General features: G+C 35.9%; 1 protein-coding gene and 1 pseudogene across 1 annotated transcript; both read right to left on the bottom strand.

Moving 5' to 3' along the window:
- Positions 1-21775: 21775 nt before the first annotated feature.
- Positions 21776-22342, bottom strand: LOC120270320. Its single transcript, XM_039277331.1, has 2 exons — positions 22326-22342; positions 21776-22220 (listed from the first exon to the last, which is right to left on the bottom strand). The coding sequence occupies exons 1-2, from the start codon at positions 22340-22342 to the stop codon at positions 21776-21778; spliced, it is 462 nt and encodes a 153-aa protein (XP_039133265.1).
- A 5873-nt stretch (positions 22343-28215) lies between these two features.
- On the bottom strand, positions 28216-39124 carry LOC120270319 (annotated as a pseudogene).
- Positions 39125-66918: the final 27794 nt, after the last annotated feature.

Here is a 66918-nt window from a genome sequence, read left to right as displayed (position 1 = left end):
AAATAAAATAGTGGAAATTGCCACCCTTTAAGTTTGTAAAATTGCCAAAAACACCCGTTAGTTTTTGCAATCCCCCAAAAACCCCCTCCTTTTTAAGTCTATGTTTTTCAAACCCCCAAACACATGCGGATGTGAGCGGAGTGAGTTTCAAATTTTTGGACGAAAATGCCCTTGCATGGGGGTACGTGGGCTGCGACCATCTCGTCGATTTGAGGAGGAAGTGGGCGGTTTTCCGTAGGGTAACCCGAGGCGAATTTATTGGAGCCGTTTAATTGCTTTTCTCAGACTCACGTCTTTCGACTTTTCCATTTCAGTTGTCTCGAGTTGTCTCTGCGTGAGACCTCTGTAGTCGGCATTTTCATCGAGCTTTTCCCTTTCCAGCGGTACTACGGAAGGAGAGTCCTCCAGCTGACTAGTTGGCATTTCATCGAGTTCTGAAATCTAAGGTATTGAGTATGGTTTTATGTTAGCTACGTTGCATTACAAAGAAAAGATTTTTCGGTTTTTGTTTTGTGCTCCTGTTTTTGTTGGAAGATATTGAAGTCTGCGGGGGATTTCTCGGTGGGTTTCGTGAGTCTGAGGAGATTTCTCGGCTGGGGTTTTTGTTTTGTTTTGCATTTCGTATGTATACACTATCGAAATAGTTTTTCGATTGTTATGATTTAATAGTAATATTTATAATGTACATTTTCCCGTTTCGTTTGATATAGTTCTGCAGTTTTACAAATGAGGTTGGCGTTTAAGAAATGAGATATACTGGTTTAACATTTGTTGTCCTATTTAAATATTCTCAGTCTACATTTAACTAAAAATGGGTCTCTGTTTAACATTTTATATCTCTATTTAATAGCGAGTTTAGTATTAAAACCTTATATTTCAGCTTAAACTTTTGTCAATCTTGCATGTTGAATGTGTTGTTATTGTTGCGAGCTTGTGATTATGGCGGTCGACCCTAGTTAATGGGCGTTGCTATTTGACACCGGTTGTGGAGACCTTAAATTTGTGAATTGAAAGTTAACATGACCCCTCGACACGGGAGATTATTGAAGGACACAGTTTGCGAGCGTTCATTTGGCTGGAAGCCATATACCAGAGAGGGCCCTTCTTGATTCTCTTTTGCAAAGATGCGATGGTCGCACCAATAAATTCGGGATCGGGGAAGCTGCTGAGTTTGAGACCTCGAGATGTGGCCCTCGTTCTTGAGTGCCGCGTTGCGATGGCGGCCGTGATGGTCTTCGAGAGAAAGAAACGGTGTCGGCGTTAGAGGCGGTATCTATCAAAGACCTCACGAAGACCACGGAGACTCCATCAAGAGCACTCACGGTGCAACTTGTTCGACGAGAGGAGAAGAAGATAATTTTGTCAAACTCCACGATGGTGTGCTCTGCACATGGGGACGATCCTCTTCCCGAAATACATCATACTCGGTTCGAGCCGGATCGTGATTACGTCGATGATCTACCGACCATGGGCGATAGCGCGTAGGCGCGGCCGACGCACAAGTGGCTTATGGAGGATATTCCTGGCGGCCGCCCGAGTGCAAGATAGATGCTTGGCAGGAAGAAGACCAACAGAGAAGTACATGAGGGTTGCTCGATCGCTAGCGTCTGGTTTCTACGGTGACGGAGCGAGGAAGAAAGTCCGTTCGGCAGATCCCAGGATCTTTGTGCTACGGTGAAAGTACTCAGGAAGCAGCGACGGTAGAAAAGCGAGCTTGTCATCATCTCGATGGAAAAGAGGTAATAAATCATGGACAATGTTTAACATAAGTCTTTTAATGTTTAAACATTTTTATTTAGCGTTTAACTTTAGTATTTACCGTTTAACTATTATTCATACCGGTTTAAATATTTTTGTTCTCCGTTTAATTATATTCTATAACGTTTAAATATATAAACACTACTGTTTAAATATAGTTTTTATAGTTTAAAAATGAATGATCTCATTTGAAATTGTTTGGTTTACATATGTTAGTTTCTGATTTGATTCCGTCGAATCTTTGAGAAGAAATATTTGTTGGGGCCAACGGCGGATGGATGCCATTGCTCGGAACCACTTGCTCGAAGGCGGGATGAGAGGCGGCCTCGATCGTGCCTTGTTGGAGCGCCGATTCTCCTACTTCCACCCTGCACGCCGCACGCATTCCTCGGCGCGGAGAAGCCCTCCCCTACCGGCCGATTGCACAACCTACCACGACAACGGCGGTCCCCGACCATGGCAGCTCCCAGCCGGTGACATTGGGCGAAGATGTCACCGCAACTCTTATCACGAGCATGCAAGATGATTGATGACCGAGGTTTCTCGGCTTGTCGCTCGTGTGGAGGCGGCGGAAGGGCGATTTCGCAAACGGTTGCGCCATCCCTCAGAAAGAACGAGCACCGGGGACGAGCAGGCGTCGAGAATTTGACGACGGCTGACATCATCGGGAAGGTCATTCCAAAGGCGGCCACATTCGAAGAGACTTCGCGAAAAAGAGGAGAACAATCATCGCCTCTGTCTCCACCTGCGGTGACGATGAAACAATAGCAACACCATCGGCGGTCGATCTTTATTCTTGAGTGCATCGCCGTTGATGAATGATGGACATGACGGTGGGAGGACATCAGTAGATGATGTGGCGTTCTTGACGTGGTTGAGAAAGGTCGTTGACTCTCTTCTCGATGAAATCGTCGACCGGTGGAACCGGTGCAGAGATAGCGGCATCGAAGATGGACACAATCACGAAGATCAAGAACAAGTTAAGGGTGTGTCTCCCAGTGATCTTGTTGTCATGGCCCACGGTTGAGAAGATCGTCGAATCCGTTCGTGGCCGTGGCCGATGGCCAACGAGTACCATGACCAAGCGGACACAATCCACAACAAGAACAACCATGTAAGGATGTTCTGCGGTTGATCTTTGTCGCCATCGTCCCGCATGAAGGAAGATCTTTGATGAAGACCCCGACCGAACAGCGAGAGAGATGATCAAGGCCAATCAAAGAAATTGGACCCGGGACGGCTCGGAAAGCTTTTTATTCCGAAGAAGAAGAAATGGGTTGGCGGTCGTCTTAACAAATCTGAGCGAGGAGTTGATGAGGATCTTCCTCAAGCTGCTCTATGGACGGAGTAAGTGTAACGTTTTTATGTTATTGTTTAAAGGGTTTCTTATAGTGTTTAACTATTTCCTAATAGTGTTTAATACCTTTATGTTATCATTTAAGTTTTCTACTTATCGTTTAATTATATATAATATCATGTGACAGTTGATAATATCATTTAAATATTTACAATATGGATCTTATTATATACCCATTATCGTTTAACCTACGATTTGATCGTGTGGAAGACATAGCCTTGTCTCGGCACCCTGCCTGATGACAGTTATACCGCTGTGCAGGGGAAGGAGATGGTCAGCGATGATGTGATAGGCAGCTTTCGTATGCATCATACAAAAGTCGTTGAGCAAAAGAGCCATATCCTTACAAGTAGCGCCTCCATCACCAGAACCGCTTCGCTGTTTATGTCAAAGCGAGACGCACATGACACAATTATGAGCTATGATCGGGGATCTTGTCATGCAGACTGCATGAAGTTCAAATTGTCGTCCTCCGATAATCGCTGAATGGCCCACTTCCATGTCGTCATCACGGACAATGATAAACAAGAATCGAGGCATTATTCTTCATGTCAGGGAGTGACGATAAGGACGCGTTGGACATGGTAAGTTCTTTAATTATGTCCGATTAATATACATTTGGTATTTAAATCGGTATTCTAATCTCGACTTGCATATCTCGACGGTGGAATCTATTTGACCTTTATGTCGATATGGAGTTAAGCGGTCGGCGGCAACAAAAGTACCCGCTGCGTGCGACGCACGAGCCCACGCGAAAACAAGGAAGCGTCGATTGCGCCCAGTCTGATCATCGCGGTTTGATCGAGCAATTACTTTCGTGGGGTGAGAAGTTCGACTACCGCAGACGAGCGTTCCTTACCTCAGTTATGGTATGTTACCGCGTACTTAAGGAGGGCGGCAGGCGTCCATGACAAAGGGGGTCATCACTAGCGGGTTAAATTTTGTTTTGAATAACATGTCTGTATATCGATTGTGAGTTTTGTTTTTCAAATGTAAATCGCGGACAAATTCAATTCATTGTTTTCGTGTTGAAGAACATGACTTGTATATCTTAATGTAAATTTTTGTTTTGTTGTGAATTGTAAAAAGCGAGGTTAAATTCCATTCGGTTTTATTTCATTGTTTAATTCTACGTTGTAATTGTGTACATTTCACTTTCATTGTTTAAATATACTATATATCATTTTAAACATCGATTTTAAATATTTCAAAATCACGATGTACCCGTTTAAAATAACAACATCTCTCTGTTTAAAAACAAAATGCACTCATTGTTTAAACATCGGTTGAAATATTTCAAATTACGGTGTATCCGTTTAAAAACTAACAATGTCTACGTGTAAACTACATTCGATTCGTTGTAAAGAGTAAGAGTTTAAATGTGGAAAGGTTCCCATCAATACACAATGTTTCCCAGTCAAAGTCGTCGGTTTATTAACAATGCCTGTCGGCCTGGCAGTTTCATTGCAAGATAAATCGATTGTGGCCGGATCCTGGCGTGTACTGCGATGTAACTTCGCGGACATCAAAGCGCTTGCGACTCGATCCTCTTTCATCTAGGCCGCGAGCGTACTTCTAATCCGACAGTGTCGCAAGCGAAGCTCACGATTTCCGTCGAGAGGCTGTCAGTCGTCGGGTATGGGGAATATAGCTTCCTTATGCGCGGTTTGTAATTGTCGACGGTGAAGTACCCGCTAATAAATCGATGTAACGTTGGTGTGCATGCGTCATTATTCTTTGTAACAACATGTTTTGCAGGGATACCAGTCAAAACTTGCCACCTTCGACATGAACAAGTTACGATGGCGAGATCCTGAGTGCTGCATTGGTCGATCACTGTAACGATCATCGACAGCAGACCACCAACAATGCATTTCGGTACAGTCCTCGACAATGATCTCAACCCGAATGCTATGCACGGCGCATAAGTAGCTCTCCCATTTGATCGCTTGCTCACATGGGTTACATAACATGCGCATCAACTTGAACCTGGCAAATAAGGTTAAATAAAGAGCGGTGATGGTTAAATAATTCGTCAACATGTTTAAACATTATTGTAATTATTTAAACGAAATGATTAATATTTAAAGTCGAGACAAGTGTAATTAAACAAAGATTGAGAATGTTTAAAGGGTAATACTAAATGTTAAGTGTAAACCAACATTCATGAGACCTTATGGAGTCGACCATTTCGTCACCGGTAAATAGACGAACTTCTTTGATCCAAGCATTGAGCGACTCCGCGACGTTCGAATACATCTCACCCCAGCGATCACCTCCGAGCAGATAATTCGACCAATGTGCCATATCCGATTTATTAATCAACCCGGTGATGAGCTTCGGGGTGATATGGCCCTGCAGTTCATTCACGGTATCATCGAAATCTTTAGCCGTGGATGCCCACGCAATGCGGAAGCATATAGACCAGCACTCCTCCTCAATGCCTTCCCAAGTCGACATTGGCTTTTCATAAAATTGGCCTCCAAATGTCGAAGACGATGACGCGTAGTGGCGAAGAAGGGAAGACTCTCGAATTGCGCTCACAAGGCCCTTGGACTGTCCGACACGAGGTAATTATCTCATGATAATCTCCACCTCGTGATAAGGCATCGCCCTAACTTAGATATGAACCAAGTCCAATTGGCATCGGTCTCGTTGTCGACTATACCGAAGCGGCGATGGAAAAAACCATTGTTACCATCTTTCTGTGGCACCCGAGTAGTGTACCGATATTTTTCCAAGGAGGTGGGTACCATCGAAACAGCAGTGCACCGCAAGCCCTCTTGAGATCCCACAATACACGCGTTGAAAGAAAAGAATGCACGTTTAAAGCGATCACCGCTCTCTCCACGATCGCAGCGCTTTCCGGGATTTGTCTCAGCACCTTATCCACATACCAAAAGCAAAAAGCGGTCATAGCGGAGATGTCACTCGCCGTCGAGCACCACCCGGGCATGCTCTTTTTCCCAACCAAGCTCGCTTGTATGGTATGTGGACACCATGTTCCCGTAACATGTCCTTCTGAATGTCGATGTACAAGGGGCACGGTCCTTGAGCTTCCGAATCACTCGATGCGCTAACCCATTTTTGGGCGCTTTTCGGATGTGGCCTTGAACCTATGCCACCACCAGTAAGTGTGTGACGAGTTGATTGTCTTGATTACGAAAGTATTTTTGTTATACTCTTTTTGATGCATGAAGGCCTAGCGACAACCATCGGCGCAAGATTCCACGATCACCCGATGTTTTTCGTTCTTTATGAATTTGAAGTCAAAATTCCTTTTTGATTGCATGATTTTGAAGTACATCCACTGAAATGTTCGAACACTCAGTCAAAAACATTGTCCAATATCCAACGACAACACTTCGAATGATCGGGACGAGGAAGGAAGACATCCCACACTCGCCGGGGTCACCATGGGGATGAATGGAGCACTTTCGCAGAATCTGAATTCTCGCCAACACTTGATCGAAATGAAAAGATCAATATGTTAGCGGAGAGTATAATGTTTAAGCGATAATGACAATAGTTAAAGCGTTAAATTAAATACTTAAGCAATTAACTAATAACGTAAAAGGACTAGTATAATATGTTAACAAAGTTGACGGACATATTTAAATAATAATGACCCCTGCACAATCGGAATAATTAAAAGAAAAGGAACTTCTAACTGAGTAAACCTCGTTTTTCATTAGGATTTGGCAATGGCACATTTTTCGTCTCGACGACAAGATCAACTACTGACACATTTGAAGATGGAATGGACGTGACACATCCGCTTTGAAGTCAACATCGTTTTCGATTGGGCAAACCGCTTTTATATCCATCCGGTGTGATGAACTTAACTCGACAAGAGAAACTTGAGACCCCATCGGGCTCACATATCTCATAACACCAACTCCCAAGAAGTCCGAGCCGTGAACATTAGCACTCTTCCCTCCCCGTTGAATCTAGCAATACCACAAAAACTCTCCATAATATATCGATTCGAAAACCAAATCGTATAAACCAAATGAAATGAAGAACAAAAAGAAGACGAAGCAGAAGAAGTAGAAGATGTAAAGAACAAAAGCAGATCGGAAAGGCAAACAAAAAGTGCTGCGAGTTGTTTGCATAGAGGTTGAGACTAGGCGTGATGTGATTGGGCGGTATTTTTCCCTCCATCGCAAAGGGCAAAAGGGAAATATATGTCACTCGTCGCGAGGAAGACATATTGTCATCGTTCGAATGAAAGTTCTCAACTCAACATGAGTCTACTGTTTAAACGTCAAGCTTTTTTATGTTTAAACGAGATACATATAGTGTTTAAAAAGCAGTTAATTGTTTAACTAAAGTCTATATCATTTAAATAATATGTTATTGTTTAAATTGAATACTTTCAACGACATCGCGTTGAAGATGGGTACCTCTGGTCACTCGTTTAAACATCTTTACGTATTTTCTTAAACACCGTTGTCATTGTTTAAAGAGTAACTTGAGTAGTGTTTAACTTTTTCTATTGTTTACACCGTTGTCATTGTTTAAAGAGTAACTTTTTCTTAAACACCGTTATCCATGTTTAAACATATTTACGTATTTTCTATTGTTTACAATGACGTTCTTTTGTTTCCCACATTGTTTGTTTTTACTAGGTCTATGTTTAAATTTCGAAGTTCACAGCCAAATAAGCTTGTTTCGCTTTTATTTATAAAGATTTTACTAACATTTACAACGTCCGCTCGGACTTTGGACACTCACTCGACCACTCGTATAACGAAACAAGTGTGCTGTACATTCGAATGCTCACGCGGGTTTGCATAACATGCGCATCAACTTGAACTCGCACGACGTACAACATTAAAAAAAGGTTAAACAACACATTCATGAAAAGCGACTATTAATCAATGTGTCATGGTCGGGACTTAAACGAAGATCCCGATAGTTAAACACGTAGCGTAATAGTTGTACACCGACGTAATGTTCTTAAATGGTACGAAAGTCTCAAGTGATAAATATCAACCCGTCTTAAAGGATGTTTCACGATCTCCCTCCTCTAGAAATCCTCCTGCATCACGAAATCACGTGAAAAATTTCTTTTCTTACCCAAGTCGAAATGCTCAAGCTAATTGCTTGCCCGTCGTCCACATTGCAAGAATCCTGCGCATTCGGGGCAATTATGAGAGCATTTCGACTTGGGCAGGAAAAGATAGTTTAACTGTCGGTGATTGCGGCTAAATGATTCTCAAGATAAGGAAGAAGGTTCACGAAACATCCTTTCTCGAGATAGAGTGGTTGTCCATGGGAAGAGGGAGGACGAGGAGGAGGAGGAGGAGGATGATGAGGACGACGGTGGTTGTCCATGGGGAGGGTTCTCTACGGTTATTTATGGTGTGAATTCCACAAGCGGTGACTCTTCATATCCGAGAAAAAGTTAAGCGCACGGATGGCCGACATTGATCGATGAGAACGAGCGGGTGTTCGAGAAAATTATGTTACCGTGCATAAAATTTTTAATGACCCGTCATTAATTCTTATGCACGGGATACCATAACCCTGCCACCGCCACGTGCCACGCGCCGATTCGGATCAACGTAAAAAGATCACCGCTTTTGCGCGAGACTTTGAGAATTTACATGTTAATATGAATAGTTATACATGTAAAGACAACGTTAAACGGAGATGGGAAGTATTACACGGATATGATAATTATTAAACATATTAGTAAAAATATTTAAACGTTAAACCAAGTAGAAAGCCCTTCAAAAAGGTTGAACATGATGTGATTTGGCGCTTTCCTTTCCCACCATTTTCAGGGCCAAAAATGGGATTTCACAACATGGACCCATTTGAAGTGAACGGTAGGGGGTAAAAGGGAAGTTAAACACTAACGGAAGGGCTGTCCGGGGTGTGCAAAAGTAGGAGGGGGTTTTTGGGAAGTTTTGAAAATTACGACGGGTGAACAGTAATTTTCCCATAAAATATTGAGTTAAGCCCACCTTGGTGTTGCCCTCTAAGTTCATCCGTATGGTGAAACACGGTGTTTCAGAACCAGTGGATTTTCACCCACTCCCAACTCAAATTCTCTCCGCACCTCCTGAGTCGGTATTACCAATCAGACAATCAACCACGCCACCTCTCGCTATGTTGGACCGTGGAGACCACTATTGCAGCAGTCGAGTCATAGACTCACGATCACCAATATTTCAAAATCAACATTTCAATTTACACCATAAACATATGATACAACATCATAATTTGTCCACAACACCACAAAGAAAAAAAACTCAATTTATAAGCAAAAAATCATTGTGAACAGACGATAAAAACATTAAAAAAATATATCTTTATGAAAACATCCACTCATAGTGCTTAGACTAGTAGGTCTAAGAGCTCAGGTGTAATCACTCCTCCACAAGCTCTTTGCCCTTGGCCAAACTTTCACCGCCTATAAGGTTTTTAAATGAAAAACAATAAAAAAATTTAGCATAATAGTATCTTATTCTTAGGACCACGTCTCTTAGCACACAAAATTAAGTAAACATTATTAACATAATCATGAGTAGATTATAATGGCGCATCCTAGAAGTACAATAAAAAAAAACACAAAAAATAAATGTTTACAACCCAAGCATATATAAATATATATACATATGTTTAGATATAACCATAGAATGTAAATTAACCAACAATATGATATACATATGTTTAGATATCACCCAACCATGGCTTTAAGAGGGACACATGGAATACTGGGTAGATCTTAGTACCTTCTAACAGGTGCAACTTATACGCCACATCACCAATTCACTGTAATACTTGGAAGGGGTCGAAAATACTTCATGTTTTGTTTTTGGTTCTTGCGAAGCAACATTGAAGTTTGACGATACAGCTGAAGTTTAACAAAGACCCAAGCACCTTCTTAAAACGTAACCACAGTGCGTTTGGCATCTACATAACGTTTCATGGCACTTGAGCCGGCAAGAGATTACCTTTTAATTGAGACAAAATTTTATCTAGATTGAGAAACCATGGGAGGATCATCCATATTCTAATGATACGGTAGTAATGCCATAGTAATGACGGAATTTGCTGGCCATTGAGAGATGTCATAGTACTTGTTGGTCAGTTCGGATGACAAACTGATGACCCAACAAGTAACGACAGAATTTGCTAACTGACTCCGTGACTACAAATAATTCTCTGATATAGACTGATTGTCTTTGCATTCTAAGAGACATTTTTTTGGAAAAATATGCAATAGGGTGGTTGCTTTGACTCAGCACAACCCCAATTGCAATCCCGGAAGCATTAGTCTACAGAACAAATGGCAGTAAAAAATTTGGTAAGGCTAACACTTGGGTCGTAGTCATGGCTTGTTTTAATGTATCAAAGGCCTGTTGTGCGGCTTCCACCCATTTGAAAGGATCCTTCTTCAATAGATTTATTAATGGTCCCGTTATTGTAGCATAATTTTTGATAAATTTCCGATAGTAGCCAGTTAATTCTAGGAAACCCCGAACATGCTTCACAAATTGCAGAGATGACCATTCTAGGATTGCTGATACTTTAGAAGGGTCCATTTCAACACCTTTAGTGGATACAATGTGGCAAAAATAATCAATCTATCGTGTCCAAAACTGCGCTTGGACCATTTTGCATATAATTGATTTGTTTCCAAGGTGGAGAGAACAATCTCCAAATGTTTTAAGTAAAGAAGCCAGGATATGTTGTAAATAAGTATGTCGTCGAAAAAGACCAAAACAATTTTTCTGAGGGAAAAATTGAAAACCTTGTGCATCAGGGGTTGGAATGTTGCCAGTGCATTTGAGAGGCCAAATAGCATAACCAACTATTGGTAGTGTCCTTGATGTGTGTGAAATGCCGTTTTGAATTTATCATCTGGATGTAAAAGGATATGGTGATAACCCGAACCCAAATCCAATTTGGAAAAATAATTAGCTCCATAAAGCTCATCCAAAAGTTCATCCTCCGTAGGAATAGGATAGGCATCTTTTATTGTAATGGCATTGAGTGCTCGATAGTCGGTGCAAAATCGCCAGGTTACATATTTTTTTTACCACAATAATTGGAGATGAGAATGGGCTTGTACAATGATCAATGAGGCCTTCACCTAACATGTCTTCCACCATTTGTTCAATTTCAGCCTTTTGGCTGTGTGGATCTGAATATGGTCTTACTCTCACTGGTACAGAATCTGGAATGAGTGGAATTTTATGGTTGTAGGATCTAGATGGAGGTAATCCCATAGGTTCGGAGAAAATTTTCTGATATTTGAGTAGCACTGCAGATAATTCAGGTGGAGTAGATGCAGCTAGTGCTTTTGTAATTTCTGTAAAGGAAACACTCACTTGTTGTACCACTAGGTTGGATTGAGATTCATCATGAAGCACTTGAAGTGAATAACACTCCCTCCCCCACAGCTTGAGTAGAATACAGTTAAGCAAGCTGTTGCACAATAGTATACACAGGATTTTTCCAATTGATCGCCTTTCAGCGCCATAAACTAATTATTTTGATTGAATTTGATTATTTTTTCCTCATAATCAGTGACATGGGGGCCTAGTTTGGCTAACCAAGAAGCTCCTAAAATGAGATCAACTCCCGCAATGTCGACCACAAAAGCATGCACCAAGAGTGTGTAATCATGTACCTGCATAGATAAATCAGGAATCTTGCCCTCTACTTGCAATGTCTGGCAATTTCCCACCAAAACTCGCAAGGATGTAGCAGGAAGGATATCTAGTTGCAAGAATTTCACTATCTTTGGTTGGATGAAAGTATCATCGCTGCCTCCATCAAAGGGAATTTTAATTTGCTGTCCACTGAGATATCCTGTGAACATCAAAGACAGTTTAATATTAGTCTCCTAACTCCCCACATGTGCTTCATCAGGTAGATGTGGATCAATGAAAAATTCACTGTCATATGTTTTGGTATCATTATCTTCCCATTGTAAGAGTAGAAGTCTTTTGTTAGGGCATTTGTGTCTGGGTGAATATTTTTTCTCCCAATTGAAACACGAACCCTTAGCCTTTCAAATTTGCATCTCTTAGATACTCATTCTTCTGAATGTTGTGGGTGGGGTATTAGAGGGACCCCCTTGTGGGTTACTAGCAGACAACAATCCTTGTCCCATAGCAACAAATGCAATACCTGGAAAGGCCTTTATCTTAGTATCAAGAATGTAAATATTCTTTGAATGGAAAGTCCTCTTCCCCAATTGCAGCTTTTCCTCAAATAATTTGGCCAATGTGACAGCCTTATCAAGATCATTAGGGTACCATGGAATTAGCTCGACCTGTATATCTTTTTTTTAACCACTGATAAGATAGTCCAAGAGAACATCCTCAGGTATTTCCTGGACCCTATTGCCAGTGCAGTAAAATGAGCATAAAACTCAGCAAATGTGTTCTCCTAAGTTAAATGAAAGAGAGAAAACCATGGGCAATCAAAAATGGATGGGCCATAAGTATATTCCAAAAATTTTGTTAGTTGCTACCATGACGTAAGTCTGCCTAATTTCTATATTCTTTAAAACTAAGGTACAACCTCCCCATCAAAATGCACTGAAGCAATTTGTAATCGATGGTTATTTGGCACACCATAATACTCAAAAATTGCTCCGACTGAAAGATCCATTGCAATGCCTCCTTGTTGGCAAAGCTGGGGAAATCAATCTTAATGTTTTTGATAGAATAGTTGTCCATGAGATTATGAACAATAGCTTGGGACGAGTTGTCGATCAATAAAGGTGATGTGGAAGATTATCCCGCTCGTTTAATACATTGATTGGACTCAAGGAATTGTGAAATCCCAGCTAAGGATTGTTGAATTAATGGCAGACTGGTAAAAGATTGCTCAATAGTTTTGAATCTATGTTCATTATTGTCCATCAAGTTAAAAGAATCTCCACTTTAGCCTACAGTTCCTTCATGCGAGTATTATCAGCCATAGAGGAAGTACAACGAAAGCACCAAATGTTATGTATCAACAGCTCAAGATTACAATGTCAACAAAAAATTCAAAAGACGGGACACTACTTCACTATTTGGATCAAAGAAATTGCTTCCTGTTCATTAACACCCAGTGAAATTGAACTTGGTATTCAATTAAACAATCTCTAGAAGACAGACTTTCCTTACAGAGGTCATTCAATTCACAAGTACCTTAGACCCATAGATCTAGATAACACTCATTCATAGGAAGGAAAACAAAACAGCAAAACATAAGAATAGTCAGAGTTTTGAGATTAAAACACTCTCACTAGAGTAACCCTCAGTTACAAAAATTAAGAGAACTATAATGCTAGAAAACCAGATGAACAGAAAGATATAACAATCCCTGCTCTCAATTCCTTTGAAAGAAACCAGGGCCTTTGATAAGTGCTTGTGTATAAGTAATACGAAGTATTCTTTTCTTACATTGAGCATCACTTTTATCAGATTTTATCGCTTATTCATGTGCATTTGTGTTCTTTTGTGCATGTAGGGTTGTGGAGACAAAGTTAGATAAAAGAAAGCAAAAGAAAATCATGGACGTGATTGTGATGAAGTTCTTGAATCGAACAAAGGTGATGACACAAGTTGTGCTCAAAGACATATGGGTGTGTGCCAACCTCCATTGCGCTTAAGAGAATACACAAAGTGAAGGGGCACAAAGGCGATCACACTCATTTGTTTCGACTCATGCAACATTAGCAAAGAGCTCCGTCAATGTGGTTTCATTAAAGACACGACGCGATCTACCGCATGGATGTGTGCCCATTCATGTGGCATCAATGAAAAGAGTGGATTCGGGAGCATTTTGCGAAGTATTGTAGCAAAGATCTGTAACAAATCATTGTAGTAGTTACTATTCATAGCTCGCAGAAAACTGATTCCTGGAAATCCACATGGCAGTGTGGATGCTCGATTCCAGCCACTATAAATACCGCATTTTGAGGAGTCTTGGAGGATATTTTTCCCATCTTTTGCCCATCTTTGGAGGCGCTCGCAGCTAAGGTTTGGGGAGGCTTTACCCTAAGTTTTTGGAGCGGTTCTACGGCCTTCAACATCGCATTCCTTTGAAAGAAAGCTAGTGGGGAGCTTTCGAGCATCAATCGCGAGGTGTGCCCTAGGCTTGATAAGGGAACCTTTGGAGAAGACGAGGCGGCTCCACATGACCATCGATACGGACTACAAGGGGGTTTTATCTATGGATAGCATACTTTTTGCTTTCGATTATATTGTTGATTATGTATTGCTCCATGGAGAGCTAAACCCCTAGTGGGTGCTTTGACTTGTAAACCTTAGGATGATTTTTGTTTCATTGACTCTTAGTTTGCCTCTTAATTGATGTTTTTAATTGAGAATCAACCTTGAATGCTTTTTGTATTGATTTTTCCCTTAGAGTGACACTAAGGTTGAGAATCTATCTTGGTAATCCTTTGGATGAGTGGCACACCATTAGGATTATACAAAGGTTGGAGAGGGTCGAGAGGATAAGTCGAGAGGTAACTGAATGTCCCATTTTTCTTCCGATGTGATTTATCCTACCTCCACATTCTAAGAGTTCTTTGCGGTCATGATAGAGTGAAGTGCTAGGAGACAAACTCTACTAGGGCTTAGTTGTGCAAGCAATAAAGTGAAGTGTTGAAGTAATCTTTAGTTCTGGGGCTTAATTGTGATTAGAGGTCTTTCGCCTAGACCAAAGGGTTAGATCTATCTTAGGGAATAGGGTTTATCACTTAGAGTCCCTAAAGCTTCATGCAATCCCGCATAGTGTGAGGCGTCGAGAGCATGCCTTCTCACTGGGCATAGTATAAGGGTTAGTCACTGCTGACCTTAGATTTGGGAACGTGTGTCTTTAGATTTCCACGACTCATTAAACTTTAATTAGGAAGCATAATTAGTAGTCTTGCACTTGAAAACAATGGTCCTAGGGTGAGCAATGTCCGATACTCCCATTTTCTTATCGATTGCTCTCCCGATCCCTATTGCGCTTTCCTTTCTTCTTTACTTTTATTTGCATTGATATTGTTCACTCACTCACAAATTGATTCACTCTTTAGCTAAATAGCATCACTATTTGCTTCATAACAACTATTCCCTGTGGATAAGACTACCCACTCACCTGGATACTTTATTACTCGACAACCCGTGCACTTCATGCGGGTACACACACGCAAGGGGTGTCAACCTTCTAATTCCCCAGATCAGCTGCCCTCTCTTTCCCTATTTCTTCCTTTTTAGGATCTTGTCCGTTGGTATGATGAACCCTCGAGCTCCCGGATCTTATCATCCTCTCCCTCATCGCTTCGCCAACACATGTCGCTAACTTTTTCCCTCTCTCCTCAGTAATCATGTGCTCTTTTCTCCTTGTTGACCATATTGACTAGTAATGTAACAAAGCACACTTCTCACTTGCCTCGTGTAACTCATTGTGCCTTTGGAGTCTTGATTTTCAGCATTATTGGTTGTTAGAAAAAAATTCACAAAACTATGATCATTGTGTGCACCATAATATAAGCGATGAACATGCAACAGATTTTCCTAAGTCTATATCAATTTGGGCATGGTATTCCATTTTAACAAGTAACGCAACATACAAAAGAACGACCGGATCGAGGTAGAAATTGCACAACTTCCAAATTAGGATTATAATTAAAACAATAATCTTCCATTAGTTATCAAGTTTAGAAAACTGGCCTGGAGTATCAAGCTAGGAAAAGGACAAGATCAGAGATTAATGCACATTAGAAGCAAAAGTATAATTATTACCTAATTAATTTTTTAAAACCAAAAGACCAGAATATTTCCAACAAATAGAGCATACATTTGACTTCTTTAAAGCATTGCAACACCTAAGAACAAATTGTCCTACAACTAAAACCCAAAACTCAATCTCAACTAACACTATCTAAAAATCAAAGCATATGGTACCAAAGTTAATATGAAATTGAGCAACATTGAGAGTTTCTAGCGCCATATCAAAGTCAATATCATATCAAAAATCACTAATAAGAATTAAGATCAAAACCAAAAACAATTAGCATGCATACCTTGTGTGCTTCTACGGGGATATAGCTTATCCATAAAGGAACAACTAAAATTAGGGTTTTGAAGATGCTTCATAAGAGTTTATGAGACTAATACATAAATTCAAGGAAGAATAGAGAGACCAATGACAAGAAGCTGGGATCCGCCTGACCAACGATCGCAATAGTGATAGAGGGAATCTTTTGGCTATTATAATTAAAACCTATATTTCATGATTCTACAATGTTTTTGAATTACAAGGAAGTTACTCAAATAAAAAAATTTAAATAAAATACTAATTTAATTTAAAAATAGTTAATGCGCGTATATGAACCAAATCATGGCTATAAGTTGGTGCCGAATTTTTGATCACATGCGATTGCTCTACTTTTGAAATAATGCTTCCCATTTAAAATTATTTTAATTTAAAAATAATAATTTTATAGCCAATAAAATGCTTCCCATTTTACAATTTTTAAATACATGCAAGTTACTCAAATATAAAATTATAAATAAAATAAAAATTATTGAAAAATAATAATAAACTAATTTATTTATAATTTATAAATAATAATATTTAATTTAATGTAAAAATAATTTATGTGCACATGAGACCAAATCATAGTTATAAGTTGGTACTCAAAATTTTGATAGCACATGTGATAGCTCTCGTTTTGAAATAATGCTTCCCATTTTAATAATATTAATTATATATTTTTAAAAAAATAAATGGTTTTTAAAAGTTAATAAATTTTAGAAATTCAATAGTTAGTTATAAAAACCATAAATAAATCAATTTAATTTAATAACCATATAAAAAGATAAAGGGGTCAAAATGCAAGACCTTTTTTTATTTTAAAATGTCTAATTAGTCACACAATCATCACATATCTTGATTAGGGCTATAATCTGCTGAATTTAAAATCATGCGACTAATAAAAACAAAATTTGAGGTTAGCTAGAAAAAAATAGTCTTATTATATATATACCCTCGATGGTATAACTTGACAATATTTTTAGCTCAAATCATGGAAGAAAGGTTTAAAAAAATAGGCTTTTTAATAATGCGTTTTTTTTATTTAATTATGAAAATATGTATATTTTAAATTATTTAAGAATATAGATAAAATGGTAAGATTAGTATCGGTGATAATATTGGGGATAGAAAAACAGTATGAAACATCACCGTTTTTAGTGTATGGAGTGTAGAAAAGCAGTATGGTCCGTTTTTCACTGTTTTTTTTAAAAAAAAATAAATAGAAAACGGGATGATTCATCCCGTTTTCATGCTAATGCACGGAAAACGAGATGGTTGATCCCGTTTTCAGTGCTTTTCACTGAAAAGCACTGAAAACGGGATCAAGCATCCCATTTTCACTAGTATATTTTTAAAATTCATCAATTTTAACTCTATTTGTTTGTAAATACATTTTTGTTTTAAATTTCTTAATTTTTTGAACTTTAACCCCACATTTCTTTTATAATTAATCCAATAATTTATAAAATAGTTTTTTTTTTCAGAAAAATTATTTAAAATTATTTTATTAATATTTTGATTATTATTAGAGTGATAATCATTGAATTAGGAATTATTGAAAATTATTTTTATTATTATTTTTATTATTGTTGTTATTATTACTATTATAATTGGGAGAATTATTTTCAAGTACTTTGTTGAAGAAGGAATTATTTCAAATTATTTTGTTGATGATTTAATTATTATTGTTAGTGTGGGAATTATTGAGGTAGGAATTATTTAAAATTATTATTAAAGTGGTAATTATTTTAAATTATTTTATTAATATTTTGATTATTATTAGAGTGACAATTATTGAAGTAGGAATTATTGAGAATTATTTTTATTATTATTAGAAAATTATTTTTGTTGTTGTTATTATTATTATTATTACTATTATTATTAGGAGAATTATTCTCAATTATTTTTGTTGAAGAAGGAATTATTTCAAAATTATTTTTATTAATAATTTGATTATTATTATTAGTGTAGGGAATTATTTAGGTAGGAATTATTTAAAACTATTATTAAAGTCGTAATTATTTTAAATTATTTTTATTAATATTTTGATTATTATTAGAGTGATAATTATTGAAGTAGGAATTATTGATAATTATTTTTATTATTAGTTGATAAATTATTTCTATTATAGGAGAATTATACAATTATTTTGTTGATGATTTCATTATAATTAAGGAAAAATTATTTCAAAATTATTTTTGTTAATATTTTTAATATTATTTGGGAATTATTATGGCAGGAACTATTTTTAAATAATTATTAGAGTAGAAATTATTTAAATTATTTTTATTATTATTATTATTATTATTTCTCCAACTATAAATATGACTCCTAATCCAATACCCTCATCAAGCCATTTTTCTTTTCATTGTCACCAAATCTCTCTCTCTTATTTTCTCTTTTCTTCTTCGATTTGAGTTTATTTTTCTAAATGGCATTATTACGAAATCAAAATGAACATATATCATCAATTTTATTGGAGAAAGTAAGTTTAATGCTCGATTTTATGTGGTCGTATTTTTTTGTTGTTTATTATTTATTATTTATTTTTAAATTAATTATTTTAAAAGTACTTTTGATCGAGTTCTAAAGGTGTAGACATATCATTGCTTTGAACCACTGAGGCTCAAATCATGGATATTTTTAAGAGTAGCCGGGTTTTTCACATGCAGCTCAAGTTCAACATTTTCAAATTGATTCTGGTCTTATCGTGCATTAGTGGAGAGATCTGGTAGAAACACACATTCCACTTGACGTGGTGAAGCAACATTACATTAGAGGATGTGGCATTGTTACTTGGGTTACCTATTAATGGCAATGAAGTTATTGGACCAACATCCGCATTGGGATTGATCTATGTGAGGAGTTGCTCGGTGTTATCCGCCTCCTGAACAAAGAAAAGGCAAACAATAACCTAACTTGGCTTGAAGGAAACATTTGGTATGTTCTCAAGCATGATGCAAGTGCACAAACAGTTGAGTATTGTGCACGTGCGCTATATACTAAGGCTCATTGGATGTGTCTTGATGCGGATATGTCCCAAAAATAGGGTTCATTTGAGTAGGTTACCACTTTTTACGGGATTTCACTGCGTTGGAAGATATAGTTGGGATCGGCATGCCTAGCTACCTTATATAGGTCCCTTGTGCGTGCATGTATACAAAGACATGAAGAACATTAGTGGATCAATGATATTACTCCAATCCGCTGGTATAGAATTTCAAACATATCTCCACAAACTCAATCGAATGTGTTATTTCCCTATCCCTGGTAAGAATGATTTTTAATAATTATTCAATTTCAATGAACTACCTAGACTATCATCTAACTCATTATTCTTTTTCATGTGGAGTGAGCATTCAAGTGGATGATGAGCAGACAGAGTAACCACCATAATGTTAAGGTGTATAAGACGCTATCGATCGAATGGAACCACAGCGGGTAAATTACACACACAGATATAAAAGTTACAAATAATCATATATCACGGATATTTACATTGAGAATAATTGCTTTACTTGTTTGAATATTCTTTTTCCTTTAAGCAGCTTCATATGGAGCCATATGAGTATAGACGATATAATTGGAAAAAGTTCCATTTGAAATTTATGCGAGCAGTTATTATGGACTGTAGTATACATCATTGATATGTTTTGAAGTTGTTGAGTGGCACCGACCGATCAAGTAACAAGACAATTTGGATATGCTCAAGGTATTCCACAGCACCGATGAACATTAGACTGACTCATGAATATGATCTCCGTGGTAGGGTAGAACAGCAGTTGGGAAATAACACATGCTAGGTGGATTGGATCTCGGAGGGATAGAGCATCACATTGTCTTTCACCTTAATGTTCCAGCTGGAGACACGTAATGTCAAGACCATATTATGATTGGTATATGGCCAATACTATTATCTTTTTATCATCAGATCAAGATCTTTTAGACCCTTGTAGACCATATTATGCTAGGATCATTATATTTTGTAACATGCCAAATCTGCTTCTTCTTGTTAAATGATACACGAACCCTCCAATGACATCCGTCACCATATAGGTTGCATCTTCCTACATAACGAGTTGGATTAGACTCCAATCACAATGTAATCCACCGACTGCAGCGGTAATTTCTTAATCGCAATGACATCATCATCTTTTGGTGTTGAATTGCATGCTACATACAATTCTCCGTCTGCATTCATCGCCTCCACATCATGGGTGTTAAAGAAAGGATGGCCCTCAGGGAATTTCGGGGGTGACATTGTTTCAAATCTAATGCCCTCATATGAGCTGGAGGCTCAAATGGTGGCATCGTAAAATTTATGCTTTGTCTGGGGATATCTTCCAAATTGCAATCTTCTAAATGAAGATTTTCAGGACTTGCCTCGCTATTCTCATGTAGTTGTCACTATCAAACGCATCCCCACTAGAGCTCCCATAGTCACCAACTTCATTTTCATGGGTATCATGAAAAGAAGTAGTTCCAATATCTTGATGTATGCCAATTGATTCCATTTGTGGTTGCATTGCTGATGGGGGTATGTTGGTGCATTCGATGGTTGTAAGGAAGTGAACCCAACATTGCATGTTGGATCATCCCATGCCATCTAACTGCAGGATGTCCTTTCAACAATATTGATGTGTCGTCGGAGAACCACTGATGAAAGTAGTAGATGCCTAAGCTCTACATACAACTCAAGAACTTGAATTTCGGTGAATCTTTGGTGACAATCGAACATCATTTGAACATCACGATCGTTGCGCAATTTAAATGATCGATAGCAAATCTTCCCATTGCCACAAGAAATAGGGAACCTGTATTTGATATGCGTAATCATTTCACTGTTCGAGGCTTTTATGTTTTTCTTGAATGATTCTATTTAAAAATCCCTAAAGAGATATCATTTTTCAACGTAAAAAACAAGATTGATTGTCGAACAAATATATGACACTATCTTCAATTGTTGTAATGGAACCATTGTAGTAGACAAGAATGAGTGATCTTTCGCACATTTTTGAATAAGAATAATATAATATAGATTGAAGAAAAATGAGTTGGATAGACTCTCAAGTTGATGTGGGTATTGGATTAGATGAACATATCTATAGTTGGAGAAATAATAATAATAATTTAAATAATAAATAAAAATAATTTCAATAATTTCCACTTTAACAATTATTTTGAATAATTCATGCCTTAGGGCCTGTTTGGATAGGGCCAAAAATCCTACATAATCAAAATGACATTATGGCGTAAAAAATATTTTCATGGATTTATGGCATAATAGTCGTTTGGGTGCTTAATTTACACCCCAAAAATATGGCATAATGTGGGGATTCTGCCAGAAAAAAATATTCCAAAGGGAACTCGAATATTTTTCTTATGAAAAGTCGTGACCCCTCTCATCCGCCTCTCCTCCGCACGAGCTCCTTTCTTCTCAAAAACGAAGATCAAAAAGCCTCAATTTGTCAGGCTTGCCGACTGCCACGCCAGAAGATTGAAGCCGTTGCCGGAGTAGAACACCTAAAGCACCATCCCACCTCCGACAGGCGTGTCACCGGCTGATGAGCGGCAACGCCGACGCACGGCCGTAAAACAAGGTTTGATCTAGGGCACCGACCCGGCGACGTCCCTCTCCTCCATCCTCATCCCAAACCCTAACCCTCCATCAAAGATCTCATCATCAAACACCCAGATCTGGTCTCCATAACCACCACCCTCCACCTCCAAACCACCAGTAACCACATCCACATCCTCTCCATCCTCCTCCGACGAAACCGGCGCCGGCGGCAACCCTAACTCATCATCCGACGCCCCAAGAAGAAAACCCAAGATCCGGGTACGCTTTCTCCACTGCCAGGCGCTAGCGCCCGCAACCCGATTTCCTCCTCTAAACTCTTCATCACGGAGGCCAAATCCTGCACTCGGATCCCTATCGCCGGTGTCGACATCATCATCAAGCATATCAAGAAAGAGGTCATCACACAGCCGTTTCACTTCCGGCGACTCCTCGGAGTCCTCAGCGCCTCTTGGAACTTGGTATGTCCTCCATCTATCTCAAAGCGTAGAAGAGTGATAAGAGTTTGGGTAGATTGGGAGCGAGTAATATATATATAGTTTTTAAAGGTCGGTTAAGTACTTTATCTTCGAACCATACATTCGAAATAGGCGCATTGTTCATATTTCATACTTCTGTCTGCTTTTTTCCCCCGCTTTATTCCTTATAGTATGTTTGTGGATCTTTTTCAAGAGTCAATTACCTAGTCAGTCTCAAACACATTTAATTAGTTCAACAGAACATTGAATTAAAAGTGGGAAGCTAGACCACTGTGTGGTTTGTAGGATAGTTTTAACTAGTCATTGGGTTCATTTAAATTCAAAACAAAAATTTCTATGATTTTTTTTGTTGCAATGAAGCTATGAATATAAGAGATGATTAGTTAGGATAATCAGGGTAGTCTCTGGACATGATTCTTAGTTATTTATTTTTGTGAAGGAGAACTTGCTTTCTACTTTTAAATTTAGAAAAATCTTATGGCTGTAAAGTTGGTAGTAATGTGGACCAGGGATTTAATTGTGTAAATGCATTTTGTTATTTTTGTATGGCCTAAATATTTTGCTTACATCTAGAACTTCTCAAATCATTTGTGTGTCAGGGCAATTTTACTCTATGCAGCTACCTAGTCTTCACATTTTGTATTCTGCTTTGCTATCTCTTCACCTTCCATTTTTTAAAATCATTTATTGTGTAAAATGAGAGTATGATCAATGCTACTAAGATGATAATAAACTTGAGGATTTTGCTTTCCATAACATTCATTATGTATTAGTGTGAGTGTGATCAATGTTATTAAGGTTAAAAAAAACTTTAGAATAATACAGATTGTGAGAGATATACTTAAAGGTATACATAAGAGTGATGATCTCAACAGATGGGATGAGGTAGAGGATTTGTAGAGAATTTAAAGCGATAGAAGTTATGATACAATCGTATCATTGGTGTACTAACGCTTTTCTCCGCTTGCTTTGGTTCTTGAGCTTACCTTCATTAGAACTATTTTTAATTAAGTTGCACGTGTGATATCTGATGATATATTGCCTTCATTAGAATGATTCAAAGTTATCTGATGATATATTGCCTATCTAGTCAGATAATATGTGTGATATCTGGTAATTAAAAGCCAATATACACACACACATATATCCTGTTACATATATGTTGCTTCCCTTAAATTTTTCTTTTTCTTTTTCGTTTTTAAATAGCGGTTTTGTAATTTTTCAAAAAAATATATTTCATTTCGCTAACATACATGGACCACCCAAATTCTTCCCAAAATGTAATACAAATTCAATTATATGTGTGACGGTTTCTACCAAAAAAATCTGAGTATGAACCATTATATTTTTACGATGCTTATGGCAAGTGAAGGTATGGCAAGTGAAGGTGTGGCAAGTGAAGGAAGACATGAAGCTAGGGCAAAGTGGAATGAAATGCACAAGGCTTACCTAGTAAAGTTATTGGGTGAGTATAATACTCCTGCGTACCGTTCACAAAAATGGATGGACAAAAGAGGCATGAAACAAGATGGTACGTGACATGATAACCAAGTTTTTCCAATCCAAGCATCACCACAAGCCAAGTCAAAGCATTAGAGCAAGACTTGAAAAACATACAAGCTTCTAAAAAGGGTTTTCTGAATTAAGTGGGTTCGGATGGGATTATGAAAGACATATTGTGTCCGCTCCTGATGATGTCTGGGCACCACTACTAGAGGTATGTACATACATAATGACTTGTTTCATTAATTACAACCATCTGATTTGAAAAAAATCAAAAGCAGGAGGAATAGAGATGCAAGGAAGTGGCATACTAGACCCGTTTCCATATTTTTATGGCATTGCGAGGGAGGTTTATGAGGGTAAGCATATATTTTTAATATTTTTACATTTATAAACTTGTACTTCACTAACAACTTATATGTGTAAAATGTAGGGAGGTATCTTTGAAGGCAAAGCGATCTCGTGGTATAGAAGATTATGAAGATATCTCCCAATCACCGATTGCACACCCCAACTCCAAGTGTCTTTACTCCAAACGATTCAAGGCAACAATCACCTACACACGAGACTGAGGATGATGATATCATGCAAGTGGAACCGCCTAGTTCTCAACCACGGAATCCTCACACTCAAAAGTTCAAGCAATGAAATTCCACGGGGACTAAGAGATCAAGATGGACACGAGAAGAAAAAGGGAGCGAAAAGGGAAAAAAAGCCGCAAGAAACATCATTCAATATGGATAAATACATTGCATTTCGAGAGCCGAGAGCAAAGAATATCTTGAAGTTCTCAAGGGCACTCAAGTAGTGGAAAAAAACACAATAGAAGATTGCATGAAGGTGTTTAATGAAATGAGTGGCATTTTCACCTGAAGAAGAAATGTTCAAAAGCTACCCAAATTTTTCATTAAAGATAAGAGTTATCGTGAACTCTTCTTATGTCTTCAAGAAGATCATAAAAGTGCCATGGCTCAAAAATGATGTTCTCTAAAAATTGAGTAGAAGATGATTATGAACTTGTTATCCCGAACTTGAATGTTTTTCATAAGCACAATCCCATGAACTTGTTTTGATTATGAACTTGTAATCTTGAACTTGTGAAAGTTGTTATGGAGATCTTTTTCATTATGTGTAATATTGATTGTAGGTTTTTTTGTTTGGCGTGAATTTGTTAATAAGTATCCTTTTTGTCTTGTAATATACTCTATAATGCTATTTCATTATAGGCAATGGTTTCGAACAAGACACAAGATTCATTCATCTAAAAAGTGCTGCGATACAATAGATAATAAACAATTTTTATGAAAACCACACCTATGATCAAGCTCGTGGTAGCTACAATAATCATTCCACATTTGCATTGCTATTTCATCTCTTTTACGAGCACCTGCGGTTCGCTCAAAAGTTCATGGTTTCAACATCCTCTCCGTATGACTCATCTCCATTAGGAACAATTGTTTCTTCGGCTTCATTATCGAAATCCTCAACAACATCTGTACCATTATGTATACGGATGAAGTTATGCAACATACAAGCAGCAACCACTATATCAGTTTGAGAGTCTATTGGGTGGAAAGTTGCTACTTTAAGGATTGGGAACCTCATCTTCAAAATGCCGATAATGCGTTCAACATGATTCCGTAATGAGCGCATGTCGCAAATTAAATAGTTCTTTATAATTGCTCGGTCTAGTTTAGCGCTCGACCTTGCTCCCCGCAAATGGTAACGGACACCTCTATATGGAGCAATAAAAATTCGGGGTATTAGCATATCCCTGCGTCTACTAGATAATATTTACCCCGTGGGACTTCAAAAACCTTGTTCAATCGAGCGTTGGAGAATCCTAGCGTCGGAGCGGAACCTTCCCAACCAGCTCGTACATATACAAAACGAAGATCAAAATCACATGCAACCATAACATTCTGTGATAACGTTTGCTTCCTGTTTCTGTAAGGATCTTGCTTATCCAAAGAAATCGTGATTGGAATATGTGTTCCATCAATAGCACCAACACAATCCTAAAAAATAAACAAACATATAAACATTTATAAAGACGGAAAAAAGTTCACAATAAACTTCATAATATATAGATTTGCCTACCTTGAAATATGGGAAAAATTTTTGGGTATTCTGAATAACCGGTGATGTCAGTGTTGATGGAGGTTCTATATATTCACGAGCAAGTCGAAAATGTGACTTTTAAGTACTTTACTAAAAATATCGACTAACCGTTTCTGCAGAATGTTGAAATCGCTCTTGCACATCACGGTTACTAGCATTATGAGCTAGAGTGTACATGAACATTGCTAGTTGCTCCTCGACTGTTGTCCGTTTTGAGTTGCAGAGGAGGGATTTTTTTCTCTTAGGCGATCAACCGAGTGCTTGAAATATATAAGGCTCCATACGAAATTCTCTTTTTACAGCGTTCCTCATGACCTTGAAGAATTTCTTGTACATATGCATCACACTGTAAGAATGGATGTGTGATGTTCTACATTTCACGGAAGGTCTTTGGACATTCTCTTGACCAATTGTTGAGCATGAGTAGATCATCTTCTTCATTTCTTTTTCCTCCAAAGATGTAAAGGGAATCCATGGTGAAACAATGGTTACAACACTGAATCGAGTTATGTGCATAATGCAAAGGAATCATGTTGTGTATAAATAGGGAAAAAAATGATAGCGGCTATAATTATAACGGCTATAATTATAACGACTATATTTACAGCTATATTTACAACGGCTATTTTTTTCAAAGTTTAATTACCAACGAGTTTATAATCCAATGGTTATATTTATTATGTAATAATTATTTATTATGCAAAAACAAACACTCATTATATAAGAAAAATATGTAATAATTTTTTTGTAATATTTGTTTATTTTGTTACCCAAACACCCATTCTGTAGGAATAAAAATATGTCATAATTTTACATAATAATCACTTACACTTCTAGCATAATAAAAATTATGCCAGTATTTTTATTTTGCATCCAAACAGGGCCCTTAATAATTCCCAAATAATAATCAAATTTTTAATAAAATAATTACGAATAATTCTCCTATAATAATAATAATAATTTATCAATAATAATAAAAAAATAATTTTTCAATAATTCAAATTATTAATAAAATAATTAAGAATAATTCCTTCTTTAGTAATAATGAAATCATCAACAAAATAATTTGAAATAATTCCTTCTTAAACAAAATAATTGAAAATAATTCTCCCAATTATAATAGTAATAATAACAACAATAATAAAAATAATAATAAAAAATAATTTTCTAATAATAATAAAAATAATTCTCAATAATTCCTACTTCAATAATTGTCACTCTAATAATAATCAAAATATTAATAAAATAATTTTAAATAATTCCTACCTCAATAATTCCCACACTAACAATAATAATGAAATTATCAACAAAATAATTTGAAATAATTCCTTCTTCAACAAAATACTTGAAAATAATTCTCCCAATTATAATAGTAATAATAACAACAATAATAAAAATAATAATAATAATATTTTTTAATAATTCCTACTTCAATGATTATCACTCTAATAATAATCGAAATATTAATAAAATAATTTTAAATAATTTTTTCTGAAAAAATTGGTTTAAAAACATTTTTATAAATTATTGAATTAATTATAGAAGAAATGTGGGGTTAAAGTGCAAAAAATTAAGAAATTTAAAACAAAAATGTATTTACAAACAAATAGAGTTAAAATTAATAAATTTAAAAACAGTGAAAAACGGGATGCTTGATCCCGTTTTCAGTGCTTTTCAGTGCTAATGCACTGAAAACGGGATGAATCATCCCGTTTTTTATTTATTTTTTTTAAAAAAAACAGTGAAAACAGTAAGATTCATACCATTTTCTACACCCATACATTAAAAACGGTATGTTTCATACCATTTTCTACCCCCAATATTAACACCGGTACCAATCTTACCGTTTTACCTATATTCGTAATTAAATAAAAAAAACGCATTATTTTAAAAAAAAAACCCATCTTACTTATGTTTTAAAAATAGTAGTATACACCTGCAAAAACCCCTATATTATATTATGTATTTTTTTTAATATTAAAGCACACTTGTTTATTTTGTAAAATAAATATTTTTGGAAAAACACAAACAGTTATTTTAGACACTGATGCAAAAGATGAGATATGGGAAACAGGTATTGCTATCTTTTTCTCTTCTCTTTGGTTTTGTAAAAATTTAGATGTCTTCATTAATTTCTATTTGAATTCACAAAAATGATGTGCAATGTAGCCTCATCACATCCAAACTTATATCCTGTGAATAAAACTGGACATTAAAAAATTGGCTTGCAAAAATTTTACTTAAAAACTCATAAGAATTTTATGGAATTTAATATAAATTCCTTTAAAACATAGTACATCCAAGGAGATGATATATAATGTAGCAATCATCCACCTCAGACATGCAAATAAAAAGCCAGAAAAATACATGTCTAAGATCCGAACTCAACAAGAGACTCATCGAATGCGAACTCGAAGCTGTCAATGAGAACAAGAACATCCACGCTCCACCGATGCTAGCTTGAAGCTCTGTTCCCACTGATCGGTAGGCTCTGCGGCGCCATGTGGTGTATGACGAGGATGTTTCTCTCTCTTGTCGCCTTTTACCTGCCGAAGTGCATGTTTAAGTCGCGGAATCAAAGCTTCCATGCACTCTGCAACAGCATTCGGATTACCCGGCATATTGATGATCTGCGACACAAGATCAAATTTTTCAATAGAGGTTAAACAATGTAAAATTTAAGACTTACAAATCATTACCAAAGTTGATCCTCTGATCCCCGCTGCAGCTCGAGAAAGCATTGCAAATGGGGTAACCTGGTTTCTCAAAAATAATCAGTGACATTCATCATTACATGAGATTACATCAACTCAAAGAATCGCTACACAGTTTAGTTCGTGAAGGTTATAAAATGTGCAACCAAATTACCAGAGACAACATACCTTGAGACTCTCCTGAAGCATAACGTAAACAAGGCCAGGTGTTTCTTTCTCTAATATAGCTTTTGTAGCTTCAGGTGTAACATCCCTTGGTGTAAATCCAGTACCACCTTTGAATTTATAAACCAATGGGTCATGATTACATTTTAAGATAGTTCTCCGGAGGAATACAATTCGGAAAACAAAAGAAGCATTTGCTTTTCTATATCGAAAACACTAGTTTTACCTAAAGTTAGTACTAGGTCAATTTTATCATGATCACACCATGTTTGAAGGACCTCCTTGATCATATTTATGTCATCAGGGACTACCCTTGTTGCAACAATGCATGCTCCTCCCATCTTATCCGAAAAAGAATTCACGACAGACACTGCTCTAGGACCACTGTGTGCATATAGAAGAGTAAGGCTGGGTGAAGTTTGCTAACATGAACAAAACAGAATCAATCAGCAGTCTATCCACATTAAAGCAAAATGAGAATAAGGATTCAAACTATGTCCATCGCATCTTAAAAAATATTGAAGAACAAGACTGTTTGGGTTAAAACTTGTTTAATCCACACTGAAACAAAAAACTAGTTGGAGACTCACATCCAGATGGTAGTGTCTTTAAGAATATAGTGATCGAAAAATTCAATCATATAAATGTGCAGAGTTACAGGTAGCTCTATTGCCGCTTTTGCAAAGAGCAACAGCAACTCAACAATATTCAATTTAGCATCGGTTATGTGACCCCTAAGGAAAAACAATCCAAAGAGGTGTATCAGGATGCAGTTTTTTGTATTTCTTGTTCTTTACTTTTCAGTGGAATGTATCAATGCATATTTGAGACACAGAAACTTTTTCCCATTGTACATGGATGCAACGAAGTGATGCACTGAAAAGGACATTTTTTCTATACGGGCCCAACAGGTAAGTGTATGTGGGTTAAGATGATAACGCACAATTGCTTCCTCTTTAGGAAATTGACTACCTACAATAATTCTTGGTCCAAAAATTTGAAAAACAAAAAAAGTAGTGATCTGAGAATGTAAAATCTACGTTATGAAAAGGAGGGGAAAAAGTATTCCAAAATGATGATGAGAAGACTTAAAAAATAAAGCATAAAATACATGATGCATTCCATCTCACAGATATTTTCAGTGAATGCAGATGACAGACACAGCTACATAAACACTATAATAATTTAGTGAGATCATCAATAAATAGGAAGCAAGCTTCATGCCATGGCAACAATTGATTGTAGGGAAAGTTTTTACCATGCTGTGCATGGTGCATATGCTATACTTCTAATATATTTCTTGGTAAGGAAATTACATCTCAGAGATATTGAAGTGGTGCTTCTAACCTTTTCATTCTTGCTAAATTTTTCTAACATAAGTAATGGCTGTGTATCTCAATAAAACATCTCAAGGCTTTTTGAAAACCACAAGAGAAGTGCAGCAAAAACAACATTGAATAACACGCACATGGTTGGCAACAACTTTTGGCATGATGCGATAGCATTGCACTATATATGGACACTTGCATATCTTTCCTGCCGAATCAAATTGTCAAGGGCAATGAAATTCATGATGTCCCTCAGGTTGATCAACATATCAGCATACGATAATCATAAATGAAGATATTGCAAAGAGGAAATAGTTATAATTGAGTATAATGCAAGTAAAAACAGCACAAAATTACCTCCTATCAGGACCTGCTCCTGATGACACAGTATCACTCACTGTAAGGATTGCCACTTTAACCTTTGTTTCTGGTGATGCACTGCTTGTTTGCTTGGATTCAGCATTGCTTTGGATACAAAGATCAGTGAACCCTTTACTAAGATGAAAGTTGCTTATATCAGAAATAAGTATGGCCTGCAAAAAGTTCCAGCAGGAAGTATCTCCCCGGTTGCGGGGAACCTCTAACAAAAGCATTTGCAGACTTGATACTTAAGAGACGACTGCTCATTTGCACCCCAGTGCTCTCAGCAATGAATCTAAAAGAAAAGTTGATTTATGTACAATTATGGGAAAGGAAAGTATAGCATTGATTTTAATGAACATAACAGAAACAATCTGTATTGCTTACCCTGGCGTATTTCAGAACCATTATCCAACTCCCCACCTTATTATGGCACGATGATATTCTGGACTTAATAGAATCAGCACTAATAGGCTGGGCAATGCGAGTGATGTACTCTACAGAAATATGATGTTTTTTGTTAACAGCAAGAGGGCATTTCCTCACAATATTTGAACAACATGAAACTACAAATAATTCAGTTACTAATTCTATGTTCACCTTTATTAACAAAAATCCACTAGAAGATAAATGCAGGTATGAAAAACATGAGTTCTATATGTCTTTTATGTTCACCTGGTTTATGATGGAATTAAAGCTGAAGGCTTTAACATTAACCATAAACCAATAACAGAAAAATAGATAATTAGGGCTTTGGATGATGTGAAATCATCAAACCCAAAAAGTTTAATTAACAATAAAAATTCAAAGAGAATTTTCTACAATATTGCTCTTAATGTTACACAAATATGTTATTATAAACAAAGAAATATCCATTACTCTAAGTAAACTTTACCATCAAATGCATAGTGAAGAAGAAAAAAGAAAAGAGGATAAACGTAGTGACATCTCAACTGTTAAGCTCTGAGAGGTCAGAATTCATTTTTCAACTAAGCGCATTAGATCCAGAACTAACTCAAGGTCAGAGTTCATTTTTCACCGATAAAGCAAAGGATGAAATGAAAACTCCTTTTAGAATTTCTGATTAGCACGTAATGAGGCTTGTTAATGACTTAGTTGGGTGTCGGCCTGTGTCTAATTTTAACTATCCAGAAACCTATGAAAGCATTTTGTACTAGGCCACCATTTTATACAAGTAAATAGTCCAAAATAAGATTAATGTTTAAAAATATGCTGAAAGCCGATATTCTAAGTATTGCATACATAAAAAAATGTATCAAAACTTCCAACACACAAACATTGGGGCAACCTTTGCAGATGAGGATTTGACCAACCAGCAAGTTGACGGGTTGCAGGCAGGACAAAAAGCTGAAAGCAAACCAAACAACTCACAGGGTTTCCAGGCAAACCAAATGCAATAACTGTTTTGTCACATTTTTTCCCCGCTTTGATTTTCTGGTAATCTCTGCGAGAGTCAATGGCTTTCCAGGTCGCATAAGGACCCTAATACAAAAACATACACTTATAAGGCGAATACCACAATTGAGTAATAAAATAGAAGTGCGCTAAAACATGAATCAGTAACTTTTAGGGAAGGACATATATGTCACTGAGGAGTTACAAAAGAAAATACACAGAGACCAGCTAATCTGCAAAGGGCATATCAGCTCATCTGAAAGGAAATTATGGAAACATCTGAAAGCATATATTTTATTTCTGGTTTAAGGAATCTAACATGAAAGTATAACATCTTAAATTATGGTATACTCATCTATTGAAATACCGTCCCTGGAAAAATTATGATTAATTGCATGGCATGAAAGTAAATTCAAGTTGGCACCTCAAATTTTGAGAAACTAGTTTCAGTTAAAAAGTAACCAAAAAGTAGACAAACAATTTACTTCAAGAAGAGGCATAGACAGCTTTTACAGCTGTGAAGTTATTCTGGTGAAAATATAAGAATGCATGCAAGATTTTGCCTAAATAAAGCAGTTCTAACTTCAGCACATTCTTGCAAATACAACTTTCCTAACTATCAATGACCAACATACTAATGGATACCAGTAGTTTGATTTTGTGCAGAACTAAAAAGACATTGGATGACAATAAAATAAGCAAATTTCTTTGTGAATCTAGTGTAAGTGTAGTCGCATTAAATGCACCTTTTTCAAAGAGGATGGTCCCTCGCTTTCTCTAGACTAGGCTTAACCAGATCACGGTCACCCATAGAGACACCACCAGAAATTAGTAGAATATCAATACTAGAATTGAGAGCTCTGTCCATGCTGTCGCTCAAGGCTTCGTTCATCATCACGAGCAATACCAAGATCGACCAGTTTGCATTGCTGCTGCATTACAGTCTGCTAACAACATAGAACGATTTGAATCTCTGATCTACAAAAAGAAAAATATAACTATTATACATATCAGTGGACGCCTAATTCAATACTACTATATTTCAATAATAAAGTAACATATCACAGCCTGCTGGGCTAAAATGTTACACGTAAAAACCGATATTAACTTGTCCGTGGTTTAGGCGTTGAGTAGATGGCTCTACTAATTCATCTCCAGTAAGCACAGCTAGAGTTGGTCTAGGGTAAACCCTGCAGAAAAGCTAATTCTGGTTAGTCCGTTTTCTTATGGAAATTGAATTCCTAAAAGAAAATGATTACCTTCACAGTCATGAATCCCATAGTAGCAAGCAGACCAATCTCAGGACTTCCAATTTGCTCACCTGACTTCAATACTAAGGCATCTTTTTCAATGTCACAACCCCTGCCAAAAATAGTAGAAGGCTGGTTTTAAAAACAGGTCCTTCCATCAACTGCAGTGCAATAACTATTTATGAACTACTTAAGTAGGAAAAACTTTGAATGCAACAAAAAGGGTAACTATATTTAGGGGAAAAAGGAAAAAGTACAGATATTGCTTTTAGGTTAATCAAGATGATTTTAGGATATTGGTACTGATGGAGAATGGAACAGGAGGTCTCACCGGAGGGATTAGACAAAGGAACAAGAGAGAAATAGAGGCAAAGTTTCACAGGAAAGAGAGAATAACAAGGTGGTGCTTGGACAAACCTTCTACTTGGTCCAGGACCATAGTTGCCTTGAACCCTTCACTGAAGAGATATTATATATAAGCATCTTCTTAACTTGGAAAACCCCCTCTACACCCTCTACCACTACAGTAAAAACAAACACTCGTCCCTTGTTGCAAACAATGCTAAAAGGGTAGGTTATCACAAGTAATCCACATCTAGAGATTGAGAGATGGTAAGTATAGATACTCGACGTTAGTAAATTAAAAGTTATTAAACCATTACTGTCTCACCCAAAAATATCATATTCTAGGCAAGATTAAGGAATAAAACATGTAGATGACAACATATGCAAAGTTTTAAGCAAAGCCACTAACTTCAAATTAAAATAATATATAAAAACACTTAATATTAAGATTTAAAGGGCTGCATAAATATTAAAAACAAGAAAAATAATCACTTTCCTATGACTTTCTTGTCATATGAGAAATTCCAACATGTGCTTCACGTAACTCTTACATTACTACTAGGTTTTTATCACAAGTCCTCTTGTAAATTGTTCATCTGTGTCCACGTGGATAAACACCTAAATTTACACATGATTCCATTATAATTTACATGAAAAGATACACTACCCTAACATTCTCTGTCACGAGATGTAGATAAACAAAGTAGAAAGCTTTCATTCCAAGTACCTAAATAATGACAAGACAAGTTTCAACATCATACCACTGGGCGGATGTCACATCCCTTAGATACTCCAATCAATATCCGTACCCACTTTAATCCATCACTAGAACTCGTCACTTGTTCAGTATCCTCTATTTGCACAACAGCATCAGCACCATCAGGTACAGGTCCTGAAACATAATAGCATAGTAAGAACTCATGCAAGTTCAAATGGGAAATGTAGATGAGCTTCATATATCGCGTACGTTATTTAACAAATTGAACAACCATCAATACAGCATATCAAGGCATTATTTGCATCATTGATTTTCTCTAACCTTTCAAAAAGCAGATCCAAAATGCAATTGTAGAAGGAGCAACCCACTATGGACACTAGTCAAATAAAGCTAGGATTTGTAGCACCCTAATGTATAGAACATTAATTGGGGGGCTGTAGCCCTTTTTTAGTAGCATGGACCAAACAAAAAGAAGTAAATAGCCCCCTCTGGGAACAAGATCTCACATGGTACGGCTTAAGATTACTACTAACTTTGGGAATAAAACAACACAATACACAAATACTAAGGCTCATCAATAAGACCTCACATAGAGGTGGATTACCCCTTGAATTCCCTTTTTAAAGAACTTTTGCCACTGACAATAAAAATTAATAGACAATTAAAGATTCATGTGCAAACCAACCCTTCAAAATTGAAATAGCCATAGCCAAGTCCCACTTCTACCAAAGACAATAACAATATATTTAAGGTATGAAAGAAGCAATTCTCCAAGTCAAGCACTTGCAAAAGATCTTTTGTTTGTCTAACCAATAAAAATGGGATAAATAGAGATCTTCTCCTTGAAGTGATATATATGGCTTATAAATATCGAAGCCTTAAAAGCATTGTCAACGCAAAATTTACACAATCCATTACCTATAACCCATACAAGAAATCAAATACTCTTTACACACAAAATCAAACATAAGTAGATATTCCCCGCCGTGGCCGTCTGTAGGATAATGTTAATATGCACATGACAGTACCTCCAATAATTATATAGAAGCAAAATGAAATAAAAGCAAAGAAAGTATGTAAAAAAGAAACGTGATAATTTATCACTCTTACATTTCTGATTTCCAAAATGATGTAGGTGCAAACAAAGCGGCACTCAAGTATCAAATCTCAAACTATAAGTGATTGAGAAGTATCCAGTATAATACAATCCTAACCCATTAAAACTATGGTGGGGCTTAAAACAAAACTTCACAAACTATAAGTGAGGTAAGTGGAATCGAATCCATTTAAACTAAATTTATGGTAATAGTTTCATGTTTGCTTTAATTGAATTTATCTGACAGAATTTTACTTGTCTGAAGCATGCTTTTTAGATATTCATTTATTCATTCAAATTGGTTAGACCAAAGACGACTGCAAAATCTTTATTGAACTATGGTCTAGATTAATATAATGGCAATCAATTTTTTTTGCAAGTACAACTGTAGGATGCAGAAAAGGGCAGTGACAGAAACTCAAATTCTAACTCAAAAATTTTTGATGGGCACCTGCAAGGCAGTTGCCAATGAGGGTTTAATAAGATGAGAAAAAGAACGTAAAAAACAAGATAGCATCTTAACCTATAAATTCTATGGTCCAATAGATCATCATTTTGCACAACTTTTCAAAAAACTGAGCTACAAAAAAAGGCCTATGGATGTGAAAACATTGGGAAAAACTATGACTTATTGTTAGATGCAAGTCAAAACCAAAGCAAAATCAAAAGAAACTAAGGATCATAAATTAATTGATATATCCCCAAACTTAAAAAGCAATCTTCTTCATTACAAATACAGGCCTCCATGCTCTTATAAAAGGTACAGAAGGCGTAAGGTTATTAGCACAGCTCCAAAGGACATTATTAACCTTTTTCACTAAACTAAAATAAACACTTAATAATTGGTAAACACAAAAAATAAACATGAATATTAAATAATACTACATTAACAGCCATGACATGGCATGCATCGTAAAGAGAGACAAAACAAGGGGCGACCTTATTGGACCCAATAAAAAGTATGCAATTAGTTGATTTTTGGTAATTTCAAAAACAGACCTAAAATAAGCTTGAATAAATTCATTGGACCAAAAAGATTTGGCCCATGACATCAACTTTTACACAATATACAAGCATTACCTTAGATATCATATCAGCTTCCTCACGGTGCTGACCTTGTGGAAAGGCCCATATTTGATTCAACCAAAGGCATCAATAACAAATTCCAATTTCAGAGACAATAGTTGCTCCAACACTAGCTTTATTTTTATCCACAAGTTTGTGATTTTTCACAACAACAAACTAGACTATTTTGGTTTTGTGGATGTAATTTTAGCCGGCATTAAGTTATCAATAAATTGATAGCCTTTTCTTGTCATTGTTTAGTCTTTTCATTTTTAGGGAGCTTGAAAATAACAATGTTCATGATGAATGGTTTGAACAATTATTATTGTTGCAACAAGAATTTGACAACTGATAACTACCTTAACTACATTAATAAATTGGCAATAATCAATCCACAATACCTAGCTCCTTACAAGCTACCCTGACAACTTTTGACAAATTAATGGAGTTGATAACTTTTTCCTGGTATCATTCAATTAACAAAATCTCCATTGACAAGGCTAACATGAAAATGCAAAATGATTTGCAATTCCTATTTATGGCTATTCAATGGCCCACTTTCTGACTGATGGAATAGGAGGAATTAATGCAAAGAGCTTAACACAATTTTAAAGGCTCATGTACTTTAAATTATCATAGGAAACAAACACATAAATATCATCTAAATTTTTGAATTGGCAATAATTAAAAGCTAGGCATGCATAAAAACAAGAATCACCTCCAGTTGTCACATAAGCAACAGTCCCAGGAGTAACTGAAACACCAATTCCGTCACTACCAGCTCTTGATTCAGCAATCACCGGATACTCACCAGGCCCGTCTGAGGCCACCACTGCATAGCCATCCTGCAGTCAAGATCAGCTTATAAGTTGATATATACTCAATAAAGTTGAGGGCATTAGGTGTGATTCTCAAAAAGAAAAAGAAAAAGTGCAAGAAGATTTGTAAAATCTATCAGTTTCATTAAGCTAAGGACAATAGAGATAGCAATTTTTAACTCACAACAACAATCAACATCATCTACATCCCTTCTTCAGATTTATTAACATTTAATGTTTAGATTAATTAGCATGTATTTGTAGAGCATATTTACCATAAAAGGCCCAAACATGCACAAAAAGAGTCTCTCTCAATATGGAGGAAAGGAAAAATATAAAACAGCCTCTGTGGATATCAGGAAAAACTAAAAATAAGATCTGACCTTCCTTAAAACCTTGAGTTGGTAGGAACTGTCTTAGTGTGCAATTTAGACAAGATTTTGCATGGTATTATATAAATAGCATAAAAAGAAAGAAGAAAGATTAACAAAATGATGGAAGAAAGGGCATATGATTGCCAACTCATCCTTTTTCATCTTTTTCAGTTTTTCTTGTTGCTTTAAATCTCCTAAAACAAGTATCTCTATCAGATCACAAACAAAACAGCATCACACATATCAGTGTTAGCCTTAAATCATCCTTTATCCAATAGACAATGTTCATCTTATAAACTCTTTTCAATACAGTTTTGAACCTTTATCTTCATGGCTCTTTTTCATTTTTATGTTCTCATGTCCCTCGTGTGAACACGAGGACAAAGGAAAAGGAAATCCTAATACATTCTGACCTAGGATAAATAAGTCAATAGCTTTTATGACTCAGATTTAGCTAGTAGGTTTCATATAAATGTCATCACTCTTATTTCATGGAAAACAAATGATATTGTGTTGTATGTCATTTTTCAACTGAAGTGGGATATAGTACTATACCCCAACAACATGTGAGTTATAGTGGTAAAAACATACAGTGGTTTTGGGGTTTCAACCCTTCAATACTTATAATAGAACTGCTCTTCATATTATTGCAAACCATATGCTCCATGAACACCCAAATCCCACACACACACATTGAATAGGATTGCCATCTTATTCATGAGAAACTCAACCAGGCACATGAAATTTGTTCAATTCTCACCCAGAAACCTGCTATCTTTACTAAAGCTTTTCCTGACAATCATCATTTCCAAATTTTTCAAAATACAAAGAAAAATGAACAAAATAAATCCATGAAGATTTGGATTCATGCAACAATATCAATAAAAACAAGAGATTAAAAGAAAGAAACAGAAGACAGGTGGAGACCTTAATAGAAGAGCGATAAGGAGGAAAAGAGGATCGAGGGGACACGGATGTCCCTCCGTCAAGATGAGCCCGAGGCGCCATGAATCGGGGCCGGTGACCAGTGACAAAGGCCGAGCAACGCCCAGAACTCTATGGAGAGCTTCCTAGCGGAGATCATAGTCATAGTGGCGAGTGAGGCGTGAGGCAAGCTCATCAGACCAAAGCTCTCAATTTTTCTAGAAGGATTGAACAGGATAATATTATGCAATCTTCTCAAATCAAATAATTAATTGAATCATACATGCTTGACTAGAAATTCCAACAAGTAGAGTATAAATGTGGCATCTTTTAATGCATTTGCGATACCTAAAAAGCAGATTGTTTGATAACTCAAACCTAAAACTTAGGAGCTTGTTTGGATTAGCTTTTTGGAAAACCCTAGAAGTGCTTTTTTTATAAATGACAAAACAATATACAGAATTGAATCTTATAACATACCACACACGATTTAGGATACTTTTTGCATTTGCTTATAAATATGGAATTCAATAAAAACATATATATGCAAACAAATGCTCTGAAAAACACAATCACAAGAAACATAAATGAAAATATATTACTGGATTAGAGAGAGACAGAGACAAAGACAGAGAGATGTCCCTTACGTATTATAGAAACACATCCTAGACAAATTTCTAAACAATAGACAAACCTGAACATTATAAATAAAACCAAAGAACAACTGATCCCAAGCACAGAAAGAACCAGGCAAATAGAGCACGCAAAAATGATTAAAATTAGAAAATCCGAGGAAAAAAAAGAAAGAAAGAATGAATGAACTAAAAAAAACAATTTTTCATACCTGGAATCGTGAAGGTCAGAAATCCAGTGGTTTAGGGTTTGGAATGAGAACAAGTGAGAAGAGATGATGGCATTGGCAGGATCCTGCAGAGAAGACAAAGAAACGATGAAATTAGACTCGAATTTCGCTCTTGATAAGCATGCCCGAAAAAGAAACGGAGAGATTGAGACTATGAATACAAGGTTTGCGAAAATGGTGATGGAACACAAGGCACAACCGGAGGAGACGACGGTGAAAACAAAAGCAAAGGACTTCGTATAGAGAAAAGCAAACAGAAGATGCCAAAGAGGCTAATCCAAGTGCTCTTTCCACTGAAAAATGAACGGTGAGATGCTGGCCCATCAGCAATTGTTGCCAGATTGAACGGACTAGATTCAACTAATTTGTATTATAATAAATTTTTGGGAAATTGGAATAAAAGACATGGAAAAGCTGTATACTTGAGCAAACATTTACTATTAAAATTATCCACATGTTATGAAACATTTAATTTTTGAAATATTTAAAATTAATTTATATCATTAAATATCCACATGTTATAAAATCATAATTAAATTAATTTATATCATTAAAATATTTAATTATCATAATTAATAAAAATATTTAAATATTTATTAATCATAATTAAATCATAATTAAAAATAGATTTTGAAATTATTTTTAAGAAAGTAGAATTTTGTCCATTTTTAATTTTTATAAAATTGTTATTAAAATGTATTATTTAATTGAATATTTAACTATAAAAATATTATCCAATATAAAATTGTAATTAAAATGTATTATTTAATTAAATATTTAATTATAAAAAAATTTAATTGGATAATAGTTAAATAGATTAATTATTTTAATAATTATTATATAAATTTATAATAATTAAAAGTGGATTTTTATTTAAAAATATTTAATTATAATAATTTAAATGAATACTTTTTGTTTAAATTATTTTATAAATTATTATTATTTTTAAATATAATTAACTATGGTATGTAATATCATTTATTTACATTAAAGGGTAGAAAAGTACTTTTCTCTTGTTTCTCTTTCTACTTTTTCATTCACACTGTTATTCCTCCACCAGACACTAAACTTCATTCCCATCATCCCACATACTTTCATTCCAATCCCTAATCCTCATCCACCACTCCCATTCTCATTCCCTATGTCTATTTCTATAGAACAAATGGAGAGTAAAAGTGAATGCCTATTATGTTTCTCTTAACTCCTCTTAACTTTTGGCGTTTCATATGCCAAAAGTTTTTTTAGTTTCTAATTTAAACTCTATATACATGTGTCAAAAGAATGATATAAATAATAAGAACAAGAAAGGGAATTTCCACTACTTTCTTTTGCTCAATGTTTGTCTTGTTATATTATATAGTTTTATAACATGTTATCAGCACGAAGCTTTAACCAAGTTCTGACTAATCCAATTTCTCAACAAATTTTTTTCACGTAAGTACACAAACATTTTTTTTGTCATGTCAAATCTTGCAAAACTTGATTTTGTTGCCCTTGATATTTCAGGAAAAAAAATATTTGTCATGGGTGCTTGATGTTGAAATACATCTGAATGCTAATGGACTTGGAGAAACCATCGAGGATAGTAATTAAGAATCCTTACAAAACCGTGCAAAAGCAATGATTTTCCTCCGACATCATTTTCATGAGGATTTAAAAATTGAATATTTAATTGTGAAAGATCCACTTGAATTGTGGAAAAATTTGGAGCAAAAGTATAACCACCAGAAGATGGTTATTTTACCGAAAGCTCGTTATGATTGGATGCATTTATGATTACAAGATTTCAAAAACACTAAGTGAATATAATTCAGCCATATTTCGAATCAGTTCTCAATTGAAATTATACGGAGAGAGTATTCTTGATTCTGATATGCTAGAGAAAAAAATTCTCTAATTTTCATGTCTCGAATATGCTCCTGCAATAGCAATATCGAGAGAAAGGATTCACAAAATATTCTGATTTGATTTCGTGTTTGCTTGTGGTTGAACAAAACAATGAACTACTAATGAAAAAAATCATGAATCTCATCCTCTCTGGCTCTACCTCCATTCCTCAAGTGAATGCGATGACATGAAAAATCAAATGAGGGACGTGGTCAAACCCATAGGCATGGTCGGCGGCTTAGCCATGGTCATGGGACGAGGGCCGTGGTTGGAATAAATATCAGAAAAATCATGGTGATCATAGAGATGCATATTACCACCAGGAGTGAACAAATTATGAAGAAAAACAGTTTATAAAGGCAAAAAAGGATCAAGTAACAAATCAAAAAATGTATGTTGTCAATGCTGGTGTACAAGGGCACTAGTCACATACCGCATGTACACCAGGCACCTTGTTGATATCTATCAAGCATCAATAAAAGAGAAAAAAATGTCGAGGTAAATTTTATATGAAAAATGATGACTTTAACAATATCCCTCTTGTGGGTATGCCGTCACATTTAGATGTTGCTAATTTTCTTGAAGATTATAAGTTTAATAGTGGTAACTGAATTGTCACCATAATTTTTTTTCCCTATGCATTTTGTTTTAATTAATCTATGCATGTTGGATCTTGTTCTTATCCATTATAATACTTATGTACTTTTTATTTATTTTTGTGAACAATATATGGATACTACCAAATCTATGGTTGGATTAGACATCAAAGATGAGGATGTATGCCTTGTTGATAATGCAATAACGCACTCAGTATTTAAAAGTAAAAAATATTTTTCCCATTTAATAATGGTAAAACCAATGTCAATACAATATCGAGTAGTATAAATTTGATTGAAGGCTTCGGAAGAGTAAATATATTGTTTCCTAGAGAAACAAAATATATTATAACTGATGCATTATATTCCCCAAAATCCCACCGAAACTTATTAAGTTATAAAGATATACGTCTCAATGGATTTCACATAGAGACGTCAAATATGGAGAATACTGAATATTTATACATTACTGTTGTTACTTCAGGTAATAAGCATGTATTGGAGAAACTGCCCGTATTCTCATATGGCCTTTATTATACATATATTCGAACAATTGAGGCAAATAGTATCGTAAACCAGAAGTTTACTAACTCAAATGAATTTATTCTATGGCATGATTGGTTAGGCCATCCTGGATCAATAATGATGCGAAAAGTACTTGAAAAACTCATATGGACATCCATTAAAGAACTTGAAGATTCTTCGATCAAATGAATTTTTCATGTCGGCATGCTCTCAAGGCAAATTTATTATCAGGCCATCCACAAATAAAATTGGAATCTGAATCTCCTATGTTCTTAGAGAGATTCATGGTGATATATGTAGACCAATCCATCCTCAAAGTGGGTCATTTAAATATTTTATGGTTTTAATTGACTCATCAATGAGATGGTCACATGTTTGCCTATTATCAACTCGAAACCTGGTGCTTTCGAGATTGTTGGCTCAAATTATTCGATTACGAGCACATTTTCCATCGATCATGCAATTAAAAACAATGCGGCTTGATAAATGCTGGTGAATTTACATCTCAAGCATTTATGACTATTGCATGTCCATTGGAATAAAAGTTGAACATCATGTTGCTCATGTTCATATACAAAATGCATTGGCAGAATCATTTATTAAGCGGCTCCAGTTGATTACTAGACCGTTATTAATGAAAACAAAGCTTCCAATCTATGCTTGGGGACATGCAATTTTACATGCTGCATCACCTGTACGCATAAGGTCAACAAGTTATCAAAAGTTCTCCCACCCTCAATTGGTTTCTAGGCAAGAACCAAATATATCTCATTTGAGAGGTTTTGGGTGTGGAGTATACATCCCAATTGCTCCACCACAAAGAACTAAGAAAAAATTGGACCTAAGAGGAGATTAGGAATATATATTGGATATGAATCTCCTTCTATTATTAAATATCTTCAGTCGTTGACTAGGAATGTTTCACAGCTAGATTTGTTGACTATCATTTTGATGAGACAGTTTTTCTAACATTAGGGAGAGAAAATGGAAAGATGAAAATGTTGAAAAAGAAATTACATGGAATGCTCAGAGTTTAAATCATTTTGACCATCGCACAAAACAATGTGAACTGGAAGTTCAATGAATAATTCATTTACAACGAGTTGCAAATCAACTACCTGATGCATTCTCTGATCCAAAAATAATAACAAAATCACATGTGTCTATGGAAAATGCCCCTATTAGAATTAATGCCCCAGAAGGACCTCCTATAACAAATGAATCTAAGAAATACGTGCAGGCGTCGAAAAACTAGCTAGTTCAAAAGATAAAAATCCTCGAAAGAAAAAAAGGAAAAAGATCATAAAAGAAAATTGTGGATAAAATAAACATTAAAAATAAATAATAGCAAACTTCAGGAAGAGTTCAAGATCTTGAAATTGAAGAGAAAAATCAGAAAATTTCCATAAATTATGTCTCAAATGGAAAAATGTGACAGAAATGAAACAACTGTTGGCAATATCTTTGCATATAATGTGGCAATTGATCTTTTTGAAAGAAGATAAGGATTATAAGCCCTAAATCTATTGAGGAATGCGAAGAATGACTAACTAGAATGGAAATATGCAATACATGCAAAATTAAAGCTGAATCACAAAATGAGCGAGTTTTTGAATCCATAACTAAAACATCTATAGATGTTAAACCGATTATTTACAAATGGGTATATATGCGAAAACAAAATGAGAAAAATAAAATTGTTAGATATAAAGCAAGGCTCGTTGCACAAGGGTTTTCACAAAGACCTGGTATTGACTATGAAGAAACGTACTCCCGTGTAATAGATACAATCACGTTTCATTATCTACTTAGTCTTGTAGTACATGAAAAATTACAAATGCAATTAATGGATGTTGTTATTGCATACTTATATGCATAACTAGATAATAATAATAATAATATATATATATATATATATATATGAAAGTCCAAGAAGGACTTAAGATGCCTAAAGCATACAATTTGAATTCCTGAGACATGTATTCAATTAAGTTATAAAGATTTTTGTATGGTTTGAAACAACCTGGGCATGTGTGGTATCATCGCCTTAGTGAATATTTGTTAAAAGAAGGGTATAAGAATGACCCTATTTACCCATGTGTGTTCATCAAGAAATCCACAAAAGGGATACGTGATAATTGGGGTATATGTTGATGATTTAAATATAATTGGAACTTCTGAAAAGCTTCCAAATGCCATTAATTATTTAAAGAAAGAATTTGAAATGAAAGATCTTGGGAGAACAAAATTTTGTTTAGAGATTGCGATTCGAGCACTTAGAGAGTGGTGTTTTTATCCACCCATCGACATATCTGAGATAGGGTTTTGCAACGATTTAATATGGATAAAAGCATATCCATTAACAAGCCTTATGGTTGTTCGATCCCTTGATATTCATAAAGACCCTTTTTCAATCTTAAGATGACAACAAATAATTACTTGGTCCTGAAGTACCATATCTTAGTGAAATTGGTGCCTTTATGTATCTTGCTAACTGTACTCGGCCAGATATAGCTTTTGTTATAAATTTATTATCAAGATACAGTTCTGCACCAACACAGAGACATTGGAATGGTATTAAACAAATACTACGTTATCTTGAGGCAGGTTGGTATGGGATTATTTTATACATGAATCGAAAAAGACAATTAGTTGGATATGCGGATCACGGGGTATTTATCGACCCGTACAAAGCCCGATCCTAGGCGGTCATGTGTTTACGCATGGGGGAACGACCATATCATGGTGTTCTATGAAACAAACTATAGCTTCTACTTCTTCAAATCATGCAGAAATACTTGCAATTCATGAAGCAAGTCGTGAATGTGTTTGGTTAAGATCAATGACACACCATATTCAAGAAAATTATGGTTTGTCCCAAAAGGGCATACCAACAATATTATATAAAGACAATGCCGCTTGTATAGCTCAATTGAAAGGAGGATACATCAAAGGCACAAAACAAAACATATATTACCAAAGTTATTTTTCACACATGATTTTTGAGAAAAATAGTGATGTCCATATTCAAAAAATATAATCCAGTGAAAATCCTGCAGATTTATTCATTAAGGCATTACCCACATCAACTTTTTTAAAAGTTTGTTCTCAAGATTGGGATGCGTCGCCTCAGGGATCTTCAATAATGTTCTCTTCATGGGGAATCATATACACGTTGTACTCTTTTTCCTTCGTCATGGTTTTATCCCACTGGGTTTTCTGACAAGGTTTTAATGAGGCAGCAGATGAAGCGTATATAAGGAAAGTTGTACTCATTTTCTTTTAGTAGGATTTTTTTTTCACTGGGTTTTTTTCTAGTAAGATTTTAACGAGGCAATTCCTATATAATGGACATTCAAGAGGGAGTGTTATGAAACATTTAAAGTGAATGCCCATTATGTTTCTCTTAACTCCTCTTGACTCTTGGTGTTTCATTTGCCAAAAGTTTTTTCAGTTTCTAATTTAAACCATATATATATATGCCAAAAGAATAATATAAATAATAAGAACAAAAAAAAAGAATTTCCACTGCTTTCTTTTGCCCTATGTTTGTCTTGCTATATTATATAGTTTTATAACACCACGTTTGAATTTATGGGTTCTCATTTTTTTCTATGAAAAAAAAAATTTTAGATATTGTTGCTAATATGAGAGAAGATTAACTACCTCCAAATGTCTAATTGATGCATGATTTTCTCCGTGTAGATTTTTATTTAAAAATTAATATTTCTGATGAAAACTAGTAAAAGTATTTGATAAAAAAAAATGAAAAGATGTTATTCATTTATAGTTTTTTATTTTAGGGATTTTTACTTGCATACCCCTGTAAAAATCATGAATTTGATTAAATACCCCCATAAAAATGATATTTGTTTGTATAACCCTACAAATTAATTATATTTGCTTCTATGTTCCTATGGTTAAGTTGACTCTTAATAGTGTTAAATCAATGGATGGAATAAGGATAAATTACCAAAATGGGTTTGCTTATATACCCCTTGAAATATTTTTTCTTCTTATTTTGTAGACATTACTCATTTCATTCAACAAATGACCATTATGAGTTTGTTAATATACCCATCAAATTTTTTTATTATATTTTATAGACTTAAATTATTTAAATTATAGATAACCAATATAATTTTTTTATATACGCTTTAATTATTTTTAAAAATTATTAAAAATCATGAATTTTTTTAGTAAATTCATATTTTTAAGGTTTTTACAAACATCTCTAAAACATTTTAGATTATTACATGCTCTTTACAAACATAACATAAAAATAGGTAAAAATTACAACGTGTAACAAGATATAACAAATAATTTCATACTATGGTTAAGGGTAATTGAGTAATTTTGGATAATGTTAAGGGTAGTTACATGATGTTAAGGGTAATTGGGTAATTTCATACTAAAAAATAACAAATAATTTCATACTAAAAATTATGACCTTGGATGATGTTAAGGGTAATTATGGAATTTTGTTAAGTTGGGTTAAGTGGGAAGTATGGTTAATTCCATAAACCCTAACGGTGACTAACGGTAACTAACGGTAAGGATATATAAGTAAAAAAGTTAGTTTTATGAGGTTATGCAAGTAAATAATATTTTTATGGGGTATTTAAGCAATTTCATGGTTTTATAGGGGTATGCAAGCAATTTTTTCTTTATTTTATTATGTGACCAAGCCACACCACACATACTATTTACACCAATCAAGGACGATCATAACAAAAATGGGCCACTAAGTAAAATTATATTTTTTTAAGGGAAAATTACATTCTACCCTCGTAATTTTCAAAACTTCAAAAACCCTCCTACTTTTTGCACCGGACGACCCTTCGGATTAGTGTTTAACTTCCCTTTTACCCCTACAGTTCAGCGAAATGGGTCCATGTTGTGAAATCCCATTTTGGCACGAAAATGGTGGGAAAGGAAAGCCCGAATCACATCATGTTCGACCTTTTTGAAGGGACTTTCTAGCTTGGTTTAACGTTTAAATATTTTACTAATATGTTTAATAATTATCATATCCAGTGTAATACTTCCCATCTCGGTTTAACGTTATCTTTACATGTATAACTATTCATATTAGCGTGTAAATTCTCAAAAGTCTCTGCGTAAAAGCGGTGATCTTTTCGTTTGATCCCGAATTGTCTGGCGGTGGCGCGTGGCGGTGCTGAGATATGGTATCCCGTGCGTAAAATTAATAGCGGCATTAAAATTTATGCTGCGGTAACATAATTTCTCGAACACCCGATTCGTTCTCATCGGTCGATATAGAGCCCGTGTCGTTTAACTTTTTCTCGGATATGAAGAGTCGACTGCTTGTGGAATTCACACCATAAATAACGAGAAAGAACCCTCCCCATGGACGACCACTCCTCGATAGTCCTCATCATCCTCCTCCTCCTCCTCGTCCTCCTCTTCCCATGGACGACCACTCTATCACGAAAGGATGTTTACGTGAACCTTCTTCCTTATCTTGAGAATCATTTAGCCCTTGATCACGCAACAAGTTAAACTACCTTTTTCACGCCCTGAGTCGAAATGCTCTCATAATTGCACGAATCGCGGAGGATTCTTGACGGTGGATGACGAGGCGAGCGATTAAGCGAGCATTTTTGACTTGGGTAAGAAAAAAATTTTTCACGTATTTCGTGATTGCGGAGGATTCTCTAGAGGAGGAGATCGGGAAACATCCTTTTAAAGGCGGGGTTGATATTTATCACTTGAGACTTTTACATTACCATTTAAGAACATTACGTCAGTGTACAACTATTACGTTCTGTGTTTAACTATCAGGATCTTCGTTTAAGTTCGACCATGACACATTGATTAATAGTCGTTTTTCATGAATGTGTGTTGTTTAACCTTTTTAATGTTGATGCGTTGTGCGGGTTCAAGTTGATGCGCATGTTATGCAGCCGATTTGTGAGCGTTCGAATGTCTGAGACACTTGTTTAGTTATCGACGGTCGAGTCGTGAGTGTCCAAAGTCAGAGGCGGACGTTGTAAATGTTGTAAATCTTTTTATAAATAAAAAGCGAAACAAGCTTATTTGTTGTGAACTTACGAAATTTAAACATAGACCTAGTAAAAACAAACAATGTGGGAAACAAAAGAGACGTCGTTGTAAACAATAGAAAAATACGTAAAAATATGTTTTAAGCAGTGACAGCGGTGTTTAAGAAAATGTTACTCTTTAAACAATGACAGCGGTGTTTAAGAAAATACGTAAAGATGTTTAAGCGGTGACCGAGAGGTACCCATCTTCAGCGCGATGTCGGGGAAAGCATTGATTTAAACAATAACATATTATTTACATGATATAGACTTTTAGTTAAGCAGGTTAACCATTATTTTTAAACACTATATGTATACATTTTAAACATAAAAAGCTTAGCGTTTACCACGAGACTCATGTTGAGTTGAGAACATTCATTCGAGCGATGACAATATGTCTTCCTCACGACGGTGACATATATTTCCCTTTTTGCCCTTGGGATGGAGGGAAAAAAATACGCCCTGATCACATCACGTCTAGTCTAACCTCTATGCATACAAGCTGTGCACTTTTTTTGTTTGCCTTTTACATTGCTTGTTTGTTCTTTACATCTTCTACTTCTTCTTCTTACATCTTCTTTTTTTGTTCTTCAGCTTCATTTGGTTTTGTCTCGATTTGGTTTTTGACCGATATATTATGGAGAGTTTTTGTGATATTGCTAGATTCAGCGGGGAGGGAAGGGTGCTAATGTTCGCTTTGCTCGAGACTTCTTGGGAGTTGGTGTTAGGCGAGATATGTGACGATGGGGTCTCGAAGTTTCTCTTGTCGGGGGTTAAGTTCATCACACGAGATGGATATAAAGCGGTTTGCCCAATAGAAAAGCGATGTTGACTTCCGGCGGATGTGTCGCGTCCACTCCATCTTCAAATGTCTTTGTAGTTGATCTTGTCGTCGAGGGCGAGAAAATGTGCCATTGCCGAATCCTAATGAAAAGCGAGGTTTTACTCGTTGTAAGTTCCTTTTCTTTTAATTATTCCGGTTATGCGGGGTCATTATTGTGTAAATATGTCCAGTCGTTGTTTAACATATTGTACTAGTCGTTTACGTTATTAGTTAAATGCTTAAGTATTTAATTTAACGTTTAAATATTGTCATTATCACTTAAACATTATATTCTCCAGCTTAACGTATTGATCTTTTTTTATTTGGTGAAGTGTTGGCGGGAATTCGGATTGCGAGTGCTCCATTCATCCCCATGGTGACCACAGCGGTGTGGGATGTCTTCCTTCCTCGTCGGATCATTTTGAAGTCTTTGTCGTTGGATATTGGACAACGTTTTTGTCGGTGTCGAACATTTTCGAGGATGTACTTGAAATCATGCAATCAAAAGAATTTTGACTTCAATTTCATAAAAGACGAAAAAAACATCGGGTGATCTGTGGAATGTCTTTGCCGATGGTTGTCGTTAGCGCCTATCATGCATCAAAAGAGTATAACAAAAATACTTTCGAGAATCAAGACAATCAACCCGTCACACACTTGCGGTGGTGGCGTAGGTTGACGTCGCATCCGAGCGTCAAAAAAATGGGTTAGCGCACGAGTGATTTGAGAAGCTCGAGGACCGTCCCTTGTCTGAGGCCGTCGACATTCGAGAAGGACATGTTGCGGGAACATGGTGTCCACATACCATACTAGCGAGGCTTGGTTGGGAAAAGAGCATGCCGGGTGGTCCTCGGCCAGCGGTGACATCTCCAGCTCTGACTGTTGCTTTGGTATGTGGATAAGGTGGGTGAGACAAATCCCGGCGGCGTTGCGATCGTGGAAAGAGGCGGTGATCGTTTTTAAGCGTGCATTCTTTTTCTTTCGGTGGCGTGTATTGTGGGATTCAAGAGGGCTTGCGGGGCCTGCGGTTTTTCTCGATGGTACCCACCTCCTTGGAAAATATCGGGGGTACACTCTTGGGTGCCACGGGGAAAGATTGAAACAATGGTTTTTCCACGTCGCCTATACAGTATAGTCGACAACGAGACCCGATGCCAATTGGACTTGGTTCATATCTAAGTTAAGCGATGCCTTATCACGAGGATGGAGATTATCATGAGATAATTACCTTCGTGTCGAGACGGTCGAGGGCCTTGTGGCGCATGATTGCAGAGTCTTCCCTTCTTCGCCACAAGCATCTTGTCTTCGACATTTGGAGGCCAATTTTATGAAAGCCAATGTCGAGACTTGGGAAGGCATTGAGGGAGAGTCTTGGTCTATATGCTTCCGCATTGCGTGGGCATCCACGGCTAAAAGATTTCGATGATACAGTGAATGAGCTGCAGGCCACATCACCGAAGCTCATCAGCTGGTTGATTAATAAATCGGATATGGCACATTGGTCGAATTATACGTTCGGAGGTGATCGTTGGGGTGAGAAGTATTCAAGCGTCGCGGAGTCGTTCAATGCTTGGATCAAGGAAGCTCGTCGTTTCTGGGTGGCGAAAATGGTCGACTCCATAAGATCTGCGAATGTTGGTTTACACTAACATTTAGTGTTACCCTTTAAACATTCTCGATCTTTGTTTAATTACACTTGTCGACTTTAAATATTAATCCTTTCGTTTAAATATTTACAATAATGTTTAAACATATTCTACGATATTTAACCATCATCGTCTTTGTTTAACCTTATTTGCGGGTTCAAGTTGATGCGCATGTTATGTAACGGCGTGAGCAAGCGGACAAATGGGAGACCTACTTATGCCCTGAGACATACATTCAAGGTGGCGATCATTGTTGAGGGCGACCCGAAAATCTTCGTGTTGGTCGTTGTGTCGATGATCGTTCGCAGTGATCGACGGTCTGCGACAACTCTGTGGATCTCGCCATCGAACTTGTTCGTGTCGAAGGTGGCAAGTTTATGGTATCCCTTGCAAACACGCTAGCGCGACGATAATGCGAGCGAGACACCAGCGTACATCGATTTATTAGCGGGTGCTTCACGCGTCGACAATTACAAACTTGCGTACAAAGGAAGCTATATTCCCCGTACCCAGCGATAGCGAGGCCTTGAGGGCGGAAATCGTGAGCTTCGTTGGGACCACATGGCGAGAAGGCGGCTGGCGGCCTGGGCGAAAGAGGATCAGTGCATGGCGTTTGATGTCCGCGAGTTACATTGCGGCCCGTGCCGTGGATCGGTCTGATCGGCGATCTTACTGATGAAGCGTGGCCGACTAGGTATTGTTCATAAGCCCGGCGATTACGGGGAAACATTGTGTATTGATGGAGTTGTTTCCATATTTAAACTCTTACTCTTTACTGACGAATTGAATGTATTTAAGCGAGACATTGTTATTTTTAAGCGGATACTGCTGTAATTTGAAAATATTTCAGCGATGTTTAAGCGATATATGGTATATTTAAACAATGAAAGCGGAAATGTACACAACTTCTAGCGTAAATTAAACAATGAAATGGCCCGAATGAAAATTTAACACGCTTACAATTGAAAACAAACAAACTTTACATTGAGATATACAAGTTATTGATGGGCGACTTCCCATATTTATTTAAACAATGAATGCATTTAGTTAAGCGAGGCAGGTGTTATTTTTAAGCGGGTACACCGTATTTTTGAAATATTTAAAAAGCGAGATGTTTTAAGCGATATATAGTATATTTAAACAATGAAAGTGAAATGTACACAATTAGAGCGTAAATTAAACAATGAAATGGCCCGAATGGAATTTAACTGCTTTACAATTCAAAACAAATAAAATTTACATTAACATATACAAGTCATGCTCTTGAACACGAAAACAATGAATTGAATTTGTCGGTTACATTCGAAAATAAAATTGACATTCGGATATCACAGGGACATGTTCTTGAAAAAAACAAAAATTTAACCCGCTTGTGACGCCCCTTTGTCGTGGACGACGGTGCCCTCCCTCCTTAAGTATCACGGGTAACATACCGTGTCCCGAGGTGAGAGCGATGCATCTGCGGTGGCCGTAACTTCTCACCCCGAGTAATTGCTCGATAAAATGCATGGCGTGAGCAGGGCTGATCGGCGCTTCCTTGTTTTTTGGCGTGGGGTTTCTATGTGATGCGTGCAGTGGGTACTTTGCCGTCGCCGACTCGCCGAACTCCATATCGACACAATTGTCGAATAGATTCCGTTGTCGAGATATGCAAGTCGAGATTAGAATAGCGATTTAAATACCAAAGCGAGATATTAATATGACATAATTAAAGAACTTACCATGTCAGCAGCGTCCTTATCGTACCCGGACATGAAGAATAATGCATGTATTCTTGTTTATCATTGTCGGGGCGAGCGACATGGAAGTGGCCATTCATGATTATCGGGAGGATGACAATTTGAACTTCATGCAGTTTGCGCATAGCATCCCCGATCATAGCCATAATTGTGTCATGTCGTCGTCATGCTTGGACATAAAGCGGCTATAGCGATACGGTGATGGGCGGCGCTTCTTGTAAGGATATGGCTCTTTGCTCGGCGACTTTTTGTATTATGCATATGAAAGCGTCCATCACATCATCGATGACCATCTCCTTCCCCTCAAGCGGTGTGTATAATTTGTCGCGTGTGGTCTGTGGCAGTCGTTTCTTCCACGACGGTCTTTGAGGTTAAACAATAACAGATATAATAAGACCATATTATAAATATTTAAATGATATTATATATAATTAAATGTTAAGTAGACAAATTAAATGATAACATAAAAGGTATTAAACACTATTAGGTAATTGTTAAACACTATAATAAAACCTTTAAACAATATCATAAAAAAACTTTACACTTACCGTCCATAGAGCGGTTGAGGAAGATCCTCATCAACTCCTGCTTTCGTATTTGTTAAAACGACTCGAGCCAACCCATTTCTTCTTCTTGAATAAAAAGCTTTCCGAGCAAATGCGGTCCAATGTTTGATTGGCCTTGATCATCTCTCGTTGCTCGGTCGGGGTCTTGGCGACATCTTCCTTCGATCGCGGGGGCGATGGCGGCGAGCATCAGCTACGAACACATCCTTACATGGTTGTTCTTGTTGTGGGATTGTGTAAAGCCCGCGATCTTGAGGGGACGGCGGCGAGCGGCATCAACCGCAGACACATCCTTACATGGTTCTTGTTGTGGTGGAATTGTGTTACGCTTGGGCTGCGATCTTGTCGGCCACGTCCGCGGCCCGCGGCAGCGGATTCGACGATCTTCTCAGCACGTGGCCATGACAGCGGCATCATTGGGGGACACATCCTTAACTTGTTCTTGATCTTCATTGATTGTGTCCATCTTTGATGCCGCAATCTCGGCAGCCGGTTCCACCGGGTCGAGGATTTCATCGAGAAGAGAGACAGCGGCCTTCTCAGCGGCAGCGAGCCACATCATCTCGATGTCCTTCTCAACATGACATCGGCCGCCGATGGTGTTGCTATTGTTCATCGTCGGTCGGCGGTGGAGCGAGGCGATGTGTTCTCCTCTTTTTCGCAGAGTCTCTTGAATGTGGCCGCCTTGGAATGACCTTCCCGATGATGTCCTCGTCGTCAAATTCCGGCGCCTCGTTCAGTCCGGGTGCTTCGATTCTTTCGAGGGATGGCGCGGTCGGTTGTGAAACGTCCTTCCGGCGCCTCGACACGGCGACAAGCCTAGGAAACTTCGATCATCAATATCGGCATACTGCGTAAGAGTTCGCGGTGACATCTTCGCCTAATGTCACCGGTGGAGTGCCTCGGTCGGAGGGAGCTGCCATGGTCGGTGCGCCACACTCGGGGGGCTGTCGTTGTCGTGGTAGGGGGTTGTTGCAATCTGCAGGGGTAGGGGAGGGCTTCTCCGGCGTCGAGGAATGCGTGCGCGTGGTGGGCTGGAAGTAGGAGAGCGGCGTCCGGTAGCGCGCGATGAAAGCATCCCTCTCATCACGCCTTGAGCAAGTGGTTCCCGGGAGCAATGGCATCCATCCGTCGGTTGGCCCCAACAAATATTTCTTCTTGACAGTCGTCGGAACCATTTCGGGAAACTAACATATGTAAACCAAACAATTTCAGCTAAAAATCATTCATTTTAAACTATAAAAAAACTATATTTAAAGCAGTGTTTATATATTTAAAGCGTTATAGAATATAATTAAGCGGAGAACAAAATATTTAAACCGGTATGAATAAGAGTTAAGCGGTAAATACTAAAGTTAAGCAGCTAAATAAAATGTTTTAAGCGTTAAAGACTTATGTTAAACATTGTCCATGATTTATTACCTCTTTTTCCATCGGCGATGACAAGCTCGTTTCTACGAGTCGCTTGCTTCCGGTAAGTACTTTCACCGTAGCACAACATCCTTGGGATCTTGCCGAAACGGACTTTCTTCCCGTTCGGTCGATCTCGTAAAACAGGGCGTTAAGCGCGACCAGAGCAACCCTTAATGTACCACTGTGTTGGTGCTTCTTCCCGGCGCATCTATCTTGCACTCGGGCGGTGCTTGTGGAATATCCTCCATAAGCCACTTGTCAGTCGCTTTGCGCCCGTGCGTATCGCCCCATGGGCTGGTAGATCATCGGCGTAATCAGCGATCCGATTCGGAACCGAGCATGATGTATTTGGGAAGAGGGCTGTCCCCATGAGATGCACCATCGGGAGTTTGGCGAAAGTATCTTCTTCTCCCCTACGTCGAACAAGTTGCAGACGAGTGCTCTTGATGGAGTCTCTGTGTCTCTCGTGGGTCTTTGATAGATACCACCCTTGAGCGGCGACTGGTTTTCTTCTTACGAAAGACCAGCTGCGTCGCCATCGCTTGACGAGACCAAGCACGAGGGCCACATCTTGAGGTGCGAAAGCTCGGCGAGGGCTTTCCCGATCCACGAATTTATTGGTGCGACCATCGTACCTTTGCAAAAGAGAATCAAGAAGGGCTCTCTCTTGGTATATAGCTTCTAGCTCAGTGAACGCCATAATCAAAAGCCTGCGACAATAACAACACATTCAACATGCAGTATTGACAAAAGTTTAAGCGGAAATATAAGGTTTTAAATGGTAAACTCTCAGTTATTAAACAGAGATATAAAATGTTAAACAGAGACCCATTTTGTTAAGCAGAGCGAGAATACTTAAGCAGGGACAACAAATGTTAAAGCTGTAACATCTCATTTCTTAAGCGTCAACCTCATTTGTAAAAGCGCAACCATATCAAGCGAAGCGGAAATGTACATTATAAATATTACACAAATCATAATAATCGAAAAAACTAATTTGATAGTGTATACATACGAAAATGCAAAACAAAACAAAACCCCAGATGAGAAATCTCCCTGCAGACTAACAAAATCCCGGTAGAAATCTCCTGCGAGACTTGATATCTTCCAACAAAAAGCAGGGAGCACAAAAACAAAAACCGAAAAAAATCTTTCTTTGTAACGAGCAGTTAACATAAAAACCATACTCAATACCTTAGATTTCAAGCTGATGAAATGCCAACTAGTTGCTTGGAGGACTTCTCCTTGAGATCTCGGGTGGAAAGGGAAAAAGGCGATGAAATGTCGATTACGAGAGGCTTCGCGGTAGAGACAACCGGAGGCGACTTGAAATGGAAAAAGGCGAAGGCGTGAGTTGAGAAAAAGCAATTAAGCGGCTCAAATAAATTCGTCTCTCGGGGTTACCCTCACGGAAAACCGCCCACTTCCTCTCAAATCGCCGAGATGGGCTGCGACCACGACTCCCCATGCAAGGGCATTTTTCGTCAAAAATTTGAAACTCACTCCGTTCGCATCAGATTCTGAGGGGTTTGGGGGTTTGAAAAACATAGAGTTTAAAAAGGAGGGATTTTTGGGGATTGCAAAACTAATGGGGTGTTTTTGGCAATTTTACAAACTTAAAGGGTTTTTTTTGGCAATTTCCACTTTTTTTAATAAATTACATAACAAGAAACTATGGGCCACAATTTTTGATGATTAGTTAGAATTAATATTATTTAATATTATTATTAAATCAACTAAAAATATATATATTTTTTTAAAAAAATAAATAAGTTTTTTTACCAATATGATTATGTGGATAAAATAATAATAATCAATATAAATTTTTAAATATAAATTTAAAAAAACTCATAAAAATGTAGCGGCCCCAAAAAATTATGGTGCCTCATCTTGATGATAAAATAAAATTTATGTAATTTAATATTATTATAAATCAATTAAAAAATTAGGGACCCTCATCCTGATGTCCGTATGATGTATCCCAATGTCTTGCCTTTGTTCTTTTAAACCTAATCCACTTAAAAAAAAAATTATATCAACAATTATGTAATAACATCATAATTCTTATTTTTAAATTTATTTTGGAAAGTTTCAATTATCAGTGTAAATCCAAAGGAGATTATATAAAGATTAGTGCAAGTGACAAAGCTTTTAAAAAACAATCGCTAAAATAAATTCTTATTTACCGATAATAAATAGTGACAATGTTGGTAGATCAAAGTATTAATAGTGACTTGTCCTATTATCAAAATAATAATATATATATATATATATATATATATATATAATTTTATATATTATAATGATATTAAAAATATTTTTATAATATATATAATATGAATTAAATTGCTTTTTATTTTTGCACCTTTTTAAAACTATAAATAATTATCTTATCTTTTTTAAAATATAGAAATACATTTATTTAGCTCATGCTAAATTAATATTTATCATGTTATTAATCTTATATTATTTATTAATGGCAAGTTCAATCAATTATTTACATTAATATTTTTAAAAATAACTTTTTCAAAATATAAATATAGATAAATTAAAATTTTTTTATTTATCAAATTGAAAAAAATTAATAATAATAAATATCTATCTTATCTCAATTTTAATATTATGGGAAGTTCAAGTTTTAATTAATACGCCTAGGCTACGCACAAGAAAAATGAACATGCAAAAGATGACATTAATAATAATTGTTAGAGTAATATAACTTTATGTATAGTGTATATGTATATATACTTTGTATCTTCCTCTTCATACATACTATCACATACTCGTGTATTTATTTATTGGGCTGTTGCCCTTAATCAAATATAGCTTCTCTCACTTTTCCTTAAATGGTATCAGAGAAGGCTTTTTTCGGCGATTTTTTTTTTTGATAAACTCCGACCATCTATTCACCTTACCGGATTTATCTTTACTTCACCGGATATCTCCCTATTTTGCCGGAATTGTATTTTCTTTGCCAAATCATCTTCACTTTGTTAGATCTTTCAAACCTTTGTCGTCTTTTGTTTGATTTTGTCAGATCTGTTCCTCTTTTGGCGGAGTTGTTCCTTTATCGCCGGAACTGTCCTTCCTTCACCGGCATTGTCATTTCTTTACCAGATCTGAAACTTCAGCTTTGCCCCATTGCCTTATTCACTACACGCATTCCAACGCGCCTGACTTTTCAACCAAAACAAATGGCAGACATCCCATAGTGGCGCACGCATTCCTATAACTTATTATATATATACACACAGCGACATCTACACTACTACCCATAGTGAAAGTGCACTGTTGTTTACAATGACACTGTTCTCCATCATCTACAATGTCGCACAGTGTTTTCACATTACCTACACACTAAATGCTCCAGTGATTGATTTAAAAAATCAATCATGGCCTCCTCTTCATCTTCTCCAAGATCTCCGGTCAAGTACCATTACTGCCAGCATTTTGAACATATGAAGTGTTAGTGTCCTAAGCTTCAGCAACGACAGGAGCAGTAGTCTCATTGTTTGCCTTCTTTTTCTGTTATCTCTCCATCCTCCCATGCTGCTTTAGTTTTATCTCCTAATTTTCCTACTGATCTACTCTCTCAGGTTGCTCAGCTTACCGAGCAGATCCATGCCATACAATGTGCTATGCAATCCATGTCTTCCTCTGGTATGTTTTTCTACTCCTGGATTTTAGACCCTGGTGCCACTCATCAGATGACTGTAGATGTCTCTAGCCTAGTTTCTATCTCTACCCCCTCCACTTTCCAGTGTTTGCACTTCTAATGGGAGCATTCACCCTATTACACAGTGTGGTTATATTCAGCCTACTTCATTTTATATTCCCGACGTCCATAATATTCTTGGTTTAGCTTTAATCTTATCTCGGTTAGCTAACTCATTGATCATGGTCCCACAATCACCTCTTCTTCTTTTGCTTGTTTTCTACAGGATCATCTTACATGCCAGAGGATTAGGACTGGGTGTAGAATTGGTGGACTTTATCACTTAGACCATTTTCATCTTCCCACTCCTCAACCTTTTGTAATTGCTGCATCTGTGTGTTCTCTCTATCCTTAGCATAGTCATCTCAGTCACATGTCTAGTGCTCGCTTGAAACTCTTAACTACTTTAGGTAGTCTTGGTTCTATTTCTACTACTTCTTTACATTCATGTATGGGTTGCCAGCTAGCTAAGCATGCAACTTTTCCCTTCTCATCACGTGAATCTCTTTTAGAATCTCCTTTTGATTTTGTTCACTCTGATGTTTGGGGCCTAGCCCCACTCTCATTTCTTGGTGGTTTCTCCTACTATATCAGCTTTAATTATGATTTTTCCCATTATACCTAGCTTTACTTGTTGCGTTCTTTATCTGAAGTCTTTGTCATTTATTCTCAATTTGCACAAATGGTATATACTCAGTTTGGCAAACACATTAAGGTCATTCGCTCTGATGGGGCACGTGAGTATCCCTTTACATCCTTTCGAGAGTTACTCTCTACTCATGGCACTCTGGCTCACAATCATGTCCTCACAAACCTGCTCAAAATAGTGTTACTGAGCACAAGTATCGTCATATCTTGGAAACTTCTTGTGTCCTTCTGTTTTCCTCTACTGTCCCTCAAACATTTTGGGTTGAGGCTATTCTTACCTCCGTCTATCTCATCAATAGAACTCCTTCTACCACTCTTTCTGGTGTCGCTCCTTATGAGTGTCTTTACTCTCAATCTCCCTCTTATGGTTACCTTCGCACTTTGGTTATACTTGTTTTGTCCTTTTGCTTGTTGTTGAGTGAACCAAACGCTCTCCTCATTCCACCATGTGTATTTTTCTAGGCTATAGCTCTGAACACAAGAGCTATCACAACTATGATCCTCTATCTCACGGTCTTCGTATTTCCCATCATGTAATCTTTCTTAAAGACACCTTACTTTTCTTCATCTTCTCAAAATCTTTCTTTTCTTCAATCTTCCTCTAATGCGTACTCTTCTCTCCCTTCAGTAATTATTCCAGGTTCCACCATCACTGCCAATTTTGTGCCCCCTCCCATCGTGTCTAGTAACACTTCTTCTATTCCTCCATCCTCTCAGTGCATTGATGGTTCTGGTTATTCGCCTCCTCTCTTCGCCGGTTTACCGTCCCTTGAAGATGCTCTTGATGCCTCCCGTCGTTCCCAGACCGTATTTGCCATCCTCCTACCTAGTATGCACTTTCTTTTTCCTATACCTACACCCAAGAGTTCTAGGCCTTCATTGCTATTGTTCACTCCTATTTTGAGCCGCAGTCTTATCGTAAGGCTTGAGTCATCCCCATTGGCAGCAGGTTATGACAGAGGAACTCGATGCCCTTTAATGCATGCATACATGGAAGCTTCTTCCACTTCCTTCTGGTGTTACTCCTATTAGCTTTTGGTGGGTCTATTCGGTTAAGAGCCAAGCTGATGGTAGCATTGAGTGTCACAAGGCGCGTCTTGTTGCTCGTGGTTTCACTCAGGAGTATAGCATTGATCACGAGAAGACATTTGCTCCTATGACCAAGTTGACTACTATTCATCTTCTTTTCGCTATTATAGCTGCTCGTCACTAGCCACTTCATCAGTTAGATGTGGCTAATACCTTCTTACATGGGGATCTTTCTAAGGATGTTTATATGACTCCTTCTCTTGGTTTCTCTCATCCTCTTCAGCATGTCTGCCATCTTTATCAGGCTATTTATGGACTCAAACAGGCTCCTCACGCTTGGTTTGAGTGTTTTCACAGTATGGTTCTTACTCTTGGTTTCACCGAGAGCTCTCATGATTATGTCCTCTTTACTTGGCAGACTTCTTGAGGCCTCACTATTCTTCTTCTTTATGTTGATGATATGGTCATTTCTGGCGATGATACTGATACTATTCTTTCTCTGAAACAGCGGTTACACACCGAGTTTCAGATGAAAGACCTTGGACCTCTTCGTTACTTTTTAAGTTTTGAGGTCACTTATTCTCGTCAAGGTTACTTGCTATCTCAACAGAAGAACATTTCTGATATTTTTTGATGAGCTGACATCACTGATCTCAGCACTACTTCCACTCCTGTTGAGTTGCATCATCATCTCTCCTCTTCTGATGGTGAGATGTTAACTAATCCCACACGCTATCGAGCACTTGTCAGTGCTCTTGTTTATTTGACCATTACTCGGCCCAATATTGCGTATGTTGTTCACGTTCTTAGCTAGTTTGTTAGTGCTCCCCGATCTACTCATTATGTTGCATTTCTACGGATTCTTTGTTACCTCCGTAGCACTATTACTCGATCTCTACTTTTTTCTGCCACGTCCTCGCTTGAGTTGCGCACATACTATGATGCTGATTGGGCAGGTGATGCTGTTGATCGGAGATGTACTACTGGTTTCTGCATTTTTCTTGGAGATTCACTTACCTCTTGGAAAAACAAGAAACAATCCACTATTACTCTTTCCACTACTAAGGCTGAGTATGGTGCTATGCCCTCCAATGCTAAAAAAGTTCTTTGGTTGAGTCAGATTTTGATGGACTTTGGTGTTTCCACATCTACCCCCACTCCTATCTATTGTAATAACTAGAATGCCATCAAAATTGCTGCCAATCCTGTTTTTCATGAGCACAAGAAGCATCTTGAGGTCTCTCTTCACTTTATTCATAATCATTATCTTGTTGGTAGTAGTCTTCTTCCATATGTTGCCTCTACACAGCAGTTTGTTGATTTTTTCACTAAGGCACATATTGTCGCTCGATATCATTTCCTAGTTGACAAACTCTAGGTTTACGACCCACCGTGAGTTTGAGGGGTGTGTTAGAGTATAATGTATATGTATATATACTTTGTATCTTCATGTTCATACATACTTTCACATACTATTATATCTATTTATTGAGGTTGTTGCCCTTAATGAAATATAGCTTCTCTCACTTTTTCTTACAATAATGTTTGTATCACAGACATAATTATCATAGATGATTTTAATAATAATGTTTAAAATTTAATTTATTCAAATTTTAAAATTAACAAACTTAATCTAAATTTTAAAAAATTGTTTATTGATTCTTCAATTGTTGATACATTGAACGATTCTCCGACTTCTTTAAAAGACTCTTTTAAAGTCAAAGTTAGGAGTTTTAAAATTTAAAAAGAAAAATACTCCCAATCTATAATCTATGGACATCTTGAAATGATATGATTAATAAAATCATTAATGATGTGTTTAGATGATGCATTGCTAATCACTTCAATTATTTTTTATATCCTAAGTGATTACGGATTTGATATTAATATTCATAGTAAATAATATAATTAAATAATATTACTTTCATAAAAACAAATGATAATTTTAAATCAAATGAAGTTAAAGTAATACAATTTATTTATCCTTACATTAGTAACAATACCATGATAAAACTGTATATAATTTGCGTATCATTTAAAATTTACTCTTTTCAATAAATCATAATTAATTTAGGACTAAATTGCAAATACTTTTGTAGTTTAGCAATGAAGTCTCACTAATAATTTGTAATTAATTTAGAAGTAATTTATAATACAACCCCTCTAATAATCTACAATTAATTGAAGGTCATATTTCAACAATATTTTTATTTTAAAGTTTCCTTCATTTTTGAAACTATCAATAATTTGTTATAAATTATAAATATTTTTTAATATTATAATTTGCATGTAAAGTTTTCATATGACATTAAATAGTTTGTGTTTTATTAGTATTAGATATTTCAAAATTTCATCAATTTTTTAAACTATCAATAATTTTTTTGAATTATAAATATTTTTGAAGTTATACATTTGATTTTAAAATTTTGCATAATATTAAAAATTATAAAAATATGATATTAATTTTTTCATATTATGAAAATAATTTTAGTTATTTATTCACAAATTTATACATACATATATATATATATATATATATATATATTAATAATTTTAGCATAAATTATTCTTTATTTTTAATTTTATTCAAAGTTACAATTTTATTTCACTTCGAAGTTAATAGTCCATGAGTAGTTTGTTCATACTTTTAATTGAAAGTATTTAATTTTAAACAATTTTAAATTAATTTCATATTTGGAATATATGGTAATAATTTATTACATAAGTAACACATTAACTTTAGAAGAATAAAATTTAATAAGATGCTTTGGTAGGGGAAAACAAACTTATTTAAAAATATTTGGTTATATATATATATGCTAAATATTTAACCATATATATATATATAGAGAGAGAGAGAGAGAGAGAGAGAGAGAGAGAGCATCCATCTTCTACCAATGTCTGTAGATTTTGAATCTACAGACATTCATATCAACCGTTCAGTTGTGCACTATTTGATGATATGAATAGTAGCACAGTAAAAAGTGAGATACATAGTATTTTGATCTAAATCGTTTAATCAATTTGAGCACAATACCTAAACAAATCTCAATCGTTCAACCCTACACCTACATGAACTAAAAAAACCAAAAACCAAAACTAATAAACCTTAATCAACCCTACTAAACCCTAATTAGCACTCATTGTAGCTACCTAATTATTACTGTGTCGCAGTTGACGTATTCTAATAAGCATATATATATATATATATGCTTATTAATGTGTTCCCTTTTTTAAATAATTTTATTTCATTCCCTAGATGAATCAACTTAATCTTCTTCCCTAATCCGGATTTGAGTACAATTTTATGTATAATTGAAATTAATTTAGAGAATTAGTTGGGATTTATTCTTGTTTTCCAATGAAAAATTAAATATAAAGAAACTTGTGCTATTTGATTAAATAAATAAAGCAAATTAATTTAAAAAACCCTAATCTGTTTGCATATTAAAATGATTAATGATATCCCTAATAAAATTATTGATATGCATGCAAATGATAGTATCATTAATATATACAGCAAATGATATAAATAAATTATATTATTTTCATTGAAATTAAATGATAATCTAGAGTTACAATGACAGAAAATTAACACAAATAAAGTCGCCCTATATAAATTACTAAAAAAAACTTTCTTACTTCATATTTTCATATTATTGCTTGATATTGAGTAATTGGAGTGTCATCTACTCCAATTGAACTGTCATCTTCAACTATAGCTGCAAGCACTCACAAACCCACAATAGGTTTTGAAGCAGTAACAATTCATTGGACCTAGAACCTAATCAGTCAAAACCATCGATCAGACAATTAACAAAGATAACAAATGAAATAGTAATTAAAAAATATTAAATTAAGGAATTTATTGATTAATGAAAATTTGAGCTTCCTATATATAGATAGACTATATAATATTAAAAATAAGATAGAATAGGATATTTATCATTGTTAATTTTATAATTTAGATAAATAAAAAACTTTAATTTTCAAGAGATGAATTAATCTATATTTATATTTTGAAAAGTTATTTTAAAAATATTAATCTAATAAGATATTTATAATTATTTATTTTATTAGTTTTACTTATCATAAAAAAATAATCTATTTGTATTTTAAAATTAAATAGTAAGATCATTATACTATATTATATTTATTTAATATTTAATATTATTATAATATTTTATGTAAGTTTTGGAGAGAATTTTTAATAAGAGCTTGACATGTGGCACTTTTGTCTTCTACTTTAATATATATATATATATATCTATGATATCAATCAATTATTTAGTTTAATATTTTCTTAGTTACTATCATTTGTTATTTTTGTAAATTATATTATGGTTTTGACCAATTAGGTTCAAGGTCTTTTAGGGTTATTGATAGGATTGGCAATGCTTTAGAAACTATGGTGGGTTCATAAGTGCTTACAGTCTAGGTAGTCAAAACCAGACCGGACCTTCGAACCAGAGAAGGCCAAGGTTCAAAGGTCAAGGGTAGTGGTGTCAAACGGACCGTGCCGGCCCGGGTCCGGCACGATTTGGGCCGTGCCCAGCCCAAGCACGATGCTACAGTATCGTATTCGGGATGGGCACGGCCCAGAACCCCGGCCTGGCCTGGCCAGGCCAAGGTTCTGTGGCCGGCCCGACACACGGCCCGGCTTGGGATTTGCCAGCCCAGGCACGCGGGCCGACCCAGCACGTGGCCCGGCTCGGGCTATGGCAACCCAAGCACGCGGGCCAGCCCGCAACGGTCCAATTTTCAATTTATTTATTTATTTTTTTATAAGTATTAAAACTTTGAATTTATTTTTTCTTTTTGTTTTGATGGAAAGACATCTTTACCCATCCCAACAACTATCTAACGGCTAGTTTTATATATTTTAGTCTTTTTGGTGTAAATGACAATTTTGCCCTTTACAACAACTATAAACGGCTAGTTTATGAGGTCATTTTTTGAATAAGAATATTTTAAAAATTATAAATACCCCTAAATTCAAACTAGAATTTCTACACCAAACTCTCTCATCTCTCACTCAATCTAATTCTCTCTTGGCTTTTAAGTGCAACTTCCAAGCTTCAAGTTTGCAAATCCAAGTTTTAAGTTCTTCATCAAGTTTCTCAATTGCACTCAAAAGAAAATCGGCACCAAAAATCAACTTTCTAAATTATTTGTTAAAACAATTGACGTAATCCGTTGTTCTTAATTTTTAATTTTCATAATGGTCGGTTCTTCTCCCAACTTTCCCTCCGATAATTCTCCATTTGGTTTTTATGAAAATACCTCGTTAAATTCTCAGGATGATGATGTTGAGCATGTTATTGAGACCCCAAATATTGTGCCATTAAGTAACAACCCTCAAAACTCTAGAAAACGAACTTCCAGGGTTTGGTAATTTTATGATATTGTTGATTTTCCGAACAAAGGCACTCGTGAAGTTTGTAAAAATTGTAAAAAAGATTTTTCTTGCCACACTTGAGGGTCGGGGACGGGCATTTAAAAAGACATGCCGACAAGCATGCCGCAAAGCCACACGATCCCACCCAAACACAAATTAGTTTTACCGATTAGAGTATGGGAAATTTTATTTTTAATAATGAAAATGCAAGAAAAGAAGTTGCAATATTTATTGTTCAAAATGAGCAACCTTTTTATCTTGCCGAAAATCCCGCTTTTATAAAAATGCTTATTCGAGGTTTTAATCCTAATTTTAAATCGGTTTCAAGAAATACTATGAGAAAATATTGTCTTATTATTTATGATGATTTTATAAACAAAAATTAATTTCTGAATTATCTTCTTGTTCTTTTAAAATTTCTCTTACTTCGGATATTTGGTCTTCTCAATTTTGAACAAATTATCTTTGTGTTACGGCTCACAATATTGATAATAATTGAGTTTTGCAAAAGCGTATTTTAAGTCTTTTTTGAATTAGAACACCGCCGTACCACAAGTGTTATTGCAAGTTATATAACTCGGGCTATTAATGAGTATAATATTTCGAGTTCTATATTTTCAATTAGTTTGGATAATGCTTCGGCAAATAACAATGTGGTCGATATTTTAAAAATGAATTTAATGCCTTTATTTTCCGGTGCTTTATTTCATGTGCATTGTGGATGTCATGTTTTGAATTTATGTGTTAAAGATTGTTTAAAAATAATTGAGCCCCATATTAAAAAAGTTCAAAATTCTATTTTGTATGTTCAAAATGGTTCAACCCGAAGACATGATTTTCAAGCTTATTGTTTGGAAAGGGCAGAAAATATAAAAGATATATCATTGATGTTAAGCATAGGTGGAATTCAACTTATGAAATGTTGGAGTGTGCTTATAACAATAGAGATATTAGTTCTATGTTTGTTAATGAGAGATTTCCTGAAGATCATGTCACTAATTATGATTGGGAAGTTAGCCATTTAATTAAGGAATTTTTGGAAATTTTTTATGCTTCAACTAATATTTTGTCCGGTGTTTATTATTCCACTTCATCTATTATTGTCAACCAAATATTTTTTATTAGTGAGATTTTTGCAAAATACAGAGAATACCCTAATTTTGCTCCTATTATTACTCCCATGGAGGAAAAAATTTTAAAAATATTTTGGAAAAATCGAACCACTTCCTATTTTAGCTATATTTCTTGACCCCCATTTTAAAATTGATGGCACTTTTTGCATAATTGATTCTTATGATAATAATATGGGTCTTGATCATTCTTTTTTGAAAGAAAATTATTGTTCTTTATTTTATGACATGTATAATAAATATCATAGAATATATGGTGATAGAAGGACTTTCAATATGCCTCAATCTAGTGAAAGTTCCTCTTCAAGCACCAACAATAGATCCCCCACTTATGTTGTAAATATAATTAAAAAAAATTTCCATGGGTGCTTCTTCTTCTTCTTCTAATACTAGTACTTCTTCTACTTCTTATGAAATAAATCATCATTTAAATAATAATATTAATAATTTCCTT

The sequence above is a fragment of the Dioscorea cayenensis genome, chromosome 10 (genome assembly GCF_009730915.1).
Source record: "Dioscorea cayenensis subsp. rotundata cultivar TDr96_F1 chromosome 10, TDr96_F1_v2_PseudoChromosome.rev07_lg8_w22 25.fasta, whole genome shotgun sequence".
In the NCBI taxonomy this organism is placed as follows: Eukaryota; Viridiplantae; Streptophyta; class Magnoliopsida; order Dioscoreales; family Dioscoreaceae; genus Dioscorea; species Dioscorea cayenensis.
This window is presented reverse-complemented; position numbering and strand designations above follow the sequence as displayed.